Here is a 70,332-nt window from a genome sequence, read left to right on the forward strand (position 1 = left end):
CTATAAAAGGAGTTTCCAAATGTAGTTTGATTTGTAAGACTTTGGTCAACTTAAATCAATCCAAGCTCTAGAAAAAGGTCTTTGTAGCTGGAATTCACTTAAACCTACGTGCAGGTATTAAACTACTACCTTAGTCGGACACAGAGAGAGAAAGGCTGTCTGCATTCCGCATTGGATGAGAGAGACTAACGGCATTTCCCGAGAAAACGGAAGTTTGGTCAAGCCAGGCGGTATTAGCTGTAGAGTAGAAACCAGAGACAAAGTGGCCTCGGATTCCCTTGTTTGTCTGGCCTTTTTAGTTCTGTGGTTGTACGCTCTACTTTTACTCTTCTCTTGATTTATTTGATCATGATGGTAATAACAGCTTATGTGAGATAAACTTTTAGAAAGAAATTGATGAAGGCAGCTCGAAGCATGCAACAGGATATGGTCTTTGAGATATTAGCTGAGGATTCTATCAAATATCGGTTGGGTTATGGGATGATGGGATGACAGCTTTCTCTTGCATGTAGCATCATTTAATGGCAAAAATTATGCAAGTGTAAGCATGAGTAATGCATGTTTTTCTCATTTTCTTTTCTTATTTCATAAGATCGTCTTTACAATGTGATTTTTTTTTTTTTGGTACATCAGAGGAGAAAGTTCCGAAACAAATAATGTGAATTTGTTCAACAGGCTAGTTAGTCCATCTCTTAGTTCTGGCTTACGTAAAAATTTTCCGTTGATATGTTCACAGTTATAACGATTATGAGCATCATCATTGAATAGAAAGAGCATCTTTGAATGTTGCAATGATTTGCCTATACTTGGGAATGAACAAGGCAGGAAACCGCTTTTCTGCACTCTAGATGATTCTTGCCTGATTAAAAAATAAATAAAAGAATATAATTGAGGTTTAAATACACTTCCTAATTCCAGCATGTCTAAGTTCAGTTTAATCATCTAGACAAGACTTTATTTGCACAAATGTGAAGCATTTGGCGACATCAAAAATCCTTTTCATGAATAATGCATATATCGGTATACATCCCTATTGGAAAGTGGGGACCAAGAATTAGAGCCGCATAAAAAATGAGAATTAAGCTAAGTTGAAAACGTCTACATGCCTCGTCAATCATATGCACCCCATGTCCCGCTTCTCCTGGTGCCTGGACAACTCAGAGCTGCCTTGGACAACATGCAGCCAATATAAACCAAAAGAAAAAAGAACATTGACGAAAAGGACTACAAAATAAATCCTTGATGAAGTTCTGTGGTCCACTACTGAAGCCTTGGTTGTCTTTCTTCAGTTCAATTGTTTCTACGTAGGATCTGCTTGGTTCACGATCGGAATCAGAATAAATTAAAATAGAAATCGGAATGTCCATATTCCTCGATACCTTTAGTTTAGGAATGAAATTTGAATATTAGGAAATAGTTCGTTTTCGGAAATTAGGGCAATTTTTATTTTTCTTTGAAATTAGAATGGAAATAAAATTCCTCCTAACCAAACACCTAAAATTGAAGATACATTCTCATTCCCATTCTAAAATTCAACATACCCTGAATGTGTCTCCACTGCTTGATAAGGAAGGATTCCGACCACATTTACTAGCTGGAGCACCGTATTCACAAGAAGCATGATCTTGATTTAAAAGTGCCATTCTCCAAAGCCTAGTCAAGACTTCGTTAGGGCTAACTCGATGTAGTAGAAAAAGGATACATTTAAAAAATCCTTTACAGTGGTGGGAAACAGAAAAGATATGTTTTTCAAATTAAAATTTATTTAAAAAACTAATTGCAGCTCGTAAAAACAGAACAGACATATATATTTAACCATAGTTCTAAATCCGTGATTAAATCAACACACATAAATCACACGTAGCAGGTAATAATTTAATAAATGGAAGGCAGCATGCGCTTCTTGACAAAATTTTTCATTGTCGGACTTGGTTTTGATCAAACATTAAACTATCGTCAAAATTCAATAACTGAAGTTTTTTGTCCAATCATGGGTGACAGATTTTGGGTTTATATACGCGGTCTGGATCTTCAACAATGCTCACGTATGCTTCCAATCAGCAACGCTGGAAACATGTTCTCTACAGAGATGCCAACGTAGCATTCATGGGAATAAAAGAAGAGTACAGTGGTCCCACTTTGCTTTTGATGCTTCTCGAAAGCTTTATATTTTCACAATTGTATGACATGTTGAAAATAATATTTACACAAACACATAGGCTCCAATCAAGAAATCAGATCAAGCATGGTTCTCCCAGCCTTTTATACGGCGTGACATAATTCTAACGGCTCAAAAGAATGTAATCTTCTCAGCCAATTGCAGTAAAATAAAGTTTTCCAGAACGTAGATTCCCATGAGAGTACCGAACATAACCTGGTTAATATTAACTTGGATGCGTTTAGAAACCTGAAATCTAGAAAATATGATTGATCTGTAATTTGTACAGGAAAAAATGGACGTACACAGCATGGCTTCATCTTGCAAGGCCAGATGAGGAAAAGCTGCAATGAATGACAGAAGTTTAAAGAAATTGCAAATTCTACCCAAAAAAAAACATTTCTATAGATCAGTGGACTAAAAGGAGGGACTAGACAAATCCAAAAGGAGGAACATTTTCCTGTCTCCAATCCCATGAATGCTTGTGGCTGCCACAATATGACTGCAAAAGAAAAACATCTCCCAGATCTTGTCGGTCCCTTCTTTACTTTCACAGGAGTAATAAGTATCTGATTTCATTTATAACATAATCAAGAAACTTAATTAGATGGAATGACAAGGGAACATCCCGACATTTTCATTTCCACGATGCGTTGTTGCATACACAATACTAAGTGACGCATATCCTGGGAACCTCTTCTTGGAATATTCTGCAACACCAGATAGAACTAGGCTATTTCACATCTTAATTTTTTAGGGCAAAGTCAGATATGGAGGCAGAGAATTGGTCCCGTAGGCCCATAGAGCTTCCGGCAGCCTTTTGTGCCAGTCGCGTTTATTCTTAGAGACGACCTTCATAAATATCATGGGTTGCAAGAGATGAAGGGAAGAATGTTAACAAGGATGCGTCAAGACAAACCTTAATCCAATACAAACCTTAATCCAATGGAGAAATGCAAGGAGTGGGGAGGGATCAAACTTTTACCACAGTATATCCTAAATAGTCAGCTTTCTGAACACATGAAATCTTGACAAAACACTGATGCATGAAATTTCTATGAAACAAAGATTAAAGCTGCTAACCATCAAATTTCAACAAAAATTTGATGTAATCAAGGGTTTCAGAATTGCCGTAGAAATAAGAGATCATAGCTAGCGTATGCTTGATGAATTAGAGAAACTGACATTATCTAGGGATAAATAACCATAAGAATCCCGAACTATTCTTATTCTTGGTTGCTTTATTGATCCTCTTATGACAAAAACATTCCTATTTAGGATAACTTCTGATATAATCTTGTAAATGTCCTGGCATTCACAAATGTCAAATCTGGAACCTATGTCATAGTTTGATATGCTCTTTTTGACTGGTTATCAACCTAACATCAACATCCACCTTTTTTATCTGAAGTTGGAACTAGCATTAGCCAGGAAGAGCAGACAAAATAATCACAGAAAGTTGATAAAAGCTTGACTAAATTGTGTAAGCTTTTGGACATCGACTGCCAAGAAAGAAACAATGAAATTTCAAAATGGACCCTAAATTTCGAATTAGTATGAAGTCTGTCACCGATGGCTGAAACCAGACAACTACAATTTCAACGATTCCATTACCTCATATCTAAACACACACACCAGACCATAAACCAGATAGTAATTACTTACAAGAAATCATCAAGATATCAAGCATTCATCCACCAAAAAACCATCAATAAAAGCACAATAGAGTTTAATCCTTAGCTACAACATGTTCATCAGTAAAACCATCAATAAGACAATTTTTTTTACAAAAAAAAGAGATAATGGCAAGTATAGCGAGTAAGCACAAATTTTAAGAGGATTCTCAAGGTTATCCAAGTCAATGAAGGGTTGCTCCACATATGTATACATAGCATAAGGGATTTGCCATAGGATGGTATATTTGAGTATGTACAGGTTTTCATTATATCTTGCAGTGAATAGCTCCTCGAATGCTTATGTCTGTTACACTAAAGAGTTATACTGGTTGGGAAAAAACAAAATATTCTAGGTCGTACATTTAAATTATTAGAAGTCATCATATACATATTCACCTGCTTGCAAACTTAATCCGCTACCTCATCTGCAAACTGCTTCATATATGTATGTATGTTGCAAACTAATCCGCTACCTCATCTGCAAACTGCTTTATACGTATGTATGTATGTATGTATGGATCCTCCAAATGAACATAATCTTCATGATAAACCGTGTTGAACCTCTAAATTCACAATCCCATGTTGAAGCTCTAAATTCACAATCTGCATATGGTGAGACGGGATTTCAACACTAATAACCTAATATAGCCACTTCAGGGTAAAAGTTCATCCAGACATCAAAGGTAACCCATCAAAAAGTATAGTGTGTAGCAAATTAGCCTTAGCCTTTCCTCTACCACCAGCATGCTCCATTTCTTTCAGCCAAATTAACACCCATCAGCACCTCAAAGAACTACATGCGAACTTCACATCATAAACTATAACTCAGCTGATCAAACTAATCCTCGCTTTTTTCGGCATAAAAACTAAAGCTTCATCAATCATCACTACTAAATAAAAATCTAAGGGCATAAAACTGGCAATTTCAACGAAATAAGGTTTTCATAGAACTGGTAAAATGAATAAAAAGATTCAAAAAGGGTTTCCTAGAACTGGTAAGATGTATAATAAAATTCAAAAACGGATTTCCAAGAACTGGTTAAGTCAATTTAAAGGGAGACCAAAGTTATATATTTGATCCACTATTTAAAAAAATGAAAAATCTCAAATACATAGAAAAAGAATCGTCTCCATATCACCTGATGAATCCTAAACTGCTCCTTGAAATACAGCAACTTAACTAGAAGCAAGATCTTTATTGTTTAAAAACAACAAAAAAACTATGCCCCTTTTCAACTATTGGTCAAATCAACCACTGCTGTTGCAACGCTTGTCTTAAAATCCTTTAGCTGTGCGTCAAATTTTATGGTTCCAACCTTTGAATCCTTATGAGTTCAACATGAGGCCTAATCATGCAGCATGTTATGACCAGTCCAAAAAATAACGAGTCACTCATGTCAATTGATGTTGATGTGCATGATTGGCCTTTGGATATGCAAGCTTCTCAAGAAGCCATCATGTCATTGATGAATAAAGACCTCATGCATCAACTAGTTGCTCCAAAAGGATGTTGAGATGGCTAGTATTCCTGAACTAGACCAACCTTGCATATTTCTTGCATGTTTTCAAGATTTCTCGCTGCAACTCATTAAGCTTCAAGATCATCATTTTGTTTATGTCATAGTTGGGACATGTTCTAGTGATGCTCTTCTACCAAAACAGCTGGATATTCCGATGAATCAGTAAAATCCCTTTTTGTTGCTATCAATCCATCACAGACAATTCTGGATTTATTCAAAGTGATGCTTCTCCAAAATGTTACACAATGTTGCATGTCTCTGGCATTACATAATGATGCTTGTCCATCATCCACTCTATAAAATCACATTTTACATTGACATCCATCCCATTCACTCTTGTGAAGATGTTGACGCACCTAGAAACATCACAATTGCATTGCACTGCCTACTAAGGTTATTATGATTCAGATGCAACATGCCTTGCAACTTGTGATTTCTGAATGACTTTAAACCCACACTTTCTTCTGTGTCCAATTGGATCTACAATTGATACCACAGGATCCTCATTAAAATTCAGCTATCAAGTTAAAAAGAGCAATCACGTTTAAAAACTCTGAAATAATATCAAATTTCCATGTTCCTCCTAACACATAACACAATATGTTCCCCCAGCCAAGATTTTTCCCAAGAGTTTCCACGTAGCAAAATCCATTCACACAACTCCACGACATGCCCTGCAATGCCAATCCACCTGCGTATCCTACTCCACCAATCTAGGCTACAGCTCTCCACCTGACTCCCTAGTTACAACCTAATTGCTTCTGTGGAAACGCCCAAATGCCAGACCTAACACTCAAACTTTTCATACCACACCTATTAAGTGGACACAAAAGATCTACAGGGGTTTGGAAAAGAGAAAAATTGATTCGATCTGAAAACATACCATAATTATCAACAGTACTTGAATAGAAATTACAAGAAAATATAGTAGCAGTAGGCTATCACGCTTCTCTGAGCATTCCGAAAAGCCAATTCGTCAACAACACGATATTTTCCATTATTAAAGAAAGAAGAAAGCAGAACCCATTTTCATATTCCTCAGAGGAATTTCCTCAGCGGCCTTCCAGCATCCTCATCTTGCATGTGCTGCCATTAAAGTCAAATAGCATCAATTAAAAACAAGAAAAGGAAGCTAATCACTCAAATGGGGAAGTGGATTTTATTCTGATCCATCAGAACTGAAAAAATTGGGGTTAGGGTTTCAATCAACAAAAAACTAAGAGGTTTTCGGACAAATTAGGGCCAGAAGAAAAAAAAAGGGGAGGTAAGAGATCGGGTATAGTACGAATTCGTTGACGATGCCCTTGTAGATGAGGATGGGGACGGCGACGCCGAAGATGCCGACGATGGCGAGGTTGCGGCGGGTCCAGCGGAAGTTGAATTCCAGGTTTTCCCTCCCGGCGTTCCACTCCTCGATCCACCTGTTCTTGTTCACCTCCATCCCGCCCCCCATCCTTCTCCTCCTCCCGACTTTTCCTCCTCCTCGCCGCCGCTCCGCTGTGCCGAGAGCCTTCGTGAGCTCGGTATGAGAGATCAAGTTGAGTTGACTTCTTTATATTGCCGTAACGGACCTAGGCAATGCCAAAACCCGACTCGGATAGCCCGGCAGGAATATATATATATATATATATATATATATATATATATATATATATTAGAATGGCTTAGTTCATTCCATTTATCAAAAAAAAAAAAAAAAAAAAAATCCCAGCCAAAGGAACAATAGTTTCATTGTATTTTATCGAACATTGTTATTGCCTAAAAAATTTTTAAATTTACCTTATGAGAGATGTAGAAAAGAAAAAATCTCAAGAGTTTTAAAGATTATGATTTATTCATGAATAATTAAATATTTTTAAGATGATACCATAAATTTTAATTTATGTACAACAATGAAAATTTGAGAAAGCTTGTCCCTTTGTAAAACTTATTTTTCATATTTCATGGATCATTAATTTTTCAAAACATATCCTATAAACAACCTAAAATATGTTTCATAAAGCATGTATACATTATTGCATATTTTAATTTTTTTTACAATTTTATATATTTAAAATTTTATTTTTTATGTATAAATAATAAATAATTAATATATCTATACATGAATAATAAAGCATGAACCCATGAATTGACTTGATAGTTGAAGTGATTTGAGATTATCAGATCTTCTCCATCCAAAGAGGGGTTGGGTCAATAAGCCTATCAAATGGTGCTCGTAACTTTTAGCATTGCAAGAACAGTAGACTAGTTGAGTTATTTATCGATTTAATTAAATAAAAAATGAAAAAATAAAAGTCGGCGGAGGATGCCGACTCTATGACATGTGTGAAAACTGAAAAAGGGGTTAAGTCAATAGAAAATTAAAAAATAAAGTCGGCAAACGGCGCCGACTCTGTGTTAAGTGTAACCTTAATCGGATGGTCTCATGAGCAACTTCCACGTTAGTGTGGGTAGTAAGCTTACGGGGCGGTGCTGATAACCTGGCCGATTCCTAAAACACGAGCCCCGGAACTCTCGGATGCCACTAGGGTTTTTGGCAGAAGGGCTGATCGAGGAGAGAGGGTTTTGGTCATCCATGGCGTCTAGGGTTTCTTCGAAGGGGAAGGGCAAGGCTGCGAGGGGATCGAGGGGCCCTGAGGGGCGATGGACGGGGACGTGCGTGAAGGAGTGGAGCACCTGGACGATGAAGAAGGCGAAGGTGATCACCCACTACGGCTTCATCCCCCTCATCATCATTATCGGCATGAACTCCGAGCCCAAGCCCCAGTTCTCCCAGCTCCTCAGCCCCGTCTGAACCCTACAAAGCCCTCCAATTCCCATATCGGATCGCTGGGAACATCGGGATTATTCGTAGGTTGGAGTAGATTAGTCGGAGATAGTTGGTAATGCTAGGTCTAACTCTTATCTTGAATAATTTTGATCCGAAAGACTGTCTTTCTATGTCGTTTGTTTTAGATAGTTTTTATCGACTCTGGGAAATACTGGAAATTTCAGGGCTTTGCTTCTTGTCTTAATGATATAATTCATCTTTTTAATGGAGTAAATAGCTAGTATTCATACTGTACCTTAGTTGAAATTAGAATTTTTTCCTATCTGTAATCCGTAATGATAATGTGCAGCTTGTTTGGAAGTATGATTTTGTTGGTATTGCAGTTAAAATATTAGAATGGGATGTTTCGCTTATAGAAAACATTTATATGTTTCTTTGAAGATTCTTTTTTTATGGTTGATTTTTTTTTGTTGAAATAAAATTCTACCAGTCCGTGACTGGGCATTTTGTTATATGATTTTTACTGTTTTCTTCTTCTGGTTTTGTTGATGTGCGGATCCGTGGATATATGGCTTAATTATTATTTATTGAATTGAAAATGTTTAGATGAATTAGAAAATACAAATGCTTCTAAAAAAGTATTAGACAAGACAAATGTAATAGTCAGTTGGCTGATTTCAACTGATTTGTGTCAGTTTTAGCCAATACATAAACAATCTGATTTAATTTTCATTGTGAGAGGTGTTTTGGGCGCAACAAATGAAACTGAGATATACCTATATGTATGTTAGAATATTAATTGTTTTAGCCAGAGGCTGACGATATTGAAGACTGCTAGAGTTTGAATTGGGTCATGATGCTGGGTACCTCTGTACTAGAGTGCTTACCTTCTCTGATTTTTTTTTTTGTTTGAACAATTTGATGACTTATATGAGGTGCATTCTTTGTATGCCCACCAACTTTAGTCAAGCAAAAGGTAGAAACATGGATCCAATTGATTTTGCTCTTGTTGGTTTACTTGCTAATCATCACGGCATCACTCTCCTGGTACCAGTCATTTTGTCATGTTCCAGCAATTCGCTCCATACCTTATGGTAATTAAGCATTCAAAGATGGCATATCCCTCCCTGCCTTGTGAAAAATCATGCTAGTATGATCTTCTTGGATTAGGGTATGGGTAAAAACTGATAAGTTTAGAATGGTGACTTCAGTGTAAATGGGCTGGTCCTATTCATGATTTCTTTTCAGTATTGTTCTTATTTATGAGGGGAATACCTCTCTCTTCTATAAGTTATGGTTCTGTATGTTACTATACTTCTTTTAATATTCTTCTTGTTTTTGAAATTATGGCTTCTTTTCTTTCTGTGGATTACAGTATGAGCAAACATGTTTCTAGTCAGACGGTAAAACATGCTTAACTTAGGCATTCATCAGGTTCTGTGTTTTCTGTTTGACATGAGACCATGATTAAAATCACCTGCACCTGGATTGAAAATGTTTGTAGTCTCTCTATACACTTTGCTTTGCCTTTTGTCAACAGCCTCTCCCTTTATCTGATTGATTGATGGGCTGGCTTTATGCACGGTAAACTTATGTTTGGGATTCATACTTCGTCTCACCTGATCTCTGGCATAAGGAAGAGAGCAACCAAAGAATTATCTTCATAAACCAGGCATGAAGAAAAAAGTATTAGACTACTGCTTCCTACCAATGTTTGTTGTTTGCCATCCATGTTCCATATTTCTAATAATTTGCTACTAAAACCAAACCAGTTTGCCCAGAAAAAGTCCTAAATTTGTGCCAAAATGCAACAAAATGCTGTTTATGTGCTGTGTCAGGTACTAAGAAAAGATTTTAAATAAATTCATATTTGGAGTATGAAAAACTTGAAAAGTTAGCTATGAGTGATTTTCCTCATGCCCGAATTGAAATTAGATGCTGTGTACTTAATATGGACTTAAAGAAAGAATGCTTATCTGTTATATATTTCCGCTTTTACACCTTAAAAAGATAAATCAACCTTCTCTCGCAATTTGATCCTTGCCTAGTTGCTTCTCTATTATTATCTTTCACGAATGTGGTTCCAAAGCTCTTTTATACATTTTCCCTTATGATTTTTAAGCAGCAAGAATCCTTCTGTTAAGTTAGTATCTATAAGAACTTCAATGAAACCTGAAAGGGAAAAAAAAGTTCTGAATCTTTTCATTACCATCTCCTTGTTTCTAAAATTTAATTTTACAACCTACTATGACACAAAAGGGGAGGATGAGAAAGGATGGAAGAGCTTATCAGTTTTTTGGCTTGAATTCTGAGGGTACTATTGTTACTCATCCTCTCTCTGTGGTCTTTTTCTTATCAATTGTTTTCCTGAAAATGATCTGGCTATTTATGATGTGGGGTGTGAAAACGAGGTCTCTCTGCAAGCTGACCAATCAGCTTATGTGTGATAAAGTGTGATTAGTTTTGGTAACAATTCCATGATCGCTGGAGAAAAGTATTCCTGCTGCGTGTTGAGACTTGCAAGCTTGCAATGCAAGAATTTGGCATCCTGGCTGCTTTCTGGTCCTGTTGAAAAATTTTAGGAGCAACATTATCCTGATTGATGACAAAGACGTTCTGTAAAATATGCATAAATTAGCGCAGTAATTTGATGCTCAGGTTTCTACTTGCCATCAACTTGTATCATTTCTCAGGATATCATCCTGTGAGAGGAGAAAAACTTGGATCTAGACCTACATTTCGTCATCTCTCTCTTAATATGAACCAGCTTTGTAAGAAAATTGGCGGCGTAGGATCTGGTTTATGTTTTAAAACAGCAATCAGGAAAGTCACACTTGAGCTAATCCCATCGCAATGCATACATGACTGATGATACCGGATTGCACTTTGGCCTTTTTTTTTAAGTGAGAGGCCATGAGATATGCACTGATCTAAAAGCTTTTTGTTTCCACATTCGACCTACTCAAGATCACTTATTGCGAGAAGTTTATAAGCAAAGATGCCAAGTCAAGACAAGGACTTTGTGTATGGATGCAAGTTGCATCCCATTTGTATTGCCCAGACTGTCACAAGGGAGAGGCAAATAATGCGGGCTCGCTAGATGCTCTGTTCATGAATGGCCTTGATTGCAACCGGATGGATAGAGAAAAGTTGATTACCATCACAGTGGAAGATTTAAAAGATGGCTAGGAAGCGACTTTCCCTGGAATCAATGATATTCCATAGATTTCCAGATGCAAAGGCTTTCTTATGTTCATCATAATTGATTAAAAAGCCAGAAAGACTTGAATCTTCTATAACTTGGTCAAAATAACTTACTCTTTAAGAGCTGGTACAGGTGGTTTGAATGGAGTGCTTTTTATATGCTGTTTATTTTTTTTTTTGTTTCTTCAGCTGGTTCAGAGTTTTTGAACATGCGTCCAGTGGTCTTATGCCAAATTGACTTTGCTAGCCATATCTTCTGTTCAAAATCTCCTCTCTTTTTTTAATAAAAGGATGGAGGAGGGAGGGGGAGAGGGAGAATGGCAGAGGAGAAGAGCACATTTTCTTAACAGTAGATTAAGATGAGAGCTACAAGCATATTTCCTGTTCACAATTATAACTGTATGAGTCCAGGTGATACAAATTAAGAGAAAATGATCAAGTTCTGTATGCAAGTTTTTTTGAGAACCTACACTTTCCAATGGATGATGATTAGGAAGGAGGCAGGTGGTAGCATTTTCTCAGTAAAAATCCTGCTACTGAGGTAGCTAGCTTAGTTGCTTTGCACATAATTGAATCATTGCATCATTAACCTAAAATCAGCAAATGCAAGCTAATGCAAGAAAACCTAATTAATGAGGCGCTAGCTAGCACCATTAAGCTTGAAGTCATTCCTTCCATCAGATGACCATTATAACAAATAATTGATACTTTAAGCATCAAATGAACTCAGGATCACCCTTTATTTTGTCTCCAACATCCTAATTCCACTGATCCTTGCATCTGCTGGACTGAGAACTGCTGAGTTATGAGATTTCAAATGGCTAGAGGTTACATGTTGATTTTAACAAACTTTGCATTGCAGCATTTTGTTTTAACCGCTAGTTATACCACATAGATACTGGACTCTAAAAGCACCTTAAAAACAGAATGCAATTTCTATCGGTGTCAACTTTTTTGATTCCATGCAGGCATGAATTAAAGGGTGAGCCTCGACACGACGGTAATACATTGCTCTGTTTTGACCTGAAGATCACAAATTTTTTTTTTACTAAAGTAGATAATTTATACTGTTCTAGTATCAATATATTTGTATAAATTTTGATCCTTTTCAGACTCTGTGATAGCCGGAGTCTCGTACACTAAACAGCACTTCTGATGCAGGCACTAAATTCATTATCCAAAAGCTTAAATAAGTTACACAACATTAAGAGGTTCATTACATCATGTACAGCGACTGATACCTGTACCAAAAGTGATCATTGTTGCTATTTGTTAATATCTGCTAGTTATCCACTCTGCTGCAATATTTGCCCGTCTATGTGCACGATTCCACTGAGCAATTTTGGGATATCATTCTTTGCATTTCTTGTTATGCTTCGTAGCTGCCAAACTACAAAGATTTGTTCGCTCTCCGTTTCATCAAGCATTCGAAATTCAGTTTCAACCAGTGCATGGTATAAAATAACAGCCATTATGACAGTTTCAAAGGGTATTATATTTTAATATCAGACGGCTGCTGTCATCTACCAGTTTACCAAATTAATTCAATATTCAGCACCAACTGGAAAACTTAATTCTTTTTCACTCAATTGATAAACATGTCAACAGCGATTTGGGCCATTCATAGCATTGTTTTTCCATTATTTGACCATTATTTTTGTTATAACGGCAAATAACACCTTTATACCTGTCATTGTTAAAAACTAAAACAATTCCATAGGGTGGGGTTGGGTGGAGGGAAGAACCCTAACTGAGCGTTTACAGTCAACAACAGTTTCACTAGGACTCCATTATAACAGAACAATGGTGCTATTTTGTGACATTTCTTACAGCCTTTCTCAAAACCAATGTTGCAATCAATAATCATGACTTATGACCTGTCAATGTATAAGTTCTATAAACATAAGCATTTCACCTAAAACATCTGTTCACACGTATATCTTCTTGTTATGGGCAATAAATTTGTCCTGAACATTCTCAGTCAGCAAAATTACATAAACTGCAGTAATGCCTGCATGCTCACCATCAGTGAACCTCTATTAAAGACATGTTCAGAGGGGTTCAATGTACAGACTGTTGCTGTTCATATCCCTAAGCCTACACAACTTTATTGATCTCTCAGTGACCATTAAAAACGCCAAGCCTATTTATGTTATTGATTTAAAAAATGCACTCACCATGAGAATTTTAAAAGTTCCACATTCTGTCCTAAACCCCGAATGCTTATGAGGTTACTCAGATTTCAGACCACTCCATACAAGATAACTAGTTTCTCATTAACACCGTATAATTTACTAAACCAGCAAAAACAGCAGAGAGAGAGAGAGAAAGAGAGAGAGAGAGAGAGAGAGAGAGAGAGAGAGAGAGAGAACAAAATAATACAAAATTTAGTCAGGGTGCCCCAAATTTTGACAAAGCTGATTGGAACATTGCGGAGAATGCCTCTGATGCACTTCCATCATCAGCCTTCACTTTTATCTGTGTTTTTCCTGATGATGAGTTGATAATACACTCCACAAGGAAGAAAGCTGACAATCCATCTAGCTTTTGAGCAAAGAAGAAGAACTTAAAATTCGGTGATTGACCACCTGAGGCGATGCATTGGATAGAGTGGCCTTGCATATGTCGGATGAGGGCCTGAGGTGCTGTCAAGGCTGCAATTCCTTGAGGACTCATGGAGCATTCCTGCAAAGTAAATGCAACTATTTCAGATCTTATCACAAGAATATTGAGATAACCACCCATTGTTAGTTGGTTTGGCACCAGATCACTGTGTGTGCAATCAAGACATGGTTCACGAGCCAGGTTAGGTGCATACGCAATGCATGTAGGCACAACTAAAGCAATAAGGTTGAGTGCAATATGTGGGTCAGTCAAAGGGACCAAGGTGGTTGTTGGCTTGAGTCGTATTATGCTGACATCAAGGTTGTCACTCGAAAAGAACCCCAGAGAGAAGAGAGAGAGAGAGAGAGGGGGGGGGGGGGGTGTTGGTGGAACTGGGGACCATAACTTGACAAAAGCTTGCAACAAGGCTGAGATTCGCATTAATTGAAATGAAAGTATTTATGTTCAAACATGTCATACGTTCTTCCAAGTTTGATAGCTAATCAGATTTTGGGTTTCAAAAGAGAAACATTAGTATCTACCATAAAATTGTCACCCAGACTTGCATTTATCTATCAGTTTTCTTTTAGGTTTTTAAGAAGATGACAGTTATGTTCCTTGGATACTTGCTCGAGTTTCTAAGAATAATCCATGGATGTCAATCCTGACCCTTGCACACATACTGAGGTTTTTGACCCTTCTGACTTAATGCTAAAAGATAGTAAAAAAGATTTATGTGACTGATGACTGATGAATTCTATAGTATACGAATTACCTAATGGGCAAGACAATTTGAGTGAGTTCCTTAATTAGTATAGCCTCTGAGTTTCTTCATCTGAAGTATCCATCTCAGTTTTACCACAATTTCATGTTTCATAAAAATTTCTAGGAAATCATATGTGCATTCACAAAATGTAGGGGATCGCTGATGAATAACTTATGTAAGCTGAAATTTATTGAATTTTAATATTAGATCCATGTTGCCACTCTTACATACTCTGATTAGGCAAGTGTTCCATGGGCCCAGTAGAAAGAAGCATGAGTTCAATAGACTGAAATAGGATCTGCAAAAAACTGGGAGACACACATGGCTAATGTAAACTTATAGGCAGTGAAGTGCTGTGGGTAATCATGATGCAAGACAAAACAAAGATGTAAAATTGTCACAAAACTTAAGAGTGCATTTCAATGTTAACAAACGCTCCCTGTCAGTCAGTTTCATACAATTTTATGCATTTTACTTACCATTATCAAAAATTTTGGAATGGCAAGAAAGAGACAAAGTCTCTGATAACAGAATGTATTCTGCAATCCAAACATGGTGTGCAAAGAAAAGCATATACATATATCGTAAGAACCACCATAAGTAGCAGGTCAAAAATGACCAGGTTCACACACAGCCATGCATGCACATGTACATGCTTCTCTCTTTTAATATATATGAGGATTCATTTTGTCAAATTTGGAATAATATTTACCACCATTCCATCTGTAATATTATTTCACCCAGGATTGAAACAACATTGGAAATCACAAAACTAATTCAAATAATTTGGTTGAATGCAAGTTGCAACAAAAAACTAAAGCTGCCAAGAGAGGAGGAGCATTACAATTTGATGTGGTTCACATACAACTATATAAATGAGAGAGAAAAAGTATACTAGGACAGACATCATGAGAAAAGAAATTTTAAATATCTCTGCGAGGGATGACTGGGTTTAATAGGATCAAGTAGCTTTTTGCTAGGAAACAAAATGATGAAGTTAATAACACCAACCACAACAAGGATTACGCCTTGTTGATACAATGTCAGTTTACAAAAGCACATATTTAAGAATCATACAAGCCCTCCGTAACCCTTATTATTTTTAATTTTCTTTTAATTAGGGAGTGGTGAAGACAACACCCATAACCAAGGTCTACCATACCGCCCCATACCACCAAGTACAAGGCATACCGTACCATACTGAGAGAAAACCAATACGAAACACACCTTCAAGTCAGTACAAGCCCCATACCGAAGTGTACCGACCTGTACCGATGTGCATACCGATCCGTACCAAAATAAAAATCGAGAAAATAGGTAAGAGGGCTATTTCGGCACAGATGTGTACCGTACCATACTGGACCGAATAAATACCAGTACGGTACCCAGTGTCGAGATTAAGGATCTTGTCCATAACATATCTGAATAGATTCACAATAACAAGCATGGAAGGGATCAAGATCCCCTACCCAGCATCTTCTGCTTACCTCTAAAATAGATACAAAGACAAAGCATCCTAGCCGAGTGACATGGAAGAGAACATAATCAGTAAAAATAATTTGGTCATGTTTCTAATATTGCACTACGCAAAAGAGTATCTATAGACCTTTACAAGAAATTGTCAATATAAAACATGATTAATAGGGGCATGGTTCTTAAATTATTAAAGGAAGCAAACCTGTGACAAGGATATTGCTAGTTGGCCCCATTTCCTCTGGAAAGTACCAGGATCTAAAACTGCTTTTGGATTAAGCTTCAAGGTTGGAGGTGCAGGGGCAGAAGGAACACCCAAACCAAGAAGGTCATCAATGGCTAAGGTTGCTGGTGAAGTATATGCCGACAAGCCAGGGATTGAAATTGCTGTCTCAGGTTGGGTCTGTGAATTAACAGATATCGAAGAACCATAATAGTCAGAAGGAGCACTGTATGCTGAGACAGGAGAGCCGTTATTGGGTGGACCTCCATTTTCTTCTTTTTCTGATGTGCTTAATAAAAGATCGTTCTCTTCATATCTTTGAGCTGGCACGGCATTATCTGCAGATTCTGCTCCCAAGGACAAGTTTCCAAGTTCTTCTGAAAACTCAAATGGTCCCCGATGCTCCTTATCCGTAAACATGTAAGAGGGCTGCAATTTTATATACATCAATTAGAAACTTAGTAGTAGTTGTTTAAATTTGTTTAAAGAAACATATTCTGGATAAACATAATAGGGTGTCAATCTAATGAGACCAACAGACACAAGAAATTTTTAAAGCTTTACAAGACAGCTAATCTTTAGAAATGAAGCTTGCAAGTTTCGTCCAAGCCTAGGATCATGAGATTTAAGCGAAGTTATGACCGTAATTGAACCAGCAAAAGGTCAATGACAAGATATATCAGATGAAGTTAGCCAATACAATATGTAATATCATTAGAAACAGCTATGAAACCTTCATTTCCTCTTATAACTAGCGCACAAGGATTAGAGCCTCCTGAATAGCACCAAGCGTTACAAAGGTGTACAGAAGAAGATCTGACATTTATCTGGACCTGATGGGCATATTCTTCCTGCGCAGACAAGAAAGAAGGCATTTCTGGGCTTGCTCAAACAAGACAAGCAAACATCCAGTTTTAGACTCAAATGACCTGGAATGTTTGAGCTGGATAAGTCATCAAATATATGCTGAGCTGGATAAAACAGCAAATTGTGGAGAAGTTATACAGCTCCACACAGGGGATACCATAACCATCTTACAAAATCATTTCCAGTATCCCAAAATTCTAGGGACTGCATGCTGTTATTCAGCTAAACTGCTCCTGCCGGTCGGTTCATAATCAAAAATTTGACAGCCTGGCATGCCAATTTTGAAAAAGTTGCTGGGACATCCAAACAACCCCAGCATGCTAGCTCATCAGTGTAACAGGTGCAATAGTTTCAAGTGTGAAATTGCTTGCAAAACATATAAACCAAACTAGTAAAGAAAACAATCCATGCCCCGACATAAAATTTTTTCCCGGTAGAGCCTCAAAATGATAGCTACCACCATTATTTATGATGCCGAGAGATGTCTATGGCTCTAACCAATGACACAATGTTTCCCCATTTTACTTAGCAACACATACATGATCAAGTCAACATCCCGATGTCAACAATAAAAGGGGCACTTGATTTGTATGTCCAGCCATAAATTTACATTCTCATTAGAAGGCCTGTTGTCTGCATTGATGATGCTCTTAATGATGAAAACACTAGTTTACAGCGGTAATGTCAAACAACCACTTAAAATAAAGCAAAGTAGCACAATTACATCTGGGCATCTCACATCTTTGATAATTAAGCAGATGCCTGCAAAGATATTGCATCTAAGAACAGTTTCAAATGATATAGTTGCTATAAACATGACAGAAAATGTGCATCAGTTTGCAGTATAGTTGGCAAACATTTAACAGCCTATAATGCAATTTTGCTAAGCGTTTAAATAGAAATGCAACGTATATAAGAAATTTCAATCAAAACCACAAAGATGACCTACAATAAGCTTTTCAACACAAATAGAAAATGTATTTTCAATAGCAATGATAACTAACTGATTTCAACAACAGTTGATGGTTAATACTACTCATAACAGAAGTAAGACAGTCCAAGAATATGGATTAACAACTGAAGATAGTCTACATGGAGTAACTAAAACACAAGCTTAGCAAGCACAATTGAGATATACATGAATTATGGATGTGTCTATGTGCCTGTCAGCCAAACTGGAGTTGGGATCTAATGATCTTAAGTGAAAGGTGTCGTCATCAAGTTTCCACCAACTGTTTACAAGTACCTCATATATCAAAATTTTCAGACAATTAAGTAAACATAAGTCAATGAGAATAAAAATATTTATAACCCTATGAGCAAGAATTTTCAGAACTAGGCATCAGAGTCATCAATGAAAACATTTTGTATCGAAAAGTAATAAATGGATATTTTTCTTTGAAACAGAACAGCATATAGCAGAAACCAGATAGCATCTAATTAGAATTATAAATAGGCGCGATGACTTTGCCACCTGCATCTGTTTGAGCATGAAACTGACCTTTTTTCCTATCTAAGTTTTTTCCATTGTAATGTAGTTAGACAATCTATAAAATGTATGCTATCTATTTTTAGCATTTGCATTGTAGCATGAAAACACGAGCAATCATTAACCACCGAAAGAAAACAAATTTCTAAATAATAACAATGAATTGCCGTGCCTTATTATGTTCAAACTGTAATTGTTTTTTCAATGTAGTCCTTGAAAGAAGCAAGCCAAGGAAAAATAAAATTAAAACAGTATAGAGCATTAAAGAAACCGAGTTACCTTCTGGTACACAACTGATAGAGTGTTAAACTCATCAAATATGCGGTCTTTAATTTCACTGCTCTGTGTATCAGCAAAGACCGAAACAGCTTGCTTAGGAGGGTTTACAACACGTTCTGCTACTGATACATCATATTGCAAAAGCCTGTAGTAGAATAAGGCTCGATCATGAACATCCTGCAATGAGCTATCAATTTAATAGAAGACCCGGAAAAATTCTTTCATAACCTAAAAAAGCTTCAGTTGGATATCTATTCCAGCTTCTGGGACATAATATAAGAACAAAGCAGTACCTGATGGGAATCAGCTAGACCAGCAGCCAAAGCAGCTCCCAAGGCCTTTTGTGTCTCCGGTGGTCTTCTAAAGAAACATTTCATTACTGCTGTGAGAAGATGCAAGCGAACCTATACAAGAAGATATCCAGTGCATTAAATGACCTTGATGCATAACTGCACATCTAATCCAAAACATGTGTACATATGCAATATGCATGGACGGAAAATAGAGATTGAAATAATAATTTTCTGCAAAAGAAAGAATGCATAGCGGGTTGAATGTAAGCCACATGACTGCTTGTTAAGTTGAGAAAGAAGATCTAAGAGTATCAATTCACTCATGATCGCAAGTCTACTTTTGGCTCACATCATACAGGCAGCAACAAGATAACAAAGTAAAAGCAACAGGAATCACTAAATAATATGGTAAGGTCTGGTCATTATAGAAACCTACATATGGCTGAAAAGTACAAATTATTGAGCATTCAGATGTGCACAACATTTATGAAGAATTCACCTCCATGTTAGCTCAGAGAAAACTGATTCAAGTTTCATCTAATATATGTCATCTACAACACTACTCAGGTATAATCACATGAGGTGATTATCAGTGATTACCAGCAATGAATTGGCAATAACTCAGAAATTACCGTGTCAATCAGTATCATGTAGCTGACTGACCCACAATGACTTTCTCAAAGGCAAAATAACAAGTTTTGTGCAAGCATAATTTCATACCATAATACATGTAGGTTGAACCTCAAAGAAATTCAGAAAAACATCTTCAACCACAGGGGCAGAATAGGAAAAGGTGATTCCCCAGTCTCATTATGAAGATAGCAGAGTGAGCAACAACAAACCAATTGCATCCCCCGCATAATAACATTACTTAAGCCACCAGCAAAGCAAACCAGAGTCATCTGGAAGTGTATATGAGGCTTCATAAATGTGAAGAGTCCAAAGAAAATTAATGAGAACCTTGACACAAAGAAGAAACAAATCTTTTGAAACCATTGTAAGGACAAAGACCACATGCTCCTATGACCGAAGAATTGAAGGGACTAACCTCACATAACAGTTGAAGCAATTCCTCTCCAAACCAAGAGTAGTCCCAGAATCAAATCTAGTACGAACCACCCTAAACCAAATACCCTTTATAAGGACAAACCCACACATACACCTCTACAAGAACCTGTCTTAACCTTCTACAGACTCCAAGTCACCCAATGGCCACCACTACCCCGTATCCATGTGCAACATTGCGAGCAAAGTCTTCACCTTTACAAGCACACACCACCCTCCAACTGATTGGACAGCCCTCTTAAGAAGCAATCCACCAGAGCTGACAGACAAATGCAAAGGCTTGACGAATATCATAGTTTCTGTCTTAAACCACTCATAACATTGAAAGGAAAACAATAGGCAAAAGGATCTCTTTACTGTTCACAAACGACAATGTTCCTATCAACAGCTAATCCCTAATCATAGTTTACAAAGCTCTTTCTTACAAGAATGCCATCTTAAAGACCTCGCTTATATCACTGGTTATATAGAGCAAGCAAGTGAGCATGAGAGACAGAGAGAGAGCCTTTGGCCCCTTGTTCCAAGAAGATGTCCTCAGAAATAAAAGTTTTGGAAGGAAACAATAGAAAATGTAGCTAGGTCTTGGAAGTATTATCCACAATTTACTCTACAAACAGTCTCTGTAATTAAAAAAATTTAATACCTCTGGTGCATGTTCATCATCCCAATTTTCAACGAGACTTTCCAGAATGTAAGGAGCATCAAGCATGTCCTGGGAATATTCTCCCAGCATCCATATGTGAGCTGCTTTGGCTTTTGGCTCTTGAACATTCTTGCTGCTGATATTCCCAACAACTGCAATGCAGTCATGACTCCACTGAGGATATTTTCTCAGAAGATCTTTCACCAGTACCTGTAAATAAATTTTGCAGGTATGCCAAAGAAGTCATAACAATTCACATCATTTAGATTATAAAAATATGAATTTCAACAGCCATTTACACAACAGAAGCTTAATGTGCTCTGCTGAAGATACTTGCCAGAGTTTCAGCAGTCACATAATCCTTCTCCATCTCAAGAAACTGGAGCAGCCTGTCAACAATTGCATTCACATCATACTGCTGCAATGCTATCTTTCCGACTGCCCGAATTGACTCTCTTGCAATGGGCACATCAACATTTCCAGCATATTCGCACAACTCGGTCACTGGGCATGGATTTAATCAAGACAATAGTCAACAAATGAATGTATTGTTAAATAGAAAACTGCATATCAAAAATTCACAAGGATGCAGAAAATATTGCAAGTTTAAGCATTTGAAAGGTGTGGGGAAGAAATTAGTTCTTATACCAATCTCGTAGGTATTGCTCTCATTAGCAATGGCAGTCAGCATCTCAAGTTTTAGTTTCTTCACATATGACGGTTCACTGAACTGGCAATAAAAATGTTTGTAGTCTGTGGAAAACAACATTGGAGCACGCATAACCAACAAATGCAGGTGGCTTAGTACTGCATATGATTGTTCTGAACTTCCTGAGCCAACTAAAGTGAGTAAAGGTGCTTTAATGCGTTCATAAACCTAAGACAGAAACCATACAGAAATACAGGCATTTAGAAGCTTATAATACAATATCCATTTTACAGTAATAGAATATAATAAAATCAATTTAAGCAGATTACAGAAGGAAAAACATTGCAGTAAATCAATTTGAACAGCAAAATGAATAAGAGCTGCTTTGATGGGCACCTGCTGATGAACATCAGTCATAGACATTGTCAAATGCAGAAAGACCTTGATTGTAGCTAAAACAACAGCTCCATTTGCATGCTGAAGTCTATCCTCGAGAAGATTCATTATGTCAAATATCTCATTGCTATCTGCAGGTATATACTTGGATACTATCTCAAGTACAAGGCATTGTGCCCATTCATTGAATTCCTTGATCCTGTAAATTTTGTAGATTATAATTAGATAATGCTCCAGCAAATGGGCAGAAGAATGATTCATGGATTTAGAGAGGGAGAGGGAGAGAGAGGAACTTTGTGTTCAGAGTTGAAATAAATAAAACATGGAAAGAGACATAACTATCTTAGCTTTCAGTCACAACAGGTATGATGATTCGTAAAAATGATACCATTTACAAAAAAAATATTAGGTGTGCAATCATAATATTTAGATGTCCAGACATCATATCGATAAATATAGCAAATGGAACAGCTTTAGAGCCATGTGATATTATTCTTTTCTCACAAAAGAAATAAGGTGATAACCTCCTGCTCAACATTATAAATATACATACTCTCTTTACAAAGATAATCAAAACACGAGTATAGCGAATATCTGCAAGCCAAATACAAGCTCTGATTGAAATTGTTTTGGTTGCATGTCTTTGACTTCTCCATCCTGTTCAGCACACAGCAGAGACAGGACAGCTCCTACTATAGTACCACTCCTTATATGTTGACCTACAGAAGCTAAGAATGACGAACTTGAATGTTTTAGGCTTTTAGCAGCCCTGGTATAAAAAGAAACAATTTCAAAACCATTTCTGCATCTACACATTTGCTAAGCAATTCCACGCGAGATGGAAGCCACAGAAAGTACAAAACTTTGAATTGTTCTCCAAGAATGTTCAGGAACATGAAATAATCGGCAAGATAAACATATCAAGATCTCACCTATTTAGGAGATAAAAGATCACCAGCTTGCTCAGCAGAGCTTCTCTTTCCCTGGATGCTTCCTCTGGGTTGTTAGCTTCCAGATTCCATATCTCCTGTAAAGCGTGTAGACAATTTGCAACCACCTGCCAACCGAAACACAACGAAATAAATTTCAAATTGCCATTAGACTGGAAAGTGAATCAAAATCAGATCTTTCATCTGTTAAACTGCTCATCAGGATCTGATATTAACTCGGTAATCGGTGCAGATCTAAGCGTAGGTCGAAGATCCGCACCTGGGCATCAGGATCGGACAGCATGAGGCTCTTGAGCGTGGCAGGGAAATCGGAGTCGAAGCAGGTGGCGGCAGAAATGTGGTAGAGCTTGAGAACACCCATGGCGGCGACCGTGCGGACGTAGGGGCTGCCATCCTTAAGGCCGGCGGCGAGAGGGGCGACGAGGTACTCGACAAGATTCGGGACGCGGAGGGAGCAGAGACTGCGGAGGGCGAGGCCGCGGATCATGGGGTCCTCGTCCCGGCAGTCCTTCTGGAGGAAGTTAATGGTGAGGAGGGCGAGGTCGGGGTTGCAGCGGGCGTAGTTGCCGACATAGAGGTAGCACATCTTCTTGAGGACGATGTCGGAGGTGGCGGAGCACATCACCATCTCGCTGAAAGCGGAGGAGACGTCGATTCCCACTGTCATGTAGGAGATCACCCGCTTGAAGAGGTCGCGCTTCGAGTCGTCGGCGCCGGGGGCGCGGCTGCCGGCGAGCTGCCGCAGCTGCAGCTTCAGATCGGAGACCTCACTCCTCCTGTGGAGGAAGAAGGGGATTATAGAGGGAGAAGGGGAGAGGGTTAGGGTTTTGGGGAGACGGGGAGGGGACTTACCCGGAGGGCTGGGACGGCGACGGCGATCGCTGCGACGGGAGGGGAGGCGCCATGGCGGATCTCGGATGAGAAAGAGGAAGGGGAAGGGAGATTCCGGCCTGGTTTTGATGGTTCTCCCACCACGGAGGTATTTCACCGTTTACTTGTCCGGTACTGTAGTTAATAGAAGATTAAAACGGCTCAGTTTCTCTTGGCTAGGTTTTAGGTTTCATTTCAAGAAAGGCCGTTGCTTGGTTAACCCTCCCATGCCCAAACTATGCATCTCGGAATAGACTGCACCAAAATAAAAATAAAAAATATATATTTATTGATAATGGCATTTTTCCATTCTAGCTTCATTATATGTGTTTGTGCAACCTCTATTATGATTTTTGGATTCTATTAGTACTAGTATGTTCACTATAAATAATTGTTTATTATGATGCAAAATAATTGTTTATGATATGTTGGATGTAGTTATTATTCACAAATAATTTATATAATGCTTGTTTTATTATAAAATAATTTAGGCATTTTATATGTGAATACCTTGTTCTACTCCTTATCACCTTTCCAGTCAAACACAAAGCTCCATTACTACCATAGCATCTTTGTTCTTGCTATTTGTTTTTATTGTCCTTGCTATACTAGTTTGCAAATTTATCATTTTTCTCTTCTTTCTTCCTCCTAGGGCATGTCCGTGCAATCAAACTGTTCTTGAGCTTATATGGTTTTTAGACATCCAGAGAAGCTCGTTTGCATCGAAGACCACCTATCTATTTTCTATGCACTCAGAATGTTGAATTGTAAATTAGAAGTTACTTGTGCATTTTGGGATGAGTCCGATTACCATCGGAATTTCTTTCCTTGCCCTATGTTATAGATCACTAGAAGAGAGGCAATGATTGTTTTTCATACTTACTTTTATATTTGAGAATGTATATTTCTTAGTTTGCATGTACCAATTCATGTATCAACATGCTGGATCTGCATCATGTAAGAATATTTGATTTACACGCTGCATCTATGTCCTCTCGCACTTGCCATGGCAAGATAAATAATTTGTCTCTCTTTGATTTATATGCAATATTATAGTGCTCATCATATGATTCTTCTTTCAACACTTAAAATCATCCAATGATACTCGAGATAATTATATTTGACAAAACACGTATACATGCTACTTGTCAATGCATGTGAATTATAGAGATTTTAGTTGCATGTCAATGAAGAGCATGTGGGTGTTACAAGAAGTGGATTTATTTTATATATATACATATATTCACAGGCTTACATGATATAGGTGCACGACATACTAAGACCAGAGATCAGTCCATATAATCACAAATGAAGGGCTTGATTGAAAATCATCAAGGACATCTACTCAAGAAGCTAAAAAGCGAGGATATGTCAAAGATTTAAAGAACACGAAAAGAGATAATTTTCCTCTGTATACATCTCCAGAAAATACAATTTTATTGGTCTGGCATACCATCTTTAGGTAAAGAAACAAAAATGAGAGTGTATCGGCTGAGTTGTATGTCATGATTTATCAAAAACATATCTAAAGCACATTGTTTTTTTTTTTCCTCCGAGATTGATCAATTTAACAATCTTTTATTTATAAAAAAAAAGTAAAAGTAATTTAAGAAAAAAAAAACAAATAAGTTTTGGAGATCATCACAATATCCATCTATTTTCTCATATGCATTGCTGTGCTCTGGGTGCTCATCCAACAAGTAAAAGTCCTGCGCAACTCAGCATATTATTTACAAACTCTATTATAAATTTTAATTATTTATTTGGTCGACTGTTATCCCCTCGGCCACACCTGAGGATCACAAGTTTTAAAGGACAAGATGAACTCAGCTATACATTGTATAGCATACGACACAAACTCGCGCGAAGAAAAAACGTGATAGGGTATAGGGTACAGCTCGGGCCGGCGGTTGTTGAATGTTAGAGCCGACCAACCACTTGACAGCCGACCAATTCCTTCGGCACCCACGCAACAACCATCCTTTTCAACTCTCTCTTTTAGGGGTGAATGAAATCGACCAACGTTTCGAGTCACAATGCTTGGTCTGCTTTCGGCGTCCGGCACTTCCTTTACGAAGAAGAAAATCAAGAAACTCTTTTGGAAAAAGGGGCGTAATTCGGGATTCGATCAAGGACTGTTTCGTCATTTGGCTCCCACGACCGCACAAAACGGGGAGGAAGGAAGGGGAGAGGGGAAGGCTGCCGAAGCGAGAGAAATACCAGCAGTTGGGACTTCGTCTCCTCTCGTTTCTTGAAGTCATTGCAACTCCTGAATCCGATCACCTCCGTCCTCTTCTCGGGGTTCGATTCCATCGCCTCCCCAGTTCTTGATGGGAGAGGAAGAGGAGACGATTGATAGCTCGTTTGTGGGGTTTGATCGAAGCTTTTGATCGCCTCCGGCTGCGATTTGGTGGGGATTTGATCGAATCGGAGGGGGGAAGGGGGCGCCGGAGATGAGTACGGGACGGAAGACCGTGCGTGACTTGGCGGAGGAGGCCAAGAAGCGCATCGTGCTGCTCCTCATATGCGTCTTCGGCCTCTCCTATCTTATGTCTTGTTAGTCCCTTACCCAGTTTATTGTGCTTGATGCTTGCTTTCGGCTTTTTGGTTGGTTTTCTTGCGTTTTTATTGGTGTTGCTTCTCGGAATACAGCCCATGTGGGGAAATTCGGTTTTCTTATGATTCTTTCTCGAGGTTTGTATACAGATCGATAGATTCAGGTAACAAAGGTCTGGTTCTGGATGGCGGTGATTTATCGCTGATTCGGGATGAACTGTTTAGATTCGACTATCTTCTTCATAGTTTTTATTCTGTGACTAGGAGTTGGCTGTAAAATACAAAAATTGGTTCTTTTTTTTTCTTTTACTTTACTATTATTTTTTTTAAAGTAGCTTCCTTTGTTTTATTTACTTAAATGAATTTCACTTGAGCAGTCTTTCTTGGAATTATTACTCTAGTTGCAACATTATCAGATGAATTATTCCAAGAGTATCCAGTGCCACTGAATTAGTTCAATACTGTTTCCAGACTCATCTATTGCAAATTAAATGGTATTATCTTTACACAGTGATAAAGATATAATTCGAGGCAGGGTATCGTGTAATGTGCATTTGGGATTAAGGGCATAATATTGTTAGTATATGATGGGAAAGAGAAGACTAGGTTGAGAATTATCTTGATTTTGACATTACATGTTATTAAAGCTGAATCAGTTCTTACTTGGTTACAAGGGACTAAAGTAAGGTAGATTTGGCATTAAGAAGGTTTTAGATGATGGGAAAGCTTATCTTGGGTTGATCTCTCAGCTGATTTTAGCAACTAAAGTATCTAGTAAACTCTGGAGAAAAGATTGTAGAAATTTCCATCGAAGTTGCAAGAAGCAATGCAGAAAAATAGAGAAACGTGCACATTAACTAGCAGAGGGATATGTATAATGGAGTCTTTACTGCATATGGGATCTTGGAGCTTTCACCTAGAGTTGGAGTCTGGAGTTATCAGTAAGCATGAAAGTCATCATGATCAGAGATTAGCGAAAGAGGAACCATTTTTAAAATTTATCTATTTTGGATTTATGAACTAAAATATATTCAGTACATTGTCAAGACATTAACAACTAAGCCCAGATAATAATTAAACTAAAACTTTGCAAACATAATTCTGGAAAGTAAATTATATTTTTTAAGACGATTTTCTACTCGAAGCATGGCTTGTTTAATTAAAACTCACATGACCAACTCCAAGTCGCATGGAATGTAGTGATGTACAAAGTTGCATGTCACCTAAAATTCCCATATGGATTAAACATGAAAAATAATAAGCTGATCCACCATTATGCTCTCTATGAACTCCAAGCACCTCAAACTTTTTCCTCGACCAAACAACAAAGTCTTCATGTAGTGGGCCATTTTAAACAACTGATTCAGGTTCTTCCTTATGGTGTGTCCATGATTACGGTTAAACTTAACCAACAGCAACTCTGATCTGATATAGCTATGTATGATTTCATCCAAGCCTCTCTCCCCTTCAAAATGCTGGATCAGTCTACACTCATTATCTCATGGGCTAATTGTTCTTGAATTTGTTTTTTTTGTTGTTGTTCCTACCACCATTACTGTTTATTTGCTTTCCTTGTTTCTAGAGTCACCAATCATCCTCATTCCTGCAGTCTTTTGTTGAGGGCACGTTAGCCTTCTTGTTCTCTATACATCCAGCTTTTTATGAATCTTTTGGCTTTTCCTCAGAAAAATGGAACACTGTAAGCTTGAATGCATGCTCCATTTATAGCTAAAAACTAGCCATTATTGTGCAAAGAAAGAAGAAGTATTATTCCATTATATTATAAACTTATAATTGTAGCAGTTTGCATGGATATGCAGCAAAAGTACACCAATAGGGTGAAATTCTTAAAAGCTCGTGAAGTTTGTCTGCTTTCTATTTTGGGCGACCTTGCCTGGATACCATGTGTTGGCCCTTGATGGGAATTTAGGAACCAATGGATGTTGTGTTGGACCTAGGTATAGGTTTGCTGCCCATGATGATTAAAATTTGGAATTTTTCTTTGTCAGGCCAGTGCCTACCACACCTGGATATTACCATGCTCTGTGGCACTCTTTAAGATTTCTCTATTACACTGTGACATAGTCACATAGTTTTCTTGCAGTCAAGAGACACTTTGACAAGTTAATATCATTCCCTATGTGAAGGATGAAATCTTTTAAAAAGTGGAAGCTATTTTTATTTGTTTCTTATATAGTTCTGTTTCTGTCATAGCACAGCCATCCTTCTATTTTCCAACTTAGCAATTCTCATTAATGGGGATAAATCAATCAGCTGTCTATAACAAGGAGCCATAAGACTGCCAAGCAGGTCACTTCACATGAGAATCATAGGCATCTAAAACAGAATCTGGGATAACCCGAGGCAACTGATCTACATACATGAAAAGGTGCCTCATATTCTCTCTTGATATTGTCGCAATGTCAACAATATCACTGCTATTGGTAAATACCCATAAATCACCTGAGTTTACTCTCTTGAGGCTATCATGGCAGAAGGGGCATGACTGCGATCTTAAATGCCTGCATCCACCATTCATTTGATTTTAATCTCGTACAACATTATAGGTAGGAGCATATACCTGTGCTGAAGAGTGCAAGCATTTGATGGAGCCATATGGTCTATTTTTACCATTCCCTCTTTCTTCTAGTACAAGAGCCAAAATAAGCAAATACAATTTTTGAAGAAAATAATATTGCATGAAAGCAAAGAGCAAAGTTGTATCTCAATAAAGTTGCAAGAATCCCTTGAATCTCGTGCAAAAAAAAAAAATGGGGTGTCTGATACCATTCCTTGCCCTTTATCTTATCCACTCAGAGATCCTGTGATGCCCGGTTGTCTAGTTCAAGGCGTATAACCTTCCTTAAGCCCCTAGCATGTTTTTGTATGAGCATGAAATATCTTGATCACCTCAACCAATCCCATCTGCTCCCATTCCATGCCAAAGTTTTCCTTCACTATCATTAGCAGCATGATTTACATCCATGACCACATAACGTTGTGTACAAAAAAGTTCTGCCATATTGTGGACATTTGATTTCTGTTTAACTTATTTTGGTGCTAATTACATTCAATTCCGTCCCTTGTTATTGTTTTTCGGATGACCATTTCTCTGTAATCTGTCATGTATTATTTTCAATCTTGATTTTTTTTTAAAAAATGCATAAGAATAGAAAGTTGTGTAAATAATTTAATTTGAAATAACGTTGTTCTGATAACTCCTTCCTAAAGAAATGAATATATTATAAGATAAACTGTTGCATACTTTCTTCTTCTGTGGATGTCACATATGGTATCCTGCTACTTTTTTTATTTTAAAATTTATTATTAGTTCCAAAAAATGACTTTTTACTTCTTTCTTTTTTGCATTAAAAGTGCTAAAATCATCCACATATTTTCCTCTTGTGAACACAAATGCAATATTTTGAGGGTCTATAAAGCACAAAGCCACACTTATCTGTAGAAATATGCACTGCAATTTCAATTTGTTCTTCTTTTTCCTTGCTTATGAGCCATATATTATCTAACTGTGAACATAATCACTTATCAGTGACGAGCTCCTCGGTTTGGGTTAACTTGCCTGCTGCTGCTGCCTTGATAATGTTTTTTCGTTACATATCACTTGATCTCGATGTTCGAAGAAGGACCACAACATCTAACAAACAATTATTGGTTGACCCATCTACTCGGAAGAGATCTGTTGAACTTCTCAAGTTTCCACCTGAAAAGACAGATTGGAGAACAAAGGTGAATTCTCCTGCTGCCGAGGAAGCAATTGATCAATTTTCAAGACACCTAGTCTCTGAGTGGGTGACAGATCTCTGGTACTGCCGTATAACGCCTGACAGGGATGGGCCAGAAGACTTGGTCAAAATTATTAACGGTGCCCTAGGAGAAATATCAAGTCGTGCAAGAGATATAAATCTTATCAATCTTCTTACCAGGTTTTGAATTTTTAGATTCCCTTATATATTATATTTGATAATGATATCTCTGGAAATATTCTCTTTCTTTTATGAAAGCTGTATGATTTATTGCAGGGATGTTATTAGCCTCATTTGCAATCACTTGGAGCTTTACCGTCTTTGCCAGGCGAAGATTGGGAAGCAGGAATTTTTAAAGCTCCCCATGGATCACCAAGATACACAACTGAAACAAGTCCTGTTGGCAGATAACAAGTTGCATCCCGCTCTATTTTCTGTTGAAGCTGAGCACAAGGTTGTTGCTACTCCTGAACATACAACCTTTGTATGTTATGTATATGTATATCTGTTTCTCTCTCTCTCTCTCTCTCTATATATATATATATATATAAATATGCAAGCTAGCATGCATATATGTATCGCCAACTTTATTCATATATTCAATTTACTGCTGCATGAATGTGACATTTGTTATTATCAAAACTATCCTACTTTATATTTCATGATTTTATTATATCATTGTGGGTCTGTGCTTTCACGAGATTCATTAAATGACAATCAGATGCTTCTTTTTATTCTTGCCCATATATGTTTAGTGGCTTAACCAACACCACCACCACTCTCCCCCCTCCCCTCCGAAAAAAAAGGGAAAAAGAGTCATATTTGGTTTATATTTACTTTTCTTATTTATCGCACTATTTGGAAGTTTTTCTCATTTTTTTCTCTGCTTTAACTGTTATCATACTACTCAAAAATTATTTGTATGACTTATTGTATTCATCTTAAAAGCGAAATGATTATGGTTTTGCAAATATTAGTGGTTTGAGATAGTTCTAGTTGGAGATATTGGTTGCATGCATACATGTTCATTTGATTTCTTATGGCCTTTCAGAATGCGAAATTATATAAATTAGAGAAGGTTGGTTCGAGACTTTCACATCATAAGTTTAACAAGGTTGAACTTGTGGGTTCGTCACCCTGTTCTCTATCGGCATAACAGGAGCTCTAACCATTTCTAGGATGTTGGTTCTAACCAACCTCATCTTTTTACTCTGAATAGTTCCAGCTCTTTCTTATGTTCGTTATAGTTCCACAGGTTTTCTTATGTTCATTCCAAAGAGCTCGGTCCATTACCTGTTAATAGCATTGTTTGTCAAAGTTCAAATTGAAGTCATTGAAATTTGATTTTTATGATAGACCACCAAAATCTCTTTAAGGGCCTGTTTAGATGATTGGGCTGAAAATCCTATAGGATTCATGGGCTGGACCAATACAACCAGCAAGATCATAGGATTACAGGCTGGTATGCCTATATTCATAAATACCGAGGAATATCTTTGGAGTGGGCCGAGGTCTTTTTTTTTTTCCTATGGGATTCGAGTTGGCCATTCAAAAGCTGTTCCTGAGTATTTATGAATATAGGTCCAACCTACCCTAAATTCTATAATCTTGCTGGTTGTACTAGCCCAACCAATGAATCCTAAAGGATTTTCAACCCAATCATCTAAACACGCCCTAAATGGATCCTATGGTTTAATCTAAAATATCACTTCATTTTTTCTGAATTTTTTTATGTGGCTTTTGGGCTTATTATACTTTTCTTTTGCTTCAATATGAGTTGGAGTCCTTGTTCAACTTCCTCTTGCCTTCATGACTTCTAACGATCACCTTGAATTTCTTAGCCTATTAAAGTCTCTTGTGAATATGTCCATTTTTCTTTGGTTCTAGTAGGTTTTAAATGTCATTTTTGGATTTTAGGAATTTCTTGAATCTTTTCCACCATTTGTTCTTTTTAGCTGTTTAGTTCTTTGTTACCCTCTTTGTCTCACCAAGTTCTTTGTTACAACTCCTCGCCGCACACACCCCCAACCCCCCCCCCCCACATCCCCACCCCCTTGTGTGCCCTATTTTTGGTTTATGAATTAATTTTTCATTCAAAAGAAGATTAACTAATACCACCAAATATACTTTTTTAAGTCAATCCATAAAATTACTTCTGATTCATTTCTCATTCAAATGTCCCAGGTTTTGCAGTATTTGATGAATGGTCTCATGTCTTTAGTTTTCAAGCCTGAAGACCTACAATGCTCTTTCTTTCGACATACAGTCAGAGAGCTTCTTGCTTGTACAGTTATTAGGCCAATTTTGAACTTAGCTAACCCGAGGTAGTCACTTGTTTTTCAGTTTGTATTACTTTCTTGATGTTCTGCTGCATTTATCTGTTGTTAGTTTGTGGCTTCAAATTTCAATTTGCATCTCAGGCTTATCAATGAAAAGATTGAAGCTTTGGTTCTCTCTTATGGGAACAAGCCTAATAAAGGAGTTACACTATCAGCAGAAGCGGCACCCCTAGTCAAGCCAAATGTGTCTCCAACACTGTCAGCGGATCAATTTTCTGGATTCCTGGATCACTCGAGTGTTGGGGTTGAACTTGTGCAGTTTAGGCATGACCATCCCAAAGCCAATCTAGATGAAGAGACTAAAAGAAATGCTAATGGGATGCATTTTCGTAAGAATCCAAATAATTCTTGTTCTAATTCATTAGGCATTCGAGATGCAAAAAGTGTAGCTATAGGCAATTATCTCAGACCAAATTACATGTCTACAGATACCCAGAAATTAAATTCAAATAGTACTGTTCCTTCAGAATCCAGAAATAATGATGGCAAGAAAATTGCGGCTGCTAACTCTGGAAGCGAATGGGCACGGATGTTGGATATTATTTCCCGTAGAAAGACTCAAGCTCTTGCACCAGAACATTTTGAGAATATGTGGTCAAAAGGACGAAATTACAGAAAGAAGGAAGCTACAAATCAGGTTGCAAAACAAGTTGCACAAAATGCATCTCTAGGGATTACCAATACTTTACATCATTCTGCTGTGCCATCCAATACCTATAAAACACCAAATACTGATATGTCTAAGAGAATCACTGCTTCCTTCCAACATGAGGATCAGTGTCGGGTAGAAAGCTTGCATATCCAGAGTGATAATTGTGATGGTTCAAATTATCATCAGATACCATCAAAGCAAGAAATGACGGAAAACTTTGATGAGGAAGAGGACGAACTAGAAACGGAGAGCTCTTATCCGACTGAAGATGATGAAAACAATAATGTGACAGGTCTTGATTCTCCTGGAACCAGAGTCTGGGAGAGCAAAAATAAAAGAAATGCTGCTGTTTCACACATAAGACATCCTCTTGAAACTTCTGAATTCCGTGAAGCAAAGAAGAGTGGTAAAGGTCATGTCTGCTATCCGAGGACGTCAAGGACTTCATCAGGAAGAAAAAGGTTAAGGTCAAGAAATCAGAAGGCTCCAATCTGGCAGGAAGTTGAACGGACATCTTTTTTGTTGGGAGATGGCAAAGATATCCTAAACGCATCTAATAAAGATTCAAAAGGAGAGGAATTGAGTGATGAACCGGAGGTGGAGATCTTGGGTAGAATTTACAGTGGATCTGTTGCTTCTTCATCTGCATCATCCATTTCAACATCTGGATCATGTCATTCTCTGAAGTATCCTGAAAATTATGTCTTGGCAGATTCATTTCTGAAGTTAAGATGTGAGGTAGTCTCTGACAGAGCCCCCAGCCTGTGTTTGCATGGGATGTGCTTCAATTCTCAATGTGGGTATACTGATACTAATGTATCTAGGCTGATTTTCTGAAACAGGTATTGGGGGCCAATTTTGTGAAGAGTGGTTCAGGAGCATTTGCTGTCTATTCTATTGCTGTGACTGATGCAAATAACAATAGCTGGTCTATCAAAAGAAGGTATACAGACAAGCCTGTAGATTATTTTACTACAATGCGCTTCTGATAATCATGTAATTTGAGTTCTAACTCAGTATACAGGACTTTCATGTTTTCATTGCTTGATTTATATGAGAAATATTGTTCTTTCTGATAGATTGTGATGTGTAGTTTCTTTTATTAGGTTTCGCCATTTTGAGGAACTACATCGGCGCCTCAAAGAGTTCCCTGAGTATAATCTTAGCTTGCCACGCAAACATTTTCTATCATCAGGACTAGAGGTGCCTGTTGTCCAAGAAAGATGTAGATTGCTTGACATATATTTGAAGGTGATATATTCATTTTCTGTTATACTTTGTTAATAGCAAGAAATATGGAAACTAATTCAAGCTATACACATGACCATAAGATAATGTTGCTATGCTTTGCTTTCCCCCACCTTTGTTTTTTGTTGAGGGGGTGGCTGGCAACTTTATGGCATTTTACTTACAAGGTACTGCTAGATCATAGTTGTTAGAACTTCCCACAACCTAGAAGACTTGTCGGTGTGGTTGAGGTGACTCATGTTCCAAGCTGTTGGCATGAATGGAATCTTTTTCTTTGTTAAGAAAAGATGGAATCTTCTCTCCTGACTACATTGCATGTCCCTTCTGCATGTATCCAAGAACAATGGCTCATGACTCCTCTCCAACTTATGAACATTTTTTTTTTTCCTTCTCGGCCCATTTATAATTTTGCTAGGACATTGCTGCTAATATTTCAGTAATACTTCTATCTTTTTCTGTTCCCCAGAAGCTTCTTCAGCTTCCGACAATATCAGGGTCTATAGAGGTCTGGGATTTCCTCAGTGTTGATTCGCAGGTTGGTACCTTGTCTCATGCAAATGTCATCCTTCTCTTTTCCACGACTATCTGTTCACTTCCTTTTGGTAGAAGAAATTACTAATACATTTACTGTATAGTGCAGACATACGTGTTCTCCGATTCCCTCTCTATTATCCAAACACTGTCAGGTGGTCATTTATTCTTTAAATGTGGACCACATTGTTTATCCATATCTTCTTTTTGGTACCCTAGGAAAAAACTTTTCTCACTAAATTAAACCCTTGGCTCCCATATGTTTTGCAGTTAACCTAGATGATAAGGCATATGAGAAGAGTGCAAAGGTTGGCAGCTCAATCGAAGATGTGAATGATCAGTTTTATAGTAAGGGAAAAATTTCAAGTAATGGGAGTAAAGAAGATGCTGCACAGATGGATAAGACCTACAATGAATCAGATAGTTCGCGATTGAAGAAGGGAAACATGGAGCAAAGTTCAGGATTTAGTGCTAGCAAAAAAGGCAATAATCTGTATCAGGATAGTTCAGGGAGTGATTCAGATAACAGGCATCAGAAGAATGCCTCCTGTTCTGGCAAATCTGATGTGCCCAAGAAAGTCGCAGTAACAGAAGCTGATAGTCTGCAAGGGGCATCTGAAGTTGTTGAAGCTGCTGGAGACTCATCTATTTCCACTCAAGTAGGTTATATGATTTTCCATATAATTGCAACATAAAGACTCATGCCTATTTTCTAACTTCTATTTTTGTGCATTTTTCTTTTCATATTCATGCTAAATTATATTTCTTGTGGATCCTGTGAAGTTTCTATTATATATACAGTTTCCCTATAGAACTAATGATGCCTTTCCTTTTAATTCAGTGGGTGCCCCCAAATTTGAGTGTTCCCATATTGAATTTGGTAGATGTCATCTTTCAGCTTCAAGATGGAGGCTGGATCAGGTACGTGTAGTTGTATGGTTAGTAGAATACATAAGTTTGTTTTTCATGGCATCCTACATGAACCATTTTAAAATGGTAGTGATATCCTCTCTCTCCCTAACATAGGCGTCAGACATTTTGGGTAGCAAAACAGTTATTACAGTTGGGAATGGGAGATGCTTTTGATGATTGGCTTATTGAGAAAATCCAGCTTCTCAGGAGGGGAGCAGTAATTGCTTCTGCAATCAATCGTGTTGAACAAGTAAACTCTGGAACCATTTGCTATTCTATTCATAGATCCAATGCTGTAAAACAATTTGTAGCACATATTATAGTTAAAGTATCTGTTCATGTTGCTTATAATCATTATAATGATTGAATGTCCCAATTGCTGGAATTATAACGTATTGTAATCTGTTTGTTCCATATCTGCTTTTAAGTTTACACAAACATGGTATTCAATTAATTTGAGTTAAAGCTTGTCATCAGCCACTATATATATTTTGAATGTGCTAATATATTTGTTCCTTCTTTTACTTTATGCTAAATATAGTGGCTTGATTTCTTTTACTGGAATAGATACTCTGGCCTGATGGAATCTTCATAACTAAACATCCTAAACACAAACGCCCCACCCCAGTTTCTTCACCGGGATCTCAGAAAGATAGCATAAAAGAGAACTTGCTCGCCTCTGAACAACAGTTAGAAGCTGCTCGTCGTGCAAAATTTGTCCATGAGTTAATAATTGGTGAGACAGTGTTTCCACTCATTCTTCTGAATGATTATTGCATTTTATTGACAAATATTGCTTTGGCTCCTTTTTCTTGATGAAGAATAAGAAAAGAATTAAATTCTTGTGTTGAGGCATATCAAAAGGGTTGTACTTTCGAGACTGATTTAATATGAATTAGAGGATGATATTCTTTGTAGTTGCTGGAATGATGTATTTACATCTACTTTTCATTAATATAACAGGCCTCTTATCATTTGTCTTGCCATCTCGTTCCATTATCAAATAACTGTTTGCATGTCAGGTTGGCTTGTAATTTTTGATTTATACCTATCCCATAAAACCGATCCCGTCATAACTGTAATATTAGAAACTGGATTTATTGAGGTTGCCAAGGTCTATCACTTAAGGTTATCAATGAGGTTATGTTTCTCTGTACATGTCCAATTCGCATTGATCGTATAGATCTTCAACTGATTCAAGTTCTTATGTCACTGCACAAATATATCAAGAAATGCTCTTTGTTATGCTTCTTGTTTTATCTTTGGAAAATTCATTTACTGAAAGAGCCTGGACATTTTTTGCGAATGTGTGCTTTCCTTCTAAGTTCTAGTATACACGAAATGGTTTACTTTTACGATGATAATTGCTATGGAGTTCTACAAAGATTTTTTTATATGCACTTTTATGAGTTTCGGCGGTAATACTACTGGAATGTGAGACATTTTCCATATGAAAGGTCATTATGTCGAAATGCTGCTAATAGCTATATAAATTGACGTGACTAGTATAATGTGGGACAATATAAACAGAGAAAAAAAATGCTAGTCTTGAAGAGGATACCGTGGAGAAATACTTGTTACTGTTGCTAGAACAATGGCTTACAATTGGAAAAACTGATATCTTAAATATTCGACAAGCTGAATCCTTCTTATAGAATGCAGTCAAAATGCAATATGCAATCATTATATCGATTATTTTATATGTTCTCAGAAAAAATTTTGATTATCTTAAAACTTTCTCACAATTGCTGGTCCTGATGCAGTAAACAGAATTGTTTCCCATCTAATCTTCATAGTATTTAATATTATCATTGTATTTTGTGCAGACAAGGCACCAGTTGCTCTTGTTAGTATTGTTGGTCGAAAAGAGTATGAGCGCTGTGCTCAAGATATATATTTCTTCCTTCAGGTAATTTTTTTTGAAAAACTAGAGTTCCTTGATTATAACATTATTGGGTAACAAATTGCGACTTGATTAATAATATTTGGAACTATGTTACTTCATCCATGCTGTGGTTGACTGTTCTCACGAATTTTGTTGCCCAATTTAGGGCTTGGTGGCAATTGTCACCAACTCGAAAGCTAATGCTAACCAGCCATAAACTCTTGAAAAGTATGCTTTGTTTGTGAGATGCTTAATGACATGTTTGTAGCCGTTTGATTTGATGTTTTGCTGTACAGTCCTCTGTTTGTCTGAAGCAGCTGGCATTTGAGCTTCTGGAGCTACTTCTTTTATCTGCATTCCCTGAGCTTGATGATCTTGTAAGGCAATGCCACGAAGAAAAAGAGCAGTTCAGAGTAGTTGAAGACAATAGATGAACCTGCTCGCATCAAACTATGATTCATAATTCCAGCTTGCTGAATGTGGTTTTGCTTGCACTGGCTGGTCATGGGCGAGGTAGATTTACTTCACCCAGAAAACATTGCCACTACAAAAATCTGGCTAGATGGGGTTGTTGCTTTTGTGCCATCGGTTGAAGACTTTGAAGTATATCCATCTGTTGTGGGATTTGCTTGGTCTCCCATTAGCCTGTCCGAACGTGTTTCTTTGCAATTGGATAAACATGTCGTATGTCTTTATCCATGGAAAGCTACAATATTTTTCTTCGCATACCACTTGTACAGTTGATTCTTTTTTCCCTTTCCCCCCCAGATTTTCTATACTTGATTTTTTGTAATCAGAGAAATATTGTATCGAGGCATCTTAATGAGATAATTGTCAGTTTTGTATATCTGTTTATACCAGACTGGGCTTTTTTGGTGAATCAATGATGTAGTCGTCACGTTATGCGTGTATTCTAAGTTCGTTGGCGTTGTGGCAGGGCTGTTTATACCCAGGTTTCAATACAAAGATCGGAATGGTGGATAGATGTCCTAGATCAAGCATGGAAGTCATAAATAAATTTAAAATTCATAAATTCATACAGTAGCATCAGAGTCTTGAGGTCAAATATTCCATGCATTTAGATACAGGATATCATGACCAACATGATGTGCCAAGAGCCAAACTAGTGTCTCAACCACGAGTATTTGTGCAGCTTTGGGAAGTCAGCTCGCAGAGAACCCTGAGCTATAAGCACCGTCCGGGTGAGTATTTGTCCCCTTTTGACTGCCTTATGCCTACAGATCCATCGCTTTCATGTAAGAGCTCCTTGAATTCGAAATCCAGTCATCCTCCATCCGAGGGCTTTGTTAGACCAAGCTACCCAAAGTTGTTATTCTTTATATAGATCCTAGGTGGAGTGGAGGTCAAGTTTCTCCAAAACACCATTTCTTACATGCAAGCTAACATTTACTGCTTGTTTGTCTGTGAGAGTTCTGGTGGGGGATCTCCAGCGTTGGAGCTTTGGTGGCATAGCGTTGCAGCTTTGTTCCCCACTCTCCATTTGATTAGGGCACTGCCATGGCAGCAGCCGCTACTGCTAATTTTTAAAACATTGTTTACAGTTTTATGTAGGAATTTCAGATACATAATTATAATTGCTCATTATCACGCTCAATACTACCAAGATCATCAGAGATTTTCTTTCACATTGTTAAGATCTTCTAAAATTCAGAATTATTAGCGGATACAGAAAAATAATTACCGACGCCCAAGCAAACTTCTTTTGAGTACCAAAATACTACATCGCCCAATCCCCCATATTCACATGGATGGAAGGAACGTGATTGTATCTCAACCCAAATCCCTAGCTGCTTGAATTGCTCATAAACAACAGCCTGATGTTGTTTGTCATGCACATGGGAGAGGCGAATTTAGCCATCAAACTGGTGTAGCCGTTTTTACAGGGATAATAATGCAAGCCACCACAATAGCCATGTTCTATATCTACTACTCAGTGATCCAAAAGTTACATGAAACACGAAGACATATAACAGTCCTTGCTTCTACTTAATCAAGATTGCCCAACTACTTAAGCACCATTCCAATAGATGACTATAGAGCTCCTTGGTGAACCATGCAAAAATGGTAAAACAAATACAAAACCCACTTTTCCCTAATAATAAATTCAACCAACATCAATTCGAACATAGCTCTTCAACATAATGCACCTCCTGATAAAAACATTTCATGCTCGCTTCAGATGCAATGTTCCCCATCTCACATTTCTACAACATTTATGACTTATCTTTCATAACCATTTCTTTCAACAATCTAAATCCCAAAATCCATAATCATATATGCCTTTTCCAACCGTACAGCATGAAATCTCCCTCTTAGTGGACAACTGGGCATATCTGGACATTACTCTTCATTTGTCATTTATTAACTGTAAAAACCTGCAAGGTGAGCATCTTGAAATCTAGTATGCAATAAGATAACCTTAAACTATTCGATATTATTAATGCTGACAATCCAATATGCAAAAAGTATATGATCATCATTTTCTTCAGCTACTGACATTTAAGTAAATCATAAGGATGACATTCACCATGTTCAGATACTGTGAGAAGAACGTAGTCAGCAAATACTATTTCTACAACATATTGGATCCGCTGGTCGGTGCGGACATCCATCTGGAGCATATAAAGAAATTTGAAACCAAATAGGGAGGAAGAAAATCCAAAAGGCCATTGTCCCATCTACTTGGTGCCAGTCATTGCAGACCTACCTACACTGGCTCCCATACAGGGTCTAATCCTCCTATCTGAGCCTCTCTTGGTTTCTATTACCCTGTTCAAACCCTTTAACTTGGAAGTCAAAAATTTGTCCTCATTAGGACTATTTCTAGCCCATTTCACAAAAGGACAAAACAATTAAGGCTTGCCTGCCTTTCTGCTCACTTAGTGTTACTCGTAAGGTCCTTCTAACCCATATCTAATTACCATTCTTAGTGCCATTCATAATCGCCTCTTCATAATCATGTAGCCCAGTTCAGTCGAAGACAAGAAGTTGTTGCAGTACCTGCTATCATTTACACCTGTAAGCTCTGCTAGTTGACAAAAGACGTAAGAGCTAAGTCTATAGTCATCTAGGGGATGATGTAATATAGATGAATATCGGAATTACAGTAATTACATTCCAACAGATCTACCAAGAAATAGCTCTAGATTATAACATATTGTTCTAAACCTTTACATCAAAATACTACTTCGAATAGAAAAGTATACACTGACTTCAAATTTGACATAAATCGTAGATCAAACACTTTTTTGCAGATATAAAGAATTGCAAGATCCATACATGAAACTTTTGATCAGTTATGTGCTGCGCTAATGTGGACATGTTGGAAAGAGAGAAACATGCTTATTTTCCCCTACTAGCAATTCATGTCTTGAGTATTGTATTAAATCTTTTTACAGATGGGTCCATTCTCTGTGATAAAAACTTCTTCATTTTACCAAAGAAAGCTGTATTAGGAATAGTCTCCCCCCAATCCCTCCTTTTAGTTCTCCTGTTATCTTCTCTGTAATTCTTTCTTCCACCACAATAGAAGTTAAGTGGCTTCAGCCTTCTTTTCCGTCCACAAAAAAAACAAAGAATTGTGACAAATAGACTATGAATGTTGCACTAGGCATCCGCTATTGTTACATGATTTCCATCGTGTCAGAATATTGTTGTGCAAACCATAACATGCCTTCGAGGTAAGTCATTATCATATAATGAGATAAGTCCCTCATTACATGATAAATCAATCCACGCCAAATGAGCTGCATCGCCGGTCATAAGAAAAAGGTGAAATGGAAAACTCCTTACTTGTTTTATATATATATATATAGACACACACACACACATATATATATAGACACGCACATATATATAAATATTATTAGTATTATTACTATTATTAGTACTAGTAGCACTATTACTATTATTGGCACCATTACTATTATTGGAACCAATACCATTTTTGGTACCATTGCTATTTTTGGTATCATTCCTATCATTAGTATTGTTACTATTACTATTTTTAGTAATATTACTAAAAAAACTATTTTTAGTAATATTGCTATTTTTTTAGCAAAAATGCTATTTTAGCAATATTGCTATATTGCTATTTTTAGCAATTTTGTTATATTTCTATTTTTAGCAATTTTGCTATATTGCTATTTTTAGCAATTTTGCTATATTGCTATTTTTAGCACTATTGCTATTATTATCACTATTGCTATTATTAGTACTATTATTATTATTAGTAATAGCACTAAAAATAGTATGTTATTACTATTTTTAGTACTATTACTATGTTTAGGACTATTACTATTATTTGTAATAATATTAGGAGTATTACTATTATTAGTACTATTACTATTATTTGTATTATTACTATTATTAGGACTATCACTATTATTATTATTATTAGGATCATTATTGTCATTGGTATTGTTACTATTTTTAGTATTGGTACTATTTTGGTTTTATTGCTATTATTACTATTATTACTATTTTTAGTACTATTACTATTTTTCATACCATTACTATTTTTAATAATATTACTATTTTTAGTATCGTTACTATTATTAGTATTATTACACATGCCCCATGTTCTTATGGTCTGCATGCAATTATGCCCGCCGTCCATGGCAAGACCACCTGCTTCCAACATCTCCGGGACACGTGCTTGGCATCATGGGAATAGACGATCGAATATCCACACGTCACTTCAAGATTTTCGGAGCCAAAACAGCTGGCTTGGTCCGAAGCATCGAAACCCAGGATCCACACCCAAAAAATCCTCAGAATAAGTTACTTGGGTTGATCTTGAGATAGATAACGCCACCAAGCCTTAGAACATGGGTCATCACCCATTACATGCACAATGACCACAATGACCAGCCAAAAATAGGAGTGTGATTATTAATCCCATTTAGTGTGTGTCGAATGAGGAGGGGGGGGGAGAAAAAGGTGAAATGGAAAACCCTTTACCTGCTTTTTTTAACTCAAAAGCCAAATCAAACAGCATTAAATGGCTGAGTGGACAATCTTGACATAAAATCCTAAGGGCCCAAATTGAAGGAAATTTTGGTTTTCAGCCTCTATATAATTCAACCCAAGGTTCGCTGTACCGGTCGGTACCGGTCGGTACCGAGCGTACCGTACCCGTACCGATGGGTACCGGTATCGGTACACCAATGTCGGTACGGTCGGTACCGAGCGTACGGTACCGTACCGACAATCGGTACGCCTATACTAGTGCGGCACCGGTACGGGGTTCGGTACCGGTACGGCGAACCTTGATTCAACCACTACAAGCTATCAAAGCCAAGGCCAGGATCTAAAGTATATAACCAAAACCTTTGCACTCGGATAAAAAAGAGGGGGGGAGTCCCTCATTATATGATAAATCAGTTCACGCCAAATGAGTTGCATCACCGATCAGAAGTTTACGAGGCGCTCAACAATCTCATAGCACTCTAGATACGCGACTCTAGATATATTATATGATGCAATGCATAAAATATATCTTGTCCTCCATTTTAATTGCATATTTAGTTAAAAAAAACATATCCGTTCTAAAACTACATGCTATGCATTTCGTTGATCTGGATTTTTGAAAAGCCATCATGTGAGACTTCCCTCGTCAATTTGAACTAAAAACTCACCTCCGTGTTAACCCTCATAAATATGAAATAAGATCAACAAATGCTATAACACATGCAAACTAACAACCAAAAATCCTCATATTGAAGATTGATTTTTCCTGCATCTATAATAATGGATAAAATGACAAGCTACAATAAGGAACAAGCCTTTCCTTAGTAATCTAGAGATAATAAAGCATTCAATCCTAAAATAGGATGCAGTGACTGAAAATTGCAAGCTATTGCATAATCTACTTCACAATTTTAATCCAAATAATCTGATGTACTCCACTCTTTCCAGACCCTAGGCCCTTAGTATCAAAGACCCTTTGTTTATTAGGACTCCTGACATCATTGTTGGAAAACAGCGATATTATCTTATCAATTAGCGCAATTCTTACACTTGGTCCTATATATTCAATCCTCATCCTAACCTTTCTGTGTTACATTAAATCCTCCTCGATGTACACATATCTATCACCCATATTCCTGGACCTTCTTTAATTACCCAACTTCTATGAAGCTATTCTTCAAAATATAGATTGATCCAAAAGCATCTAATTCCTTCCTCAACTTAGCCCAATTCAATCAGATATTTCTAACCATCATTTTCTTTTATCATCCTCCTATAACATCATAAACATGAGAATAAATTTCCATAATAGTTGATACATCACCCTTATAATTATAAATAGATTTCAAAATTTCTAGTGTCATATCAAATTTTGTTATTTTCCATAGTCCAACTGATAGTTTCTCCAAGCACAATTATCCTTTTCAACGACATTCTCCTTCAGTTGTCTAATGGTCCAGTCCTACTTCAATAATTTCAATTATCCATTGGCATCACCATGATTTACCAAGGTTTGGTTACCCTTGCTCTTCGCACACCTAAAGTTTAATCTACATCTCTTATTTCCCCTACTCACTTAATAATTTCTAGATTTCTTTTGTGGCTTATTATTCCAGCAAATCACAATGGATTTAGAGTTTAGTATTCAGGCTTTATGATAATCATAAGGTGAATACTTACCTTTAAGGGGCTTTTTGGCCCATCTACACCAAACGAACAAAAATGAATAAAATAAAAACATTATAGAGTGGTTCCTCATGTCTATGTCCTCTCCATCCCATAAGCAACATCTTCTATATCATTAAAATCAGAAACCCAAAATCAGACAAGCAATGTATTCAAAATGTATTACCTAGGCATTTACCAGCATGGGACATGACAAAATTGAAAAGAAAAAAAAGAAAGAATATTAAATCAAACTTGTATCGCCAATTTACATCTAATAAAATCAAACTTAACAAGAAATTTCTCATCCACAAGACCAGGACGATTTAAAAAAAATTATGGAACAATCTACTTTATCTAAATCTCCTTTGTCGAACAGTTATAAAGTTACGTGTCAAAAAGGCATCATCAAACGCTCTGAATAATTCATCCAACATGAGCAGCCTCCAAGAAACATAAGCCAGACAATGATTTTCATAGCCTGTAGCTTTTCTAAGAAATTTGAATTTGCTATCAATATCCACAACCAAGTCACAATATAACTCTTAATGTAGAAACAAAAAGAAAAATCCTAGCTTCATTCAATAAGTATCTAATCAGACAAGATCGAAGCCACACTCACATTCTCATTAAAAAGAAAAGCAAAAATAGTGGCAAAAGTTCAGCTAAATAACGGGAAATCACAAAATTGTGCATGTAAAGTTCCCCCCTTTTAATGCATTAGAAGGATGCAGAGTCCGCCGCCTTTTTCCTCGGGGCCGCTTGAGTACCTAAATCAAGAACCATTTTCAACAAAAAAAAAAGAATCAACAAATCGTGTCTTTGAATAAGAGAGGGATCCCGATGAGTACCTTCACGGAAATTGGTCTTGAAGCGGCGAGGGACGTGGCGGAGGTACCTCATCCTCCCAGTCCCGGTCGTCTTCCTCCGGATCGCCTTCACGCTCCAGTTATCTACAACAAAGAAAGATCAAAACCCCAGAAAAGACCACAAGAACAGAGAGAGAGAAAGTTTGCGAGGAGGGTTGTACATTTGCGGATCCGGGCGGACGGGTAGCCGCAGGCGGCACATCGGCTCTTCTGAAGGTGGAAGCTCCGGCGCCCGCAGCGGACGCAGAGGGTGTGGGTCTTGTTCCTCCGCTTCCCGAAGCTCCCCGTTCCCTTACCCTGCGATCGGCGGCGCCGCAACCATGGACGGGCGAAGTTATGGTTTCGAAGCAATACAAGAAGAAGAGAACGGCGACGAGTGAGAGAACGGGTCTTACCATCGGGTCTGCTCCGCCGCGGATTAAACCCTAGCCAAGGCCTCCGATATCGAGCGTTTTATTTCCCGGGGACGCCAAGTCGGCACTCGGCAACCATCGATGTAGGTCTTATACACCCGAAAAAGATTTATACCTACGATCACTATTACATCTGCCCGTTAACGGCTGCAGATGAATCATCACACAAGCTGTACGTGAATGGGTTGGGCTTGGTTGGGTTACGAGTTTGCTTGAGATCACTAGGTTCAGAGGCAAGCTTCTATAAAATTCTTCTGTCTTAATACAAAGGTCTCCCTGGCCAAGATTGAATTGGTAGCAGAATTTATTCGAGCTCACTTGACTTGACTAAGAAATAAGCCCATATCAAGCTATGTCTTAGGTTAGGCTCACATACGAGCCATGCTTGAATATTTTACTCACAGATATAAGTAAAGCACCATAAATTAGGGCTCGGAGGTCTACTTGGTGCTTGGCGAACAACGATTTTGCATTCAAATCTTGGATGATGCATCTCCAAATGGCGAGACATATATAATCATAGCGTGCATGAATTCCCCCTACTTTTCTCTCAAAAAAATAACTAAAAGCACAAGTTCAATTTGATATCATCCTGGAAATAAACCAAGCGCATATGTTCGTAGTTTTTTCTTGGTACATCTAAGTGTTCGTAGTTAAGTTTGACTCATGCTTGAATATATCTTTCGATATCACAGGTCAAGCTGAAGTAGGTTAGAGCACAAGCCAATCCATCCACTTATGGGTTGCATGAAGCTAGCTAGGTTGGATATGGTTGGATGGGTGCATTCATTATTGTTATCATAATAAGAAAGAACAAATTGATAATTAACCACTAGTTTCTAAAAGCTTAAGTAGTTAGAGATCGATAGTCTATATAAGTTCTTAACGCCTTCCCCTCCTTCGCACACAAGTCGGACCATGCTTGTAAAGGTATAAACAAGCTAAAGCATCTCAAGATAGTAAGTCAAGATCGGCTTGAATAAATAAATGGCCCCTCAAGTGCAACCTGAACTATGTATGTGAAGGCACAAAAGAGTCACAAACATCTCAAGATAACGAGTCAAGAATAACTTAAGTAGCAACAAAGAGAGGTCAACAACCTGCAAAATCCTAATGCAAAGTCTGGACATTGAACTTTAAAGATAGTTGGAAGGGAAGCCATTCTTATTGATACATGATTTAAACTCTGGCAGTGGCCTGATTTGATTGTCATATGCTAAAGAGAATCTAAAATTCAGCACAAGATAATCACATGAACTTTCAAAATATAGTTATAAATCAGGAAATAAATCATACCGGCATGCAATATGTAGGCTTACACCCTAACAAGCTAAAAGCATCAACTTATTCATGAAAAAAAAAGTCTAAAACTTGTAGAGTTACACCTTGATAAGATGCAGTTTATGGTTGGAGCCAGTTTATGCAGCCAAGAAGCTGACCAGTGTTCAGACGCAGTTATAAAAGCACGCAGCCGGATTCTGATCAATAACTTAACGACCTCACTTTATTCATAAAAGAAGATATCTTCACCGGGTCCTTCTGAATTCCATCCGAGGCACAGATGCCACTGCTGACATCAACCCCTTCTGGTCGAAGCATAGCAGCAGCTTCACAAACATTGTCAGCATGGAGGCCTCCAGCAAGCAACCACCCGAATTTGCTTCTTATAGATGGCATTTGAAATTTCTGCCAGTTGAATCCTTTACCACTGTAAAAGAAACAAAATCTTTAAAAAACTGATTTTTGTCTCACAATCACAGCAAATCTATCCCTTGGAATGAAAAAAAAAGAGAGAGAATAGGATTTGCACAGGACTCTCTTAAAGAAGACTGATGGGAACACATTGGTTTAAAGAGTTGAATTATCATGTATGACCTAATATCACTACAAAACCACGAAGCCTATGACATTTTACAAGTTAACCAAGTTTTGGTACTGAAAGAATATATACTGGCTACACATCAAAAATCTCCAAGGTAGAAAGGAAACAAATCGAATCACCAAAATTCAAAGTGGTACCCAGACTTCTTTTACATGCCTACGCTACAGACAACATTTAGTTGCTTGCGTTGAGGGCTCATGACAAACAAGGTATTGAATGGCAAACAGCATAGCTTCTGACTGAATGCATCGCAAAGGTTTGAGTGATTTGAGAGAAGCATATCAAGGCATACTACTACCTGAAACTGGATCAGGAATATGCAAATGCAATAATCAAAGCATGAGAAATGGAACTAAGATAGAGGTCTTTAACCTGCCACCCTTTGCGCTATCCACCAAAAGCCAATCGATCATGGAAGATTCTTTATCAGGAACATGATTGAGTATGTTTCCATTTTCATCAGCATGGAGAACATATATAATCCGATTCTCTTGCAAAAGCATTGGGAGTGCAGAACGAGAACCATCACCATGGAGCTGCGAGAAACTTCTACAATAATAAGTAAAAGAGTTCCATATGGTGATGTAGTTAAGATCAACAACAGGTACAGTGTTAAGAAAAAGGAGAAAGTTGAAAGGATAAATGATTAGTACTTGCACAAATTCAAGGTTGCATGCATCAGAAGTCCGTAGTATTGTGTTTGCATCATCATCTACAAAAACTCCAACAGGCTCTGCCCCACAAGCGCGTGCAGCTTTTGAGATTTCTTTAGCCACCAATAATGAAACAGAACGTTTTGATCCCGGACAAAGAATCATGCCAATAAGGTTTGCACCAGCCTGAGCAGCCATTTCTGCATCTTTAGCAGAAGTTACACCACACATTTTAACTATAGGATTTTTGTTGCAGCTCTTTGCAGCTGATGAGCATTTCACAGGATGAGGTACAAAAGCAGCTCTAATTGTCTTCACGTATGGAGGGCTTTCTGACAATGAGTTCAATTGTTCTATCCCGATATAAGAGGGTTATTAGAAAAGGCAGATGATGTATATTTAAGCACATGCGAGAAAAATCAATAGTTACATTACATTACACTACAGTACAAGGCAGATGATGTATATTTAAGCACATGCGAGAAAAATAACAAAAGGAACATCAATAGTTACATTACATTACATTACATTACATTACATTACATTACACGACATTACATTACATTACATTACACTACAGGACAGTACAGGACAGTACACTACATTACGTTACATTACACTACACCACATTTCAGTACATTACATTATATTACACCACATTCTATTACATTACATGTATGTATGTATGTGAGTGTGTGTATACATATGCATCACACACACATACATACATATGTACATATGTACATATATACAGATGGATATATATACATATACACATTATTGTATTATATTATATCACAAAACCAGCACACACGAACTCTCTCTCTCTCTCTCTCTCTATATATATATATATACAGCTTCCAAGAAAGAAGAGACGAAAAGTACAATAAGCTCAACTCCCTTCTCAAGTTTAAGCTATGAAAATTCGGAGACAATAAACAAGTTATAGTCAGGCATTGATCTAGGAAGCAACGAAAAGTCAGAAAAATTGAGACAGAGAAAGTGCTCTCTTAGGATTGATTTATAAATAGCCATTACTCACCAAAACTTAATCATAATTCATAACCTGACCAAACACCTTAACCTCCCCTACTTTTTGAACTCCTACATATGTGTCAGGTGAAGATGTTGAGACATATTGAAGCAGAAGATGAAAGGGAGGAACAATACATTTATCTCCAATTTCCTTAATATCAATGTACGTTATACAACCACAATAAACAAACTTTATTCATCTTCCTGAGCTTTTATTTTTTAAAAAAAAAAATATTTAGAATGGTAGGATTAGCTGCTCTTCATCCTCTTTCTACAAGGCCAGATTTTTTCTTTCTTTGGCAACATTAATGGCCACCCACAGTGTTCCCATCTCCTAAAAGAAGAAAACTAAAACACTAACCTAGATCTCTCTCTTTGTAATGGGATATCAACAGCGCCACCACGGCAGCAATAACAACCGCAGCGGCCATGGCTTCACCCACCACCAGCGAGTCAACAGCCGGAGCAACGCCGGCTCTATGACCGGGTCACCGTGCGAGAACCCGGGGAGCACCGCCGGGGAGGGAGCGGACACTCCGCCGGCTGCGGAGCGGAGGCAGGACGGCGGCGACCTCCACCACCAGAACGTCCGTCTCCGGCTCGGGGTGCCGCTGCTGCGGAAGGGGCTCCTCAAGAAGCACCTCGGCGGCATGGCGGAGCTAGGGTTCCGGGAGAGGAGGCGGCTACAAGTTTGTTTCCTATTATAGGGATCAACAGACTCCAGAAGACATGACGAACACGCGATGGAAATAGAATAATCATGGAAATAGCATGCATTATGTTTGTGGAAACTTGAAGCACGAGTTCAAGAGATGGTGAGAATTCTGAGAGAGTCGCGTGCATTCTTACCCGTGTGACGCCGAAATTTGAGGTGAGGAGGAAGGCTTGTGATCCTAATCGCGGTCATTCTTCTGCAATATTTTACCGTAATCTAATATTCCTGTTTTCTTTGACGCATACGATCAAACATTTGGTGTGTCTTAAGTAGCAGGAGACATTTAGGCCCCGAGATTTCCACGCAATCGCTTGAAGGCGCGAGGGGAGATGAAGGGGGACGCCACGCAGGATTTAGCGGGATTCGCTGAACCTGTACGGAGAACTTAGACAGCCCGAACCGGATGTAGACAAAAATGAGACTACCGTCTGGGTCCCAAAACCACGGATCAGCTTCAAGGAACACCGATTGAGACTAATCCAACCCAACAACGACGAGTCATAATCGCATCATATGCAGTCCCTGGTTCGGAAGCGATTGGACCCGGACGAGTGCGATCACGAGGGCCACGCATTCCTTTTCATCCACGATTTAATATTTGAAGCGTTCATCTTGATGCTATTTTTTTTGGGGTACTTGCAACATTCCATAGCACTTCTTTTTTATTTTAGCAACCGATGTCACGAAGATTCGTCGGCTTGTGACTGTTACCAACATCAAGGTACTGACCTTAGCATCGAATGATGTACCGTGCCGACCTGAGCTGCCAACCTATATGGACAAATAACAGCAACGAGCCACATGTCTTCAAATTAAAATATATTTAAGACGGTTAAAATTTGTTAAAATAATAATTATGGCTCAATATATTTTGAGGGCATGTTGTGGTACAGTTATAGTTGGTCGCACGTGTGGAGTAATTACCGCACGACTTATATGATTAAGTCGCAGAACATGTGTAATATGTGGCCCATTAGCAAGCCGTTAAGGTGCTAAGGCACACTTCCATCTTATTTGGCTATAGGGATCAACTCTTACGCTATATAAACTTACTTTCTAGGAACGCAGGTATACTCATGCGTATATTGGTGACTGCTCATCTTGGCAGCTACAACGATGAATGTATCATAATCAATGGATGAAATTGAAAGCCATTCTTGTGAAAGAAAAACGTACCTAAGGAAATGTAATCAAAGAAATGGCCTACAACTTCTTACAGAAGAAAAAAGAAACTCATGTCGGTCTGGGAAACCGAAAATAAGAAGTATTGCATTATACGCATCGCTGTCACTAACTTTGTTTAGTCCATGTATTGCAATATTAAAAAGTTCCATTTGCTTCGCACATGCAGATGAATATAGAGTAGCGAGACGCAGACAAGAAGCTACCCAGAGGATTAGCATGAGAAAGATCACGAGGTACCACTGTACACAATTATGCCTTGCGACGTAAGAAGCCAAACCACGCCAAAACAACAAAGGGAGCTTCCCACCTCTTCATAAACTCCCAGACCTCCCGGCCATCTCACCTATAAGATTCGCAAGTACATTATAACCACGGTTAAAATAAGACTGAAGGAAGAGTACTTTCACACCCATAACAAGACAAGTTGCCTGTGAAAAGTGGAAGGAGGGATGAGGCAAGGAATATATCCCTTGCGCTTGGCTGTGAGGGGCAGCAACTGAGGCCCGTTTCCGAGGTGTTTGCAAACCTTTGAAAGCTTTTGGGTGGATAAGGTGATTTGTAACTAGAGAAACGAGCGTCAACATTTTTCTTGTTTCTTTCTTTTTCACTCGTCGCCTCCTCTTCGGCCTTTGGCTACGGATGCACTGCTCCTGCCTTTCGGAGGGACCGGATCTAGTGGAACAGTCTAGTAATCACTCGCTACATTATCTCTTTGCATTTAAACAGTTCAAAATCCACTGGATCTGGTTCATGTAATAATGTTTCCTTTTCGAGAAAAGAAACCAAGATCTCGTCTTTGTCTGCGCTCTCACAGTTAAAAGCCATTGAACAAGAGAAGTACACCGCAACATGAGACGTACAAAGCAGAAGAGATTGTGCTCTCTCATCCCTTAACAAGATTAAAAGAAAAAACAAGAGAAATACAACACATCTTTTTTTATTGTTGCTGTTAAAATTGATTGTTTGATTGATTGATTTTGTCAAACTTAGTTGACCTTACCAAACTTCACCTTGATTGATTTGTGATTAATTATGTCAAACTTAATCGGCCTTACCAAACTTTATCGGTCTTTTAGTATACAATTCTCTTCTCTAATTCATATTTTTCAACTATTCCAATTATTTAAGCTTCTTGAAAATCAATATTTAATACTTAATTAACTGTTATAATGGTGTTATTAACCTTTATAATAGTAATAACAATTCGTACAAAAAAAAAGACTGTAGTAAAGGCAGAAGCAAGTAATTATCCCTCAACAAGATTAAAAGAAAAAACATGAGAAAGAAAAGGTACATATGCTCTCTCTTACTACCATTTGCTTCTTCTTCTTCTTTTTTTTCGTTCTCTCTCGTTACACCTAGCATCACACAAGCAAGGATGTGCAGTAATTGACAAAAGAGAAAGTAAACAAGGATTTCAAGTGAACGCACCTTTTTATTGTTGCTGTTAGAATTTATTGATTGATTCATTTATTGTGCCAAAATTAGTTGGTCTTATTAAACTTCATCTCGATTGATTATGCCAAATTTAGTCGGCTGTACTAAACTTTGCCGGCCTTCTAGTACTATATAAAGATTACTCTTGTATATTGTAATGGACGGGCAGAAATACAATTCTTTTCTCTAATTCATATTTTTCAACTGTTCCAACTATTCAGGCTCCTTGAAAATCAATATTTAATAATCAATTTACTGTTATAATGATGTTATTAACCTTTATGATAGGAATAACAATTCGTACAAAAAAAAAAAGAATGACTGTAGTAAATGCCGAAGCAAGTAATTATCCAGTTGCAAAACTGTTTACAACGTAACATTTTTATTTTAGAACTAAAAGGAGAACCCTTAAACTATTGTAGCCACGGATCTTTTTAACCCTCGAAGGATGCGCTGCAGGATCTGAGAGCAGCCCAACATGCTTCCTTTTGATTAACGACATTTTATTCCCTAGGTTTGGTCCTGTCAAAATTTTACGGATAGGCGAGTCATGACCGACCTAATCGTGTCGTGCCCGTACCAAATGCGCTTCTTGTTCCCTCTAGCGACAGGCACCGTCCTAACAGCGAAAAGATTCGCTTTATGGATACCTTCCTCTGCTTCCCCCTTCAAGAAGTAACCATGCTGTTTTTCACAAGAAAGAAAGAGGAAAAAAACGGTGAGAGAGAAAGCAAGGGAGATCAGAAGGATCCATGGACAAGAGCAGCAACATCGGCCATCGGTTGAAGCATCGAATAGCTCAGATGCTTCTCAGCTCCTCCTGCACGACCACCGGTATAATAAACTTCTCTGATAAAATCTCTCACGAGCCCGTCTTCCCCGCCAGCAACCGCCATGTCCACCATCGAGGCAAGCTCGACCATCTCCCGCATCGCATGGCTCCCGTCGTGCAGGTCTCCATTGATTGCAGCAGCCGCAGGTCCGTTCGTGCCCCCAGCCCGAACCTTCCCCTGACTACAGAGCAGGGGAAGAGGAATCAGAAGAAGGAGAGGAGAGTTACGGAAACTGGAGTTGTCTACGAAACTGGAGCAGGGGAGGGGAGGAAGTGCCCTCCTGCGTCGCCTTCTTCTCCCTCCAATGATCACTACTACTCCCACTCCAAAGAGAGGAAGAAGGCAATGACTAAGAAGAAGGACAAGTTTGCAAGCAAGAAAAAGACGCTGCTTTCCAATGGTTATGGATTTAGCAGCTCCTCTTTGAGCGGCTCCAACTATGAATATGGCTTCTTCAGCGGTGAAGAAGGGGAGGAGGAGGAGGAAGAAGAGGAAGAGACGCGGACCCTCTTCTCGTCCAAGAGCTTCTCTTCCGACTCGTCGGAGTTCTACCACCGTGCTTCATCCAAGAAGAAGACCAAGAACAAGAAGTCCACCAGGCGACCGCCGAGAAAAGGCGCGAGGGGGGAGGAGGAGGAGGAAATGGCGGCGGTGGCTCGGAGCGGGTCTGCGGTGGTGAAGCGATCGAGCAATCCATACGAGGATTTCCGGAGTTCGATGTTGGAGATGATCATAGAGACGCAGATGAGTGAACCCGAGGAATTGGAGCAGCTCCTCCACTCCTACCTCTCCCTGAATCCACCTTCCCATCATGCGGTCATCCTCGAGGCCTTCGCCGGCATATGGGAAGCCATCTTCGGCGAGTTATGATCTCTTCCATTTGCCATGTTATCACAATGTTTTTGTTCTCGTCCTAATAGCATTGCTTTCTAACTGTAATTCTATGTTTCAAGTTCTAGTGTTTTGCTCTGAAATATATCATTGTATCCACTAGATTCAGTTCCTCCGCTATTAATCGTGAACTTTGTGCTATAGATCAAGAAAAATAACAGTGATAGGCGATCTCTCTGAGAAGAGGAAGATGGAGAGAGAGTCCTCGCAAGCTTTAAGTTCTGTTTTGCATTGTGTCGTTTAATGGCAGAAAGGAAGGAAGAGGTTGTAGCGTTGGACCCTTGTGGAAACGCCGGTTAGAGAAGAGAGGAGTCCGGGTTCCCTGAGATCAATTGGGAATCCGGGACTTGTTAAATGGCTCGGCGTCGTGCATTTCAATAAATTAAAGCGATTTTTGTTGCAGTCTGCTTGAATTTTCCGCACAAAACGATCATAATACGCCATGATTCTGGTCTTAATACTTGTCTTCACCGGAGGCATTTCCGATCCCATGGTCAGCGCCCGTGGCTTTGGGAGGGGTTTCCGGGACAAACAGCTGTGGCACATGCAACTGCTATACTTTTTATTATTTTTAAAGAAAAATTTAAAGTTTCCAGGGACTGTGTTATGTGCCGCTTATTGTGCTGCGAGGGAGATCCTCCTAAGGACGGTTTTGTGAGGATGGATCCAATAGATTTTGGAGAGAAGGGGGACAGTGATTATCACCCACTGCTGAACAACATCAGGGCCATGGTTTGCGAGAGGATGGCTATTTGGACGCAGCATGTATTTCGAGAGACCAATAAAATAGCCAATTGGGACAACAGTATCATGCAAAACATTTAAGAGTTGAGTATGTTACCGTATGCACATCATTCGACAAATTTTAGCCAAAGCAATTGGGACTGAAGATTGGTTGTTGGTGTCGAATTGCCCTTTTAAGTGCTTGAGTCTTGACTGCCTAATCTACCACTTTGTTTCCTTGCATCCTTATATGTGTAGCTTTGATTGCATATATGATATACTTTCTTGACCGAATGTATTGTAACAATAGGTTAGTTTGTAGATGCCATACATTGTTTGAATCAGAGCGGCGACATATATCCTGTGCATCGAGCATGTGAAACGTTAGGAAAAAAAATGATTTTGAGATTTGGATTTATCAGTAGTTAAGTATTTGCAAGCTAAATCATGTTCAAAATTCAAATGATGAAAATATCAGGCAATGGAAGCCATCACCATTTAAGAAAATCTAGTGGGATGTGCACCTAACTAGTAAATTTATGATTTCTTTAAATAATAAAAAATATCATGCTTTTTGAGTAGTTTGATAATTAGGCTTTTGATTTTGAAAATAATAAATATTTTAAAAAAACTTAGCATCCGACCGTTGTTTGATGGTCATTGATTATTATCTTTCTATAATAAGCCTTTTTACACTTAGTAGTCTATGAAATGATGTTTTTTTTTTCCGTAGACAAATGCCTATTTTACAAAAACATGGTTGATATATAAAAGGACACAAATATTTTTTAGGTGAAAAAAAAATGATGCTAGAACTAAGTGTCAAAAATAAAATATAAAGAATAGAAATGGAAATAAATATGGAGCAGAAGCGAAGCTGTTTAATTATATAAAGCCGTATCTCTTTTCCGGTGAACTACTTTATAACTTCTTTTTTTTTAATACAACAACAGCTCATATTCGTTGGATATGAATGCGGCAAATAAAATCAGAGAACAAATAGCTACGAAGAGACTCTGGGGCAAATATGTGGTTCATTTAGATAAAACCTCCTAAATAATGTACAACAAAGGAGGCAATTTAGGATTTATTTTTTTTGAAAATCAAAGTAAAGCCATTGCTGGCGATCACAAGACTTTGATTTTTTTTTCTTTGCTTTAATCGCGTGTGCAATCAAGTTTGGACTGGTGCAAGCATGATACCACGGACACGATTTTCTCTTGGCTCATGTGTTTAGAGTCAAACCTAATCAATGAACTGAATTGTTTAGGACATGTCAGCTCCATGAATAACGATGGTTAGGTTGCTATTCACAAATCAAAGTACAGGGTCAACTGGCAGTATTATGGATGTGTTCAAACAGGAGTTCCATGTCGCTCTAAAACACCAAGGTCGAGCAATACCCAATTGGTCTGGTGGGTTATATATTGATTTGATTCAATAATTTAAATGTAGTCCTAAACCAATTTTCCAATATAACTTGTTGTCTGATCCAATTTTGAGAACTTTGCCACTAGTTCATTCGGGTAGGTCGAGTCAAGCATAATCCAAACCCAACCGGATGCAGTCCAATCTTTGTTAAAATTGGGCCTGGATTTGCAAAAGCATCAAGTTATTTTTTTCTATCGAGAAAATTAATAATTATGCGAGAAGGTGACGATATCAATTCTACTACCAATTTTGTCGACAAGAGCATAGTTCCATATTGATTGTGTGAGAATAAGTTGCCCTAGTTCGAGTTGATTTATCTAACGCTAGATCTATAATAGTCATGATCAACACATCTGTTAGGAGATGGGAATACACACACACACACACCCAATCCAATTATTCAAACTGATCAATCTTTTGACTCAGGCGAACCCATGAGCCTAAAACATCAGTCTGGTACGCCCCAATCATGTAGGGAACCTTATCCATGCTTCAGTTCCGGCCCGGTAGGAGTTGATGCGGCTAGTTTGGGCTATTGTCACCATAATTGCTTAGTATCACGCAGAGCTCCAAAAAAAAAAAAAGAAAAAAAAAGAAAAAAAAGAGAGGAGGTAGCACCTTGCACCCATATAGAACACTCTTTCCATTACCCATATAGCTCATTAGATTCAACCAAAAGAAGGGAGAAAAGAAAAACCTCACCCTAACTTTCACCATGTGTGCCATATGCTTGTGCGCCACATCAATCGCCTCATATGCTTTCTGCGAGCTCTATTCATCGTATGTTTGTATCGGTGATTGGCCTCCCGCATGAAAACGAGATGATTGGCGTGGTGCATAGACTTGCAGTCCCAAAAAAAATTGCTAATTTTAAAGTCCTATTTAGGTATTTATGTAGCAATCAGATATGTTAGTACGATTGACCAATGGTTTTCAAAGGCTTGCCAAATCCAACCTGTTGCTGGAAATTTGGACCCGGGGGTGGCCGCAGACCGACGAGGAGGAGCTTCGGCGAGAGTGGTGGGTGGCGGTACGTCGGCGGGCTGTGTCCTTCGGAGGACCTGCAAGAAACCGGTGGCCGGGGTTTCCGGCATCGGCCCTTTGATGCTTAAATCAGAGGAGGGCTTAATTTTGGAGAAGGAGATGGACTGTATGTAGAAATCCGAAGCCCTCCCTTGGGAGGAAGAAGCCCTCCTTTTATAGGAGTGGCAAGGTTACCTGTGATGTGACTGGGCGAATTAAAAGGTTATCGTCACGATTGGATGTGGGCGTGTGAAGTAATGAGTTGCCGTGGATGGCCCGTTCCCATCATGGAAAGAGATGGCGCGCAGCCAGAGCATGCTTGTGGTGCGCAGTGCAGTCCATTCTTGGGAATGGTGAGGCGTTGACAGTCGTAACAGGGTATGATCCCTGATTAATATGTCGTGGCGTGGCCGGTAAGTAAAGCATGGTGCGATGAGCCTGCTGCAGCGCATGGCTGCAGCATGTGGACGACGAGGTCGGCCTTCTGAGGTCAGTTCGGCCTTCTGTGCTTGGCCTTTTGTGCTCGGCAGCCTTCTGAGCTCGACCTGCACGAGCTCGGCTCGGACTGCATGAGCTCGACCTGCACGAGCTCGGCTCGGACTGCATGAGCTCAGTCTACACGAGCTCGGCCTTCTGAACTCGACCTGCATGAGCTCGACTCGGTCTTCGGAACTCAGCTCAGCCTTCTCGGCTCGGTCTTCTGAGCTCGGCTCGGCCTGCATGAGCTCGGCTTGCATGAGCTCGGCTCGGTCTTCTGAGCTCGGCTCGGCCTGCATGAGCTCAGCTTGCTGTCGAATTTGGGTGCTTTAATTGTATTTGTGGGGTGGTCCATTTTTTTCCTCAACACAACCCAAGTCCAAGAGCCAAGAGGCCTTCTCCTGTTGTAAAATTCGGGTTAGGGAAATCCAATCCAACCCAAACAGGCTCGAAGAATGTGCAGTCGAGCTGCCCGAGCATGTTATGAATGCCCGTGCTCCCGCGGCACATTTTTGAACTACTAAGAGGTCCGCATGAATTGCCTCTTATTCTCGCTTGACTAAAGTTGAACTTATTCTAATAGTTCAAAAAACTAGAAAATCAAACTCTAATTCATGATCTATAAATATAGAAACAAAAACATTTAATATACTACCAAATATATTATTACTTTATGTTTTGTGAAGGAAAATATGTTATCACTCTTTGAAACATAACACTCTACTGATCAAAAATGATATGAAACATAACATTCTAACTAAGAATTCAATCAATTTTTTTTTTTTTTTACATTATTATTCTATATATTTGTAGGTTGAAGTTTAGTCGAGGTTAAGCCATGTTCTTATGTTCTTGTCAACAACATTAATAATAGAAATCCATGGTAATACTTTTTTATTTTTTATCTTTTATCTTTTTTTATCTTTTTTTTACCCTTCACTCATTATCCATTTCACTATTAATTGCCTTTCAAAATACATAATAAATTAGTTCTCTTAAAAAAATCTTGAATTGGATTTAAACTTTGATTTGACCTGATTCGGACCTGAACGACTAAGGGGCTCTTAAAAATTATCCATAAACCCCATCCTAGGTTATTTGGTTGCTTAATGTTTTGGATATAGGCTCAAAATCATGACTCAGGACAACCAGATTGGGGCCAAGTCATGCTTGTGGGCCTAAGTGATGGGCCCAGTCAAAACAAAGCTATAGTCATTTCCGCAGGCACTCATGACCCAATTTCTCTGATGGCGTCCATTGCCGACCGTTCTGAGAGGCTGCTGAGGTGTTATGGCAGCAGCTAAAGGACCACATATTGCGCAATAGGAGGCACTTAAAAATAAGAAAATTTGAGAATGATTAACTTGTCAAATAAAAGAAAATGGTTTCATGATTAAATCAATGATTAAAATCTTTTCATTATATGAATGGCTAGAAAACAAATAAACCAGGAAATAACAAAGAAATAGGCAAACTGAGGCGAACTCATTCATTTGGGCTGTAACAAGGACAGTAAATTGTAGTTTCTCACAAATTATACAACATGTAAAATGGGAAATAATTGATCTATGTTAATGCTTCAAATGACTCTAGCTCTAATGGTTGCTGGTAGAGCATTATTAGCTGACCTTTGTACAAGCTCCAATGGTTGCAAGAATTTTCATATTTGGCATGAAACATCATGTCATTTATATTTTATGATTCGATTTGAGCAGTTAATGAAGATTATAAGGATGAGCTTTTTCCATAAAGCATTGTTGAAAAATTGATCAACTCAAGTGATTGTCAATAAAAGATTGTCATTTTCTTCCATACAAGGTGCCCCATACTGCTTTCAAGTATCATGAGAAAATGATGTTACTAAAGAAAATGTGGATGGAATGGTGACGGTGGCTCGAATTGACTTTAGTTTTGTGGGAGTAGCCTTCCATGGAACCAATCATTTAGTAGGTTCTGTAAAGATAACCCTAGATTAGTGCTACAATGCTTGTTTGCGGTAAGCTTTTGTAATAAGGTTGACTTCACCAAAGTCTCCTTATTCTGCGTCGAGGTCAATGGCTTCGTGTTCTAGGGATTGCCAACCTATAGACTCCCTATCTTGGTCCCACATCACATTGAAATTCAGAACCCCTGCTTGCCATCATTCATCGTGCTTAATTCAAAAATTAGGACTCTACAGTTGAGAGTTTTTTGAAAAGGTTGTTAATTTACTAAAAGAAGAAATTAGGATGAGAATGAAAGTTGCACTTTCATTAATATTTAGAATCACAGTTATCTTATATTCATTTTCAATCGGCATGCAAAAATCACAAAATATTATTATTCTACTGTAAATCAAAAAAAAAAAAAAATGGCTGAAGCGGATGCCTCATACATGTTGGGTACGAATACATCCAAAAAAATCAAAAAATAACAAGTTCCAGAGTGCACCAGATAATTTTCTCTTTTCTAGCCATAGAGTCTCTACATAATGGTTAGCCACATACGAGGCTACCTAGTCTACTACTCCGATGACCTCATGATATATGTACTTTGCTTGCAAGGCATTCCACCCCGATCATGTCCTGAATATCCCTTATTCATTGAACCTTTTTTACTCGTGGAATGCCATTTTTCTACAAACTTCTCCACTTATCATTACATGCAACCTCTATCTTAACATTATAATTATTTTGGAATGCCATTTTCCTGCAAACTTCTCCACTTATCATTTCATGCAACCTCTATCTTAACATTGCCATTATTTATCATATTCTCGGGGATTCATTAATCTTTAAATCTAAAACTAACTTTAGGCGCCCCTGCTTGTGTAATAAGTAGTATGATTATTCTTTTAATAAAAAAAGTTTTTTCTTTTCATTGTTTCCGGTCTGATTCTCAGTCCACTAACTGCGACCCTCATCTTCGATGCTCTTTCCAATTGTAGAAGTATATATTTTCCCCTCTTTTTGGTGGACAGCCAGGGAAGCAATCAAGTAGGCGTCATAAAGTTGGAATCAGACTCCCTCGTCACTCGGGCCCATAGAGGAGGGATTTCTATGCATGCAGAACTTTTGGCACGCACGCTAAGCCGGCGCTTTATCCGCGCATTGATGCTTTGGCAATTGAATCTGTACTCCACTTTCTGCCACTAATGGTTCCTTGTATGAATCTTAATATTTCTTGCTTCCAGATTACGGTGGAGTTGGTCCCCTCCCACCGTTGAATTTTTTATCTACTCAATCCCTAAAGCTATACAAATAGTGTGAGTTGCCAAACTCTATAGATTGTAATCTCTCCCGACAGCTTACATCAAGATTGCAGCAGGAGCTTTTTTGTCATTTGCTTAGCTTGTGTCCTCCTGGAATGAGGACAAGGGACAACTTTCTGCTTTTAGTAATACCAAGTTTCTCTGAATCTGGGCATCCTGAAAAGAATGGGGGACCTGAAAGCATGCAGCAGCAAATCACAGTTTAGTTGATTCCATGACCCACCAATCACTCTTTAAAATGATAGATAATACGGCACAAATGACTTCTGGGGCCTGCTATTAATTTCCTTGCAAAAGATTCAGGAGAAGTGGAGGAAGTGACGGAAAGTATATTCCTAAGGCCTATTAACTTCAGCCTTGATAGGGATGAGGCGGTCTTATTTATTAGTTCATGGTGTTCTTGAATTGATGTATCACCCATGACAGAATGATGTAGACTTTGGAGTGATTTTGTTATTCCAAAGTTAAAAAAAGTTAGTTTCCAACCTTTTTGAGTAATGAACAATCATTGCATTTGATGTGAGGACGAACTTCTCCATGTAAAGCCTACAAAGGGGGGGATTAAGTTGTATGGAATTATTTAAGTACTAGCTTTATATTTTATTTTTGTATTTTTAAAGAATAGCATGCAATACATAATGCGCATAGAGAAATTAAATAGCAGAAGTAAAATGTACTCATACATGCAATACCAGAGATTTGCAAGCTATAAAGGGTTTTTAAATTTGCAAGCTCGAGCAATTTCAAGTGAGGCAAATTGTTGAGATTGTTTAGAAAATTATGTTAACAAGATAAAGGAAAGGACCAGTTGATGAGGAAGAAGAAGAAGGATGAGGTAGTTTAACCAAATACCAGACGAAGTAATTCTTTTATCCCCAGAGACTGGAAGAGAAATCTGCCTGTGCTATGATTGCTTAGTTCCAGATTTTGATGATGCACTATACAAGAATTAAATCCAACATCTTCACTTGCTTAGAGGTGAGATGTAACGACCAGGACAAACTCCAATCTGCAGTTATTTCATGTAACAGTACTTAAATCCAAAGATTTTATTCATAAAGCAATTAGATCATGATGATTAATTGATTACCAAAATACTTGTGTTTATACTTGTTTGCATGAGATTTAACACAAAAACTGCTTCAGTTGAATCTAGCATCTCGGCACTGAACTTGCTGCCTTGCATATGCTATTTGTTTAAAATATATAACAACTGGATGTTATAATTCATGGCTAGGGTTGTAATAGAAGATGTACATGGGAATTATTTTGATATCTAATGTCCTTATAATCCATGATGTTTTGATCATTCAAAATTGTGTATCTAATTATCACTGTCGGCATTATCTTCTAATTTTGAGAAAATTGGATGCTGCATGCGAACAATGACGCAGGGTGTTAGGGCTACAAAGAAGGCTATGAGGATGTACGTCCACCTTAATTTAGATCTGTCTCATAGTTTGTTTTGATACTCAAATGGGAGCTTGTTCAACTTGTTGAATAGTTTAACAAGTCTAGTTATAGGCCACTATCTTTTGTAAAAAAATTTTATTGTTCTTTTATATATTTTTTTGCAAATCTTTTATAAATAGTTTTTATAAATTTTTCTTTTTTAATAAAGACTGGGTGGCTTTGCCTCTCCCTTCATAAAAAAAAGAAGAAGAAAAAAAGAAAACTCAAATGGGAGCTACATCATGCAGAACGGCATATTACGTGTACACTACGATCGAGACATTTGTATCAGGAAGTCCAGAGGGAAAGGATGGCAGTCCAGAGAGGAAAAACTTGGAGAAATAATGTATAGGAAAAGTGGTTCAGTTGAGGTTCGAACAAATATATGCTCTATTTCTTTGGAGAAGGGTTGGCGCACAGGAAAAAGTTCCCCACCTGTCTCTTTGTGCTTTCGAGCTTTCAATGCTGGTAATCCGTTCTTTAACGTTAAAATAAATTTTTCTAAGTCAAACATGGTAACGTAGCCCGATCGAGATGGGCAGTAATTCCCAAGAATATTATACGAAGAATTTGCTTTATGATTAAAAAAAAAAAGCACAATAAAGCCTTGAATTCTAGCTCCTGTGACTTCTTAATAAAGATATCCACTACATAGTTTTATGAGAAGATAGGTTCTTCGGCTTTTTAAAGGGGGCATTATTAATTGATTATTATAGATATAAATATATATATTAAATATTGGAAACTACACAGCATACTCATCTAGCATTAGTACCAAAAAGATCCTTTTGAAAGTTTAGTGCTGCTTAATTTTATTGGTTTCCACTTAAGATGCTTCACTCTTTCACCTTTACTAATGGCTAAGTTTATATTCTAATGATCTACCTAATTTGAATATGATGCCAGCAGTACGTACGGTTGCTTGCTCGAGAATAATTAACATAATAGCATGTAATGTTCTCACATTTTGTAACGATGCATAACCTGCATCTAGCCAGCCCGAACTTTCCATGTTTCATGGCATTACATTTTTTTGAGAATATTAAACATGCCATTGCAATCTTGATTAACGTGGCCAGCGTACTTGCTGCTCAAAGTAGGGTGGATCTTTGTCCCATTTGAACATTCCTGTTAGAATAAACTGATCCTTAACTTACCGTCAAATACAGCGAACTAGTCCCCATGAAGGTTCCTCTGTACCTAATGACATATAGAATAAGTTAGTTCCAATCACAATTAGTGGCAAACAGAATTACTGATCTTTTTCTTAGTTGTTTCAAAGTTGAAACAAGACATCCAAGGCAAGATAACAGATGCAGTATATAGGAATAGGTGAAGAAGGTTCCTAAAGCTGACACCAAATTAATGGTTTCAATGAATGCCAATATTCATCGTTTTATTTTATGAGTCATATATCAGACAGTCATCTATGCATGACAATGATCATCCCGTGTGCTATTTTATACATGGACTGAGGTTGCTCTAGCTCGGGTGGGTTCAGGATGTATCTTTTGTGTGAGTGAATGGTCGATCCTCTTTCTTCCTTCCGTCTGTGCAGATCTCGAAGTGGTCATTGTGCGATCCAACGATTGATGTCGCAAAAAAACGAGTCATTCTTTCAGCGAAAGTAACAACCCAAACCTTTCTAGCTCCATGTACTTTTGGAAATGTAGGAGCTGCATGATGAATTATTTGCTTCTAACTTTGTAATAGTTAAGCTTTCATAGAAGGGTCCAAGCTTTTGATTTTCTTCTTTCCTGTACCCATAATAATGGGAGAAGGCTTGTTTGCATTTGCTTGGTGCCAATAGTTAATGTCCAAGCATCATCCAAGGTTTCATTTAAAATGTCAGTTTAAAATTTTGAGAACATGTAGAGATTGAGGCGTTCACATGCTGACCATGGCAAGGAAAATGTTGTTAACTAGGTGGGGAGTAGCAATCATTTGGTTGCCTAGTGATGAACTATTGCCCATTGTTTGGATTTTGTGCATGTCAGCATTAATTTCGTGTTTTATGGGTTCTTTAAGGCGAGTCCCAGTCTCAGAAGGCCATGGTCCCTCTCCTTTTACCTAAAACTTTTCAGCTGCCATATGGATTCCATATTCTGATAAAATTTTTAACTACTTTAATCACTACTTTTTCCTCATTTCACTATCTTCTTCTATGAAACAACCCTTTAATCCCCACAGGCTATACCTCGTTTCCTCCCAGCTAGTTATTCTTTTAATAGTTTTATTATGCGATCTTTGCAAAGGCTGTTTATGCACCGCCGACAGTCGAATTAAGTTATATTTCTGATCGAGGAAATCTTGAGATCATACCATCTTTTCTGTAATAATAAAATCAATATCTTATATTGCTTATTGAATAATAGAGAGCGAGCAAAATTTGTTGCAGCAGAATCAGCTCAAGCAGCTGTGCATTTGGTACTCATCAAACGGAGTTGGATTAATTACCCAGTGATGCATCAAATGCCTTTGTTGTCGCATAATTTCTTTTGGTGCCATTTGCAGGAAGTTGTCAGCCATTATATTATAGAAATTTTTTTTTTTTGCCCTTTTTTTTTTATACTAGATGGCTTGGAGGATGTAAATCATGTAATGAAAGATGAGGAATGCCATATCTCTCATTGCTGTAGGATTTTTTTTTCTTTGTTAAAAAATAAGCATTTAATTTCCAGCATTTTACAAACAGGATTGTGTATTAATAATTGCACCGGTTTTCTGTTTGGAGGAGGTTCCGAATGGAAATCCAAAGTGGGGTTCTCCAAAATGTTTGTCATTGTTAATTCTGCTCTCTTTTTATTGTTTGGAACAGTTGGTGGCACCTTATACGCTGTTATTCTTACCAAACGAAAAGAAATCCTAAGAAGACCACCATTCAAACATGCATGGGACTTGACATGGCTAGCTTTTTGATGTCAACCAAGATTCTCTTGCGTGAGAATATCTCATTTGATTCTCACTTCTCTTGCATGAGATTCTGAATTCGTATAGCATACACTATCGTCCTGCATGAGATTCTCTTTGGCAAATGCGTACCAAAGTCAAGCCTAAATCTGATTTTTCCCCCTACTTAACTGCTCATTATTCCGATGATGCATGTTAGCAGTTAAAAAGAGTTTCAAATAGTTTTAAGAAGTGCTAAAAGGTAGTAAATAGTAACGGCGGAGGTGATGCATTTTCATGTATTAATTAATTCTCCTCACATTATTTGTTTCTAGGGCAACATTCTACATATTGTTTCGTTCTTTCGACATTGTAAACATAAGGTATTATCAAACTTACATAGAATGTGGTTTTGAGAACTATTTCTATGTAGTATTGTTGTTGCAGCATTCCTCCTACGCAGGATTTAGTCCTATGAACAATTATTTAGAATTCCTAGTATGGCATACTATTTTCTTTGAATTATTTATCGCTAGTTAATTTACCTTAGTATACACACATAAAAGACCATCCCAAGTAGCAAAACTTCAACTTCCGTCTAGAAAAACAGTGAATAAAGAACTAAACCTTTATAATTCAAGTTCTTCAATATAAATTATTTGGTATAACACATGGAAAGTGTGAGAACCCGTGCAGGCTTCTGTTTAGTCCCACATCGGTTATTTCCTGAGGAGATTTTGGGTATTTATATAGGAATAAAGAACTGAAAAAAATACCTTCGACTAGCTTTTTGAGTGAGGTCCTAAATTATGATAAATGGTATTAGAGTGGACTCAACCCATAATCTATGTATAGTAGGAACACTGCAGCACGGTTTCATTGGAACTGACCACGGCTCGCTAAGTAGCTCTTGAGTATTTATACAATATAAAGGAGCCTAAGCTAGCCATTTTGGATGAAGTTCTGTGTTGTTACAGAAAGAAAATATATCCTTTTTTATTCTTAGCACAACGAACTGCTACAATGCAGTATGCTGCTAGTCTAATACTAAAATATTTGCATACTTTATAATGTAGAAGGGGATACACCCCAATTTTACCGGTAACATGCTCGCATTCTATAGAACTTATCATGATTTCCACTTATTACTTGAGATAGATAGCAACTAAAGCTAAAGCATGCATGTGAATTTCCACGGATATATAAACTTCCACTAGATGGTCATGCTATAAGCAGAAACTTTAAATTAATTACACAAAATTTGTATCATATCATTTTTTATAGACGTAAGCCTTAGATCAAATAAAATAGAGATATCTGATAGATGGTTATCTATAAATTCAAATGATGCTCCGAACTCGTACTTAAGCGATTTTTTATTGATCAACCTCCTCCCTGGAACCAGAAGCGCACATCACAACAACACATGACATTTTGTTTCGTCCGCTGTGATCTCTTCAATGCTGCACATGTGCAAGAGGTGCAATATTGCTCCTACTTATCTGAATTGACGTCGTAGTCACCCATGCACTTGATCTATTCCTTCTCTCTCCACTTCGCCTAATATATGGCTATACGCTTGCCCAAAGCTAGTTAATATTAATTACCTCATCCCACTTATATGTACAACGACCACTCGTACGTGTAAGGAGTGAACCAAGAGCAATATGGTATATATGACCCCACCCCACTGATCCCCTTCGCTCCTCTTCCATCCCGTTCTGCCCTTCGCTTCCCTGCCTCTCCTCCGCCAAAACAAGCAAGGACAACCTAGGCGGACAATACTACTAAATCTTCTCTCCTGCTCTCATCCGCTTTGGCATCAGGAAGGAAGAAAATTCCAGAGTCCACGGGAGGAAGGAAGAAGCACAGAGCGAGCCAGTATCTCCTCTCTAATCACCAGCTTCTTAGCCAACAAACAAAGCCAGCAAGTCCGAATAACAAGAAAGACAGCCTTTGCAGCTAGGTCATGGCTGTTCTCGATATTTAAGCTCTTGGTTCCCCTGCATAGATATCTTGTTACTGTAACCTCATGGGCAGTTGGGGGGAGATAGAAGGTAAAAGAGTTCATGATCCGTCCTTCCATCTCTTCCGCCATCATCATCCGAGTGATCGTTACTGTAAGGATATGAAAGCTGCCGCCGTTTGCAAGGCTGAGAGGTGCGTTTGGGTCCCGGGGCCCGTCATCGTAGGTGCAGGACCGTCGGGACTCGCTGTGGCTGCATGCCTCAAAGAGAAGGGAGTCCCGAGCGTGGTCCTCGAGAGGTCTCACTGCATCGCCTCTCTGTGGCAGCTCAAGACCTACGATCGCCTCCACCTCCACCTCCCGAAGCAGTACTGCGAGCTGCCTCTCATGGCATTCCCTTCGTATTTCCCCACATACCCCACCAAGGAACAGTTCGTGGCCTACCTCGAGGCCTACGCGAGCCGGTTCGACATCCGACCTGTGTTTGATCGTATGGTGGTCAGCGCGGAGTATGATGAGAGAATTAGACTGTGGAGGGTGAGAACCAGGGGAGCTGAGGAGGAAGGAGTGGAGGAGTATGTAACTCGGTGGCTGGTCGCGGCCACCGGGGAGAATGCGGAGGCTGTGGTGCCTGACATCGACGGCATGGAGGACTTCAATGGCACCATCATGCACACAAGCTTATATAAGAGGGGTGACATGTTCGAGGGGAAGAAGGTCCTTGTGGTTGGATGCGGCAATTCCGGCATGGAAGTCTGCTTGGACCTCTGCAACCACAACGCTCTCCCTTATATTGTCGCAAGAGATTCGGTGTGTCATCATTTTCTTCTCCATCTTTTCCTTGCTGTCTATCTGCTAATCATTTGCATAACTTAGTTAGTCGTATCAAGTCATGTTCAGCCTTATCCTTCTTTATAAGTACGAGATGAGGAATTTCCCCTAGCTAGGACTATTTTTCATGTACATGCGAGTGTATTCTTGATCTTTTCATCCAAAAAAAAAAAAGTGTATTCTTGATCTAAAGACACCTTGAGCTCCAACTACTAAAATCTTTTAAGTGCTGCGATTCCTATTCTTTTTAGTGGCTATATATTCCTGTGATTAGCGTTATGGTACTAATCATCACTAGTAACACCGAAAGTGAGCAACTAAAGGCTCGTGTCTTGGACACTGGCACTTCCACCTTATATTTAATCCACTTCATAAAAATCACTTTTAAGTAAACAAGGGACTTTGGCACATGGAAATGCTCTTTCCTGCCCCTAGTCTATGCTCCATGCACCGGTCGCTGTTCGGCCACGCTCTCCCTTTCTCGGGATTCATCCGCACGCGGAAGAGATGCCGACATCCTTCTCTTCCCCCTCGCTTCCTGACCATTTCTTTTCTGGGTTCCTTTCTCTTCTTATGATTTGTTTTCTCTCAAAGCTAGTCCACAAAGCTGTACTCAGGATTGCCAAATATTTGCACCTTAGCATGGGTCCCCCTCACGGCATCACCACGAGCAAAGCATACTCTGTCACTTCAAAAATGACATCGAAAAATATATCTGGGAACCTAGCTTTCCTGCCATCTTTAATCGTCCCACTTATATATATGATTAAATATTTGGTTTAGCACTACAATATCCTGTGTTGGAGATGAGGGAATAAATAGGCTGCATCCAAGTTGCAGTATGAAAGACATCGCTTCTGATAAGACGATCAGTGCAACCTTACTATCTTCGTGTTTGGGCTCAATCCCTTACTCCTTTTGTAACCCTTTCCACCCTCTATGATTATAATTGGCAGGTCCACATTTTGCCCAGGGAGATGCTGGGCTGGTCCACTTTTGGTCTCTCCATGTGGCTTCTGAAGTGGCTCCCCATGCGGACGGTGGACTCCTTTTTGCTGCTCGCTTCCAGGCTCATGCTCGGTGACACCGCCCGGTTTGGCCTCAGGCGGCCCCGCCTCGGCCCCCTCGAGCTCAAGTCACTCTCCGGCAAGACCCCAGTACTCGACGTCGGGACGCTAGCTAAGATCAAGTCTGGTGATGTCAAGGTCCATTGTACATGACAGATCATGACTTGCCTATCGATCGATCGATCGATCGCAACATCGACATCAGTTCTGAATTGCAAAGGACTTGTTTGTCATGAATTGCAGGTTCGCCCTGCGATAAAGAGATTGACAGGACGCGGAGCAGAATTCGTGGATGGGAGATTGGAGGACTTCGACGCTATCGTCCTCGCCACCGGCTACAAAAGCAACGTACCCTCTTGGCTGAAGGTATAACAACATATCACTATATACGTTTGCTGTTGTTACATCATTCGTCAGTGTACGATTGATGCACGATGCTCGCAAACTAGTATAAATTGTCCACTTGATCACCTCTTTGGGTCACAGTATATTGAATCATTTCTAGAATAGCCGTGGGTGTTAAAGGTTCGATTAGTTACATGACCAAACCGCCATGGTTGGCTCCAAAAAGGATGTATTAGGCTAAAGAGTTTGGCTTGGTTTGGCAGGAGAGGGAGTTCTTCTCAGAGAAAGACGGGCTACCAAGGAAACCATTCCCAAATGGTTGGAAGGGGAAGCAAGGCCTCTATGCGGTAGGGTTCACGAGGCGGGGGTTGATGGGGGCATCCATGGATGCGAGGAGGATAGCTCATGACATCGAACAGTGCTGGAAGGCCGAGGCAAAACAACCACCATAGACCTTCTGAGTTACAAGCATCGCTTAAGCATGACATCAAGAGGCTAGAACGACTCTTAATTAGAGTGGCAGAGA

The 70,332-nt window shown here is 38.5% G+C and overlaps 7 protein-coding genes across 12 annotated transcripts in view; 3 read left to right on the top strand and 4 right to left on the bottom strand.

The window, feature by feature from the left end:
- Positions 1 to 2,176: 2,176 nt before the first annotated feature.
- Positions 2,177 to 6,946, bottom strand: LOC103708988. 2 transcript variants are annotated; one of them, XR_005513781.1, is made up of 3 exons: positions 6,640 to 6,946; positions 2,464 to 6,440; positions 2,177 to 2,374 (listed from the first exon to the last, which is right to left on the bottom strand). XR_005513781.1 is itself a non-coding variant. In XM_008794121.4 (2 exons), the coding sequence occupies exons 1-2, from the start codon at positions 6,805 to 6,807 to the stop codon at positions 6,393 to 6,395; spliced, it is 216 nt and encodes a 71-aa protein (XP_008792343.1). In that variant the 5' UTR covers positions 6,808 to 6,923; the 3' UTR covers positions 6,199 to 6,392. The 2 variants fall into 2 exon arrangements, 1 of the variants encoding a protein (XP_008792343.1); XM_008794121.4 differs by lacking the exon at positions 2,177 to 2,374 and having other exon boundaries at positions 6,199 to 6,440; positions 6,640 to 6,923.
- A 6,319-nt stretch (positions 6,947 to 13,265) lies between these two features.
- On the bottom strand, positions 13,266 to 24,084 carry LOC103708989 (beta-adaptin-like protein A). Of its 3 annotated transcripts, none has more exons than XM_039131165.1 (12): positions 23,878 to 24,084; positions 23,285 to 23,801; positions 23,008 to 23,132; positions 22,076 to 22,274; positions 21,679 to 21,907; positions 21,368 to 21,534; positions 21,031 to 21,240; positions 19,323 to 19,433; positions 19,030 to 19,206; positions 16,377 to 16,823; positions 13,687 to 14,013; positions 13,266 to 13,656 (listed from the first exon to the last, which is right to left on the bottom strand). In XM_039131165.1, exons 1-11 carry the CDS (start codon positions 23,928 to 23,930, stop codon positions 13,720 to 13,722), a joined length of 2,529 nt encoding a protein of 842 aa, XP_038987093.1. In that variant the 5' UTR covers positions 23,931 to 24,084; the 3' UTR covers positions 13,266 to 13,656; positions 13,687 to 13,719. The 3 variants fall into 3 exon arrangements, with proteins under 3 accessions (XP_038987093.1, XP_038987092.1, XP_038987091.1); XM_039131164.1 differs by having other exon boundaries at positions 13,266 to 13,641; positions 13,672 to 14,013; XM_039131163.1 differs by having other exon boundaries at positions 13,270 to 14,013.
- A 1,990-nt stretch (positions 24,085 to 26,074) lies between these two features.
- Positions 26,075 to 38,642, top strand: LOC103708990. Of its 2 annotated transcripts, XM_008794125.4 has the most exons (16): positions 26,075 to 26,451; positions 30,002 to 30,395; positions 30,492 to 30,669; positions 32,400 to 32,539; positions 32,636 to 32,883; positions 32,983 to 33,944; positions 34,049 to 34,149; positions 34,313 to 34,457; positions 34,921 to 34,989; positions 35,095 to 35,140; positions 35,256 to 35,644; positions 35,827 to 35,906; positions 36,012 to 36,147; positions 36,465 to 36,633; positions 37,724 to 37,806; positions 38,079 to 38,642. In XM_008794125.4, the coding sequence occupies exons 1-16, from the start codon at positions 26,349 to 26,351 to the stop codon at positions 38,214 to 38,216; spliced, it is 3,381 nt and encodes a 1,126-aa protein (XP_008792347.2). In that variant the 5' UTR covers positions 26,075 to 26,348; the 3' UTR covers positions 38,217 to 38,642. The 2 variants fall into 2 exon arrangements, with proteins under 2 accessions (XP_008792347.2, XP_008792345.2); XM_008794123.4 differs by having other exon boundaries at positions 32,636 to 33,944.
- Positions 38,643 to 44,897: 6,255 nt separating this feature from the next.
- LOC103708991 (60S ribosomal protein L37-1) lies at positions 44,898 to 46,670 on the bottom strand. The gene is made up of 4 exons (XM_008794127.4): positions 45,704 to 46,670; positions 45,470 to 45,605; positions 45,291 to 45,392; positions 44,898 to 45,209 (listed from the first exon to the last, which is right to left on the bottom strand). The coding sequence occupies exons 1-4, from the start codon at positions 45,704 to 45,706 to the stop codon at positions 45,160 to 45,162; spliced, it is 291 nt and encodes a 96-aa protein (XP_008792349.1). The 5' UTR covers positions 45,707 to 46,670; the 3' UTR covers positions 44,898 to 45,159.
- Positions 46,671 to 46,974: 304 nt separating this feature from the next.
- On the bottom strand, positions 46,975 to 50,572 carry LOC103709028 (N-(5'-phosphoribosyl)anthranilate isomerase 1, chloroplastic-like). 2 transcript variants are annotated; one of them, XM_039131167.1, is made up of 4 exons: positions 50,141 to 50,572; positions 48,257 to 48,588; positions 47,976 to 48,139; positions 46,975 to 47,429 (listed from the first exon to the last, which is right to left on the bottom strand). In XM_039131167.1, exons 1-4 carry the CDS (start codon positions 50,196 to 50,198, stop codon positions 47,204 to 47,206), a joined length of 780 nt encoding a protein of 259 aa, XP_038987095.1. In that variant the 5' UTR covers positions 50,199 to 50,572; the 3' UTR covers positions 46,975 to 47,203. The 2 variants fall into 2 exon arrangements, with proteins under 2 accessions (XP_038987095.1, XP_038987094.1); XM_039131166.1 differs by having other exon boundaries at positions 48,257 to 48,609; positions 50,141 to 50,570.
- Positions 50,573 to 53,227: 2,655 nt separating this feature from the next.
- Positions 53,228 to 54,754, top strand: LOC103709029. Its single transcript, XM_008794183.4, has one exon. The coding sequence runs from the start codon at positions 53,381 to 53,383 to the stop codon at positions 54,329 to 54,331; it is 951 nt and encodes a 316-aa protein (XP_008792405.3). The 5' UTR covers positions 53,228 to 53,380; the 3' UTR covers positions 54,332 to 54,754.
- A 12,478-nt stretch (positions 54,755 to 67,232) lies between these two features.
- LOC103709030 (indole-3-pyruvate monooxygenase YUCCA2-like) overlaps positions 67,233 to 70,332 on the top strand; it is a 3,339-nt gene continuing 239 nt past the window's right edge. Inside the window, exons 1-4 of the mRNA XM_026805332.2 lie at positions 67,233 to 68,373; positions 69,351 to 69,599; positions 69,705 to 69,827; positions 70,070 to 70,332. The exon at positions 70,070 to 70,332 is cut by the window's right edge and continues 239 nt beyond it. Of these exons, the coding sequence (XP_026661133.1) occupies positions 67,630 to 68,373; positions 69,351 to 69,599; positions 69,705 to 69,827; positions 70,070 to 70,258 (1,305 nt within the window). The 5' untranslated portion in view covers positions 67,233 to 67,629 and the 3' untranslated portion in view covers positions 70,259 to 70,332. The remainder of the gene's footprint in view (positions 68,374 to 69,350; positions 69,600 to 69,704; positions 69,828 to 70,069) is intronic.

This window comes from Phoenix dactylifera, chromosome 11 (genome assembly GCF_009389715.1).
Source record: "Phoenix dactylifera cultivar Barhee BC4 chromosome 11, palm_55x_up_171113_PBpolish2nd_filt_p, whole genome shotgun sequence".
In the NCBI taxonomy this organism is placed as follows: Eukaryota; Viridiplantae; Streptophyta; class Magnoliopsida; order Arecales; family Arecaceae; genus Phoenix; species Phoenix dactylifera.

Bases quoted from the DNA above. Each gene is read 5' to 3' on its own strand.
- LOC103709028 (XM_039131166.1), bottom strand. From the start codon at position 50,198: ATGACCGCGATTAGGATCACAAGCCTTCCTCCTCACCTCAAATTTCGG. The intron at 48,610-50,140 runs GTAAGAATGCAC...ATATCGGGATAG, and splicing joins CAAATTTCGGCGTCACACGG to AACAATTGAACTCATTGTCA. The intron at 48,140-48,256 runs GTACTAATCATT...AGTTTCTCGCAG, and splicing joins GCAACCTTGAATTTGTGCAA to CTCCATGGTGATGGTTCTCG.
- LOC103708990 (XM_008794123.4), top strand. From the start codon at position 26,349: ATGAGTACGGGACGGAAGACCGTGCGTGACTTGGCGGAGGAGGCCAAG. The intron at 32,540-32,635 runs GTAGTCACTTGT...TTTGCATCTCAG, and splicing joins TTGAACTTAGCTAACCCGAG to GCTTATCAATGAAAAGATTG. The intron at 33,945-34,048 runs GTAGTCTCTGAC...TTTCTGAAACAG, and splicing joins TTCTGAAGTTAAGATGTGAG to GTATTGGGGGCCAATTTTGT.
- LOC103708988 (XM_008794121.4), bottom strand. From the start codon at position 6,807: ATGGGGGGCGGGATGGAGGTGAACAAGAACAGGTGGATCGAGGAGTGG. The intron at 6,441-6,639 runs GTACTATACCCG...CTTTAATGGCAG, and splicing joins AGGGCATCGTCAACGAATTC to CACATGCAAGATGAGGATGC.
- LOC103709029 (XM_008794183.4), top strand. From the start codon at position 53,381: ATGGACAAGAGCAGCAACATCGGCCATCGGTTGAAGCATCGAATAGCT.
- LOC103708991 (XM_008794127.4), bottom strand. The intron at 45,393-45,469 runs GTACAACCCTCC...TCTTTGTTGTAG, and splicing joins GTCCGCCCGGATCCGCAAAT to ATAACTGGAGCGTGAAGGCG. The intron at 45,210-45,290 runs GTACTCATCGGG...TTCTTGATTTAG, and splicing joins CAAGACCAATTTCCGTGAAG to GTACTCAAGCGGCCCCGAGG.
- LOC103708989 (XM_039131165.1), bottom strand. From the start codon at position 23,930: ATGGCGCCTCCCCTCCCGTCGCAGCGATCGCCGTCGCCGTCCCAGCCC. The intron at 22,275-23,007 runs GTGAGATCTTGA...CAAAATTTACAG, and splicing joins ATCTTTTATCTCCTAAATAG to GATCAAGGAATTCAATGAAT. The intron at 14,014-16,376 runs GTTTGCTTCCTT...TTTACTTTGCAG, and splicing joins TAGCAATATCCTTGTCACAG to GAATGCTCCATGAGTCCTCA.